This window comes from Haliotis rufescens, unplaced genomic scaffold (assembly GCF_023055435.1).
Source record: "Haliotis rufescens isolate VD_foot unplaced genomic scaffold, xgHalRufe1.0.p SCAF_9, whole genome shotgun sequence".
Classification (NCBI taxonomy): Eukaryota; Metazoa; Mollusca; class Gastropoda; order Lepetellida; family Haliotidae; genus Haliotis; species Haliotis rufescens.
Genome location: NW_025964383.1, coordinates 15,095,047 through 15,167,135, shown reverse-complemented (window position 1 = coordinate 15,167,135; position 72,089 = coordinate 15,095,047). Strand labels below are relative to the sequence as shown.

The following is a 72,089-nucleotide window of genomic DNA, read 5'->3' as shown; positions in this document are numbered from 1 at the left end:
TGTTGTTGGGGAGTCTACAAGGCCACTCTTACAGTTGAAACTTGTCTACCAACAAACCTTTGTAATAAAGACATTTCTTGAATCCAGGATTTACCCATTCATACATAGATCCAGATATTTACAGCTGTGATGGAAAAATAGAATGCATTTCCTCAGAGCTCCACCAGTATTCCTTTCCAAAGAAGAGCTTCCTTTTTTTCTAAAAAGAACTTTGCATGATATTATATTCTGAAGAAATAATTACTGTCTTGTATAGGTCTGAACAATTAATTACTGTCTGGTATAGGTCTGTAATGGTATATAGAATTGCCAGATACCTTTGGGTTTTTTTTGTATAATTCTGTATAATTAATTTTATAGTTTAGGGTTACTTTTATCAGTTATACGTAGGCCTATATATGCACACATACCGTGAATGTTTTGTTTTTATTGAACAAATGGTAATGTTGAGGCTGTCAGGCAAGGCGAGGGGTGCAAAACCGAATTTATGTACATGTACTATATCTACATTTCAACATTTAGCCTTTAGCCTTTTTAGTATTGTCTTTTGACAGACAGGCAGGCAGGCAGGCAGGCAGGCAGGCAGGCAGAATATTTATTTAAATCTCACCTCACAAAAATATTTACATAGATACATATAACAGGACATACAATGAGCCACCCGTTAAGGGTTATGGGATATTTGGAATATATCACAGTATAAATATATTAGTGTAAAAGGGGTATATAAACTATACTACCCATCAGCCATTTTCCTCTGTGTAGAGGATTAACAAGACGGTTTTGGCTGTAAAGTCTACATAATATTAAAAAAGTAAATAAGTTTATCAGTATTACGTTACTCTAGGAAGTTTGGATAGCTAAAACTGACCTTTGTAGAAACTTTCATGCAGATCGTCGTACACAGGGCAATCCAGCAATACATGACATTCATCCTCAATACTTTCCTCACACTGAAAACACACTCTTTCGTTCACTTTCATATTCGTATATCTGCCTGTTTCTAACGTTTGAGGATCAGTGCCTGGCAGAGGCATATACATACTTACATAACTTTCACACCCATACAACATTCCATACGTACGTAATTTATTACCAGCCGTTCTCCCTCCAAGCTTGCATAACAGTTCATTCCAATCAGACACATACTTTCCAATGCAGACATCATGCATACGTACAACGACGCTTTTCACGCTTACATTCTCAGAAATATTCACACCCCATTCGTTCATGACTTTGCCCTCACGCGAAATTTCCAGTTTAATCTTTAATCTAAAGGACATTTTACATGAGTAAAACGACAAAACTGTCTAACACATCCACTTTCTAACAATTGGAATCAATCCCATATCATCATTAACAGCGTATTTTACCACTCACAAAAATCTCAAAGCATGATGGTGAAAGTGTACCATAATCGATTTGTCATTATCAATAAGGATACTATTGTCTACACACTGTTCAATTGATAGACGATTCATATCATCTGCCGATTCTGCAAGCAAAATCGTCATCATATGCTAAGGCTGCAATAGGGATAAAAACAAATACCAAAACCAGTTTTGTAACCAGGGTGTAAGCCTACCATAAGCATACCATAAGCATACCATAAGCATACCATTTATAGTACACTGCATTTCACATTTGAAGATAAAGATTGAAGTGTAAGAAACAATGTTACATAATTTCTCCCACAGCACAGCACAGCACAGCACAGCACAGCACAGCACAGCACAGCTCTGTTAATGCTATCATACGCTTTATGAAAGTCAATAAAAGCAGAAAGAAGTGTCTTTTTAATACCATTTCTTGTTTTTTCAATAAAAGAACAAACAGGGAGAATATGATCCGTAGTTGATCTACGCTTCCGGAATCAATTTTGTGCACCATTTAGAGCTCCTGTACTTTCAGCCCAAGATTGCAGACGGTTATTTAAAATATTCCAATATCATTTGTACATAGAATAGGGGAGGATCAAACCTCTATACGATAAAATCCCAAGGATCTAAAGTAGAACACTTTGGTATCCAGGTATTTCCCTGTGTTAAAACGGATATTAAAAATAATGTGCAAAGCCTAAACAACATTTTGTGATTTAAGACATTCCATCTGGATACCATCAACACCAGGAGCCTTGCCACAGTGGCTTCTATCAACTGCTCTAGTTACTTCAAAGAGAGTAGTTCACACGTGTCACCAGGCTCTCACGGGGATCTGTTTTCGTCTCTCCCCCACCTCCTACCCCAATCTCACTAATCTTCTTCCAGAACTCTCTTTTGTTATCCTCCCACATTTCATCCAACCGTTTACTTTCCACTCTAGCATACATTCGTTTGACATGTCTATCGTGAATATTCTGAATCAGTGCCATTGATGCCTGGGCATGAGGCCGCACTATCAAACTTGGTTTCTGTGAACAGCTATTTTTTCAGATATTTTTCTGCCGCTTCACTCAGTTTAGTCACATCAACAACCCTTCTCACGTCAAGCCCAGGGCGATGGGGGGCCGAAAACGGCTGTTTTTTACGATATTTCTCTGCCGCTTCACTCAGTCATATCAACAACCCTTCTTACGACAAGTTGGTTGGTTGGTTTTGGTTGGTTGGTTGGTTGGTCAGTCGGTCGGTCGGTCGGTCGGTCGGTCGGTCGGTCGGTCGGTCTGTCTGTCTGTCTGTCTGTCTGTAAATAATCGAGTCTGGACCAGACAATCCAGTGATTGACATCATGAGCATCGATCCACGCAATTGACATCAATGACATGCATCAACCAAGTCAGCGAGCGAGCCTGACCACCCGATCCCATTAGTCGCCTCTTATGACAAGCATAGTCGCCTTTTGCGGCAAGCATGGGTTGCTGAAGACCTATTCTACCCCGTATCTTCACGCTGTAAGCTCAGACAACAGAGGCTGTTTAAAGATCCTTTAATACCAAATTATAGATATAAATATCCTTAAGAGATATATAATAGCAAAAGCTGTTATACCATTATTGCATGGGGGCGGGGATAAGGGTAGATGACAAAATGCGTGCGTGCGTGCGTGCGTGCGTGCGTGCGTGCGTGCGTGCGTGCGTGCGAGGGGGGGGGGGGGGGGGGGGGGGAGGGGAGGGGAGGGGAGGGGAGGGTGTGTGTATTGATGTTCCGGGCGATACACATGACTTTCCTAGCTGACAATGATCTGATATTGAATGAAACTTTACCAGCTATGATACCATGTATATTATGTCCAACATTGTGCAACATTATCCAGTGCAAAACGGCCATTCAGCCTCCCCGCCGCATACTGTATGAGTTTTAGTCACCTCTTTCATTAAAACAAGTTCATGAAGTAGAATGACTTCACTGACCCACATAGGGCTGGCTATCGATTATTTAAAGCGCAGCCTATACTAAGTGACACTTTCCATATCACTGTTCACTATCTTCGTAGTTAAACATATTAATCGTTCGAGTCAAAGATTCATGACAAGCAATTATTTATTTATAGTTCAAAAAGTGCGCTGAGGAATGGTTATATCTATATAAATATAACATACAATATTCCACAAATATTATTCATACCCAACAAATAGTGTCGCTCTTTCCGTTTTCGAATTAATCAATAGTATCCCATTTTTGTGGTTTAGACATCTTTTGCGTATTTACAAAACTTGAAACATCATGCAACGTGCAAAGTACGTCTGGTCTTCAGTTTTAGGCCCCAGGAAGGAAACCTGCACTGGTGGTTAACGGGAGATGTTGCGAGCTTATCACCTCCAAATAAATTAGACCACGGCCAGACAATCGATCCTGTACGCGCATGGGCTAGAATGTATTATTTCACAGCGCTATTGTGGCCGCCAGTCATCTCATTCATATCGCGCTATATCCGAACGTTTATTAATAGAAACGGTGTTTTCCAGACAATTCACACCCGTCTGCAAATCCACCTCGGGCTACTTTTGGGTCCTTTCGGAAGTTCCTGTGTCTCCAGTTTCAGTCCGCGGTCTCTTGGCACTGCTCGCTTTGGCCTAGGGGCACCCCGAGCGGGTTCAAACCCCCTTTCCAGCAGGAACTCTTTTTTTCAAGAACTTCTTACCAGTTACATGAACCCCCAACTCAACTCTCACCCCTCAACCCTGGCCAATCGAACCCCTCCCTTTTCACTGGCCGATTAATCGCTTTTCTCCCTTTCCCTCCTTTCGCTTCGATTATCCGGGCCCCGCTTTTACCCCGCTTCTTCCCCGCTTTTAACCCGCTATTCTTCCGCTTTCGCTTATGATTACGACAAATCACTTTTCTCCCTTTCCGTTCTTTTGGATCGATTATCCGGGCCCGCTTTTACCTCGCTTCTTCCCCGCTTTTAACCCGCTTTTAACCCGCTTTCGCTTATGATTACGACAAATCGCTTTTCTCCCTTTCCGTTCTTTTGGATCGATTATCCGCTTTTGCTCGCTTTCACCCAGAATTCCGGCTTTGCTTTCAATATTGTCTTATATTGTCTTACATTACTACACAATTTTTTCAGAAAATTTCTCTACAATTTTCAAATTTTGCAATCAGATAAAATTTTCAAGTGTAATATTTTACCCACAGTTTCGGCTTCGCTTTGCTTTCAAACACAATATTGTGAATTAACTTCTCTTATATTTCATTTCATCATTTTTTTTAAAGAAAATTTCACAACATTTTTTTTTTTAAATCATATAATTTTGAAGTGTTCATTTTACTTCAATATGTGGCATAATTTGTTTCTTGTCTTTCTTGCGATTTCCTGTTGTCCTTCAATGCAGTTTTAACTCTCTTTCCACTTTCCACCTGGTCTGCAGGTTTCATACAGTTGTATACACTTTTCTGTTTCCTGTAAACAATGATTGCATAATAGTATACTTTATTTTTTCAATATAGGAAATAGCTTTTATTCATCGTACATGTAGTTCCATTTTTTCTACTTCTTTCTACTTTTCACACAAATCCCACCACGTGACTACACCGGCTACACCGACAGCGCCGAACGCCAAAAAGCGCAGTTTGAACAGCCGGCACCAAGCCACACGGAAAAGCAACCGGTCAAAGCACCGAGAGCATCTGGGCATTGCACCCACCACCAAAAAACGCAGTTTAGACAGCCGGCACCAAGCCACCCGGAAGGAAACGGCAAAGCACCAATCACAAGCGAGATCACTAATGCCAAAGGCCGTCATTTCCTTCCTCCATCGGCTGGCCATGGCGGAGCACGGAGCTGAATGTCGCTGGCTGGCATCGCCACACCCAAGCGTGCTCGCTCGGTCTTGTCGCATCTCCATCGACGGAGAGGACAGTTATGCACATGCATCTGAAGGTAACTTCATTCATATATTTCACTCCACATCTTTTGTTTATCGCAAAGAGCGGCCATTCTATCAACCAGGGACGAAGCACGTTCCAAATCCCCTTGGCTATTTGCAAGTTCGGAATTTTCTTCACAGAAATTGTCACCCGTTTTTGCCGCTCTCTGGTGCACATTGCAAGTGTTTTCGTGGCGAAGAAGCAGGCAGCGTGCTCCCTGTATTCTTGTATGTATGTATGTATGTTTGTATGACAAATGCTTAACTCGACACACTGACCACGCCCTAGAACAGTATCTGTACCGTATTTCATCCAACAGAAGAACTGCTCTATGTTATCATTAATCAACATGCACCATTTACCACACCCCTCAGTGTAAACAAATCAAGTATTCAACTACCGTATTTCATCCCACAGAAGAACTGCTCTTTGTTATCATTAATCAACATGCACCATTTACCACACCCCTCAGTGTAAACAAATCAAGTATTCAACTACCGTATTTCATCCCACAGAAGAACTGCTCTATGTTATCAGTAATCAACATGCACCATTTACCACACCCCTCAGTGTAAACAAATCAAGTATTCAACTACCGTATTTCCCACAAAAACATGTCCCTTTATAATAAGTATTTGTTATGCATAGTACTTTTTTTCTGTAGGAAATGTATTTGTTCAAAGCCCCACATTCAAACTGATACTGGTGTCTCATTGCTGGAAATCTTGCCGACAGTAATTCTTTAAGCATGTATCACTTGTCTCAGCAATGGGCTAAGGGGAACATCTGTGTCATTCTTCCAGGTTCAAGCAACTTAGCGTCACCTCATGACCAAATGCGTTTACCTCATTGGCTGATGCAGCTTTGTCAGCCTTGTTCTTATGAATACAAATATACTGACCCAAATCCCTTTGCTGTTTTCTGGTTTGTATTACAATTTATGGTCAAAATAAGGCCGCAATATAAGTCATGATGTAGGTAAGGTAACCTAGACTTTCCCCAGTACCAGATCTTGTAGATATTGAAGCTTGTAGAATCAGAATATAAACTACCTCCCTGGTTGTTGTAGACTTGGTGTCAGTTATCCCCTCCATATCATCAGGTATATCAATTCAACCTCCCTTAGTCTTGTCATAAAATCTGTCCTGGGTGTATGGGAGACAACTCTGATTGTCTTGTTTAAATAGTGATTTGCAGGGTGCTTCAATTGAACAGTAAAGTTATAATGTAATGCTTTTCACTCAAAATCCATTTATTGTCATTCATGTCTAATTTCTTGATATCCATAATTGATCATTTTGGAGTATTATTCTGTAGTATATTTCCATGTAAAACACTTGATATTTCAAGTAGAGTTCCTGTTAAACTCATTTCCAAGTACATGCTGCTTGAAGTATTGTAACTATTCTTGTACTGTGAATAATGGATAATACATTTTATTGATAGGATTTATGGTTCTCATGTTTTTTGAAAGTTAATATTGATCCTGGTCACCATTCTGTTTATCAATGACTATTGTAAAAGGGGCTCATGTCATCTAGACTAGTGTTGACATAAATAACAGAGAGCACTAAGTAGGTACAAAGACACTTTATTGTAACTATGCCTATAATAGTCGATGAGTTGTATGTTGTATCTGTTGCGCCAAGTCACGTTGCAAACTTGATGACAATACAAGTTTTGTCAGGCATGTTGTTACGAATACAGAGATACTGACCCAGATTCCTTCGCTGTTTCAGTCATATGCATTCATTATGCCATCTATCTAAATTTCCAAGAAATTGATGTTTTTGGTGCTTACCAAGGTATCAGAGCATTAAGAGTTGTGGAGTAATTATGTTTGAACTTGTTTTGGCTGTGAATCACTTGTGCTCATTGTGTTGGACATTTTTGCAGACACAAGATGGCTGTGCGGTGCCGACACAATCTCCTTACCACAGTCCCTGATATTTTCTTCTTTATGGAACATTGTGAAAGGTAGGAGATTTTAAACTTCAGTCTCATTTTACTCAATAATATTTTTTATGTGGTATACTGTATTTGCGGTATTAAGCACCCCACTCTATTAATGGCAGGTATTTATCTGGAATTCCAAACAATGTTCCGTTTGTTCCCTCGGCAGTCAAATTGGGAAAGGAATTGTACTATTGTTCCAAATTTGGGAACTTCAAATTGGAAAGTTGTACAGGCTTTTGTTGCAGACTTGTGGTAGAATACTGATTTACGTGACTGGTCCTTTTTTGTGTGTGTATATTACAGCAATGGTGAAGGAATAACTGTTATTGTCAACAATGCAGTTTACTGGGCCAGGTTTAATTAGCGCTAACTGGCTAAGGCCGCTGATTGTGGCACCCTCACAGCTTTTGTGTTCCTCTTTCAGTCATTAGGACAAGTTGTGGTGGTGTTTGTGTTAGGGAAGGTTACCAGCAACTCTTTCTGATCAAGCATCCCTTTTCGATCATTGGTTAGGCACCCCTTTACAATCATTAGGGTTAGGTACCCCTTTACGATCATTAGGGTTAGTTAACCCTTTACAATCATTAGGGTTAGGTACCCCTTTACGATCATTAGGGTTAGGTACCCCTTTACGATCATTAGGGTTAGATAACCCTTTACAATTATTAGGGTTAGGTACCCCTTTATAATCATTAGGGTTAGGTACCCAGTTTCCGTCAAGCACCCCTATACAATCATTAGGGTTAGCTGTGTGGTAGGGCATGGGTTAGCTATCTTTACGATCATTAGGGTTAGATAACCCTTTACAATCATTAGGGTTAGGTACCCCTTTATAATCATTAGGGTTAGGTACCCCTTTACAATCATTAGGGTTAGGTACCTGGTTCCCATCAATCGCCCCTTTACAATCATTAGGGTTAGGTACCCCTTTACAATCATTAGGGTTAGGTACCCTTTACAATCATTAGGGTTAGGTACCTGGTTCCCATCAATCGCCCCTTTACAATCATTAGGGTTAGGTACCCTTTTACAATCATTAGGGTTAGTTAACCCTTTACAATCATTAGGGTTAGGTACCCCTTTATAATCATTTGGGTTAGGTACCCAGTTTCCGTCAAGCACCCCTATACAATCATTAGGGTTAGCTGTGTGGTAGGGCATGGGTTAGCTATCTTTACGATCATTAGGGTTAGATAACCCTTTACAATCATTAGGGTTAGGTACCCCTTTACAATCATTAGGGTTAGGTACCCTTTACAATCATTAGGGTTAGCTGTGTGGTAGGGCATGGGTTAGCTATCTCTTTTAAGTGATCCAAAGTAATTTTTGGAAAATCCATTTATCAGGTTTCGGGCACCGTTGCGTCTCTGACAACAGATTTAACTCATGGTTGGTTTCAATAAGCGCCACACTTTGTCAATTTGCCAAGCTCCCGGGGTGCTTACTACAGCTAACATTTAGTTCTATGTTTATGTTTTTGTTTCAATTGTCTTGCAACCATGGCAACATATGATACAAAGTATTCCAGAGAATCTCTTCATTTTCAGGAGAAATCAAGAGTTTTTCCATAGCTTGGTAGACTTGCTTGGGAGATTTCAGTTGTTTCTTCTTCAGTGTCTGTAGGAGAGACGAGTGCTGTTGTTCCTGACAAAGTATGATACCAACATCTGAAGTGTTTTCAGCAGTACATGTCCATATACCTTGTCCCTATACCATGTACATATACCATGTCCATATACCATGTCCTTTTACCTTATCCATAACCCATGTCCATATACCATGTCCATATACCATGTCTCTATACCATGCCCAAGATTTGTTTATTTACTGGCGTGGTGATGCTGGAATATTGCTAACTACAGTGTTCAACTTTCATTCACTCACACATGCGCTTATAAGACTGGGAGAGAGCAAGGTCGGTGCTTCAATCCCCTGGTGGGACGGTAAAGGATGGTGCTTGTTGTTACCTTGCCTGGCACTCGGCATTAAGTCTAGACTAGTACAAGCAGCCAATGTCTCAATTAGATCTTCTTCCTCATAGGTCAACTCTTTTCTCCTCGTTTCCACTTTTCACACAAACCCACCCCATGTGGGCGTCCACCCAGCTCATGGTCTCCATTTCACTGACTACTGCACTTGCACAAGTCTCTTAGAATATTGTTATTAGTTCCAATTGTAATTCCTTAAATACATCAATAACAAGAGCACATTGTCCCCCTGAAAGACTGGCCTTGTTGTAGACAAGTCCATTATAATCCATTATAATGTACTTATCATTCAGTAGAGACTTGGAGCAAGTCTAACCGATCACCTGCCTTTCCGTAACCGGAAGCAGCAAGCACCAATCGCAGGCGATATCACAAACGGCCTCTATGAGCTGGTCACATGCACATTTCTTGTGCCCAGCATCACCAACATGCTGGTTCTGTCTGGTCAAATCTCCATCGCTGGTCAGGGACAGCTGTAAGTTCCTTCGTATATTTTACTTAACAGTTTGTATTTCTTGCATGTAGCTGCCATTCTGTCCAGTAGGGAGGAAGCATGATGGAAATCATGTCACATGCCTTGGCCTTTCGCAGGCCTCCAAGACATTGTCTCCTGTATTTGCCGCCCTCTGGTGCGTGTTCCAATTGTTTTTGTGGCGCGGAAGCAGGCCCTGTGCTTCCTGTATTCTTGTATGTATTATAAGTGCGGACCTTCACACACTGACCATGCCCAAACAGTGTAAACAAACCTAAGTATTCAACTACCGTATTTCTGACAAAAACAATTCCTTTATTATGAGTATTCATTCATTATGCTCCATTTATTGACCAAGTTCTTTGTCTTTATTCCATTGCTGCTGTACAGGCCTGCTGACCCGATGTCACCCAACCACGGCCCTCTCCCCCCTGGCTCCCACTCCCAAGGAAACAGTTCATTGTCTCATCTTTTTTATCTTTAAAATCTCTTCTTTTTTCTAAACAAGTAACCTTAAAGTTAATAACGTTGTCCGCACTAGTCATTCGTGTTTGCAGTTGATTGTATCCATGGTGTCAGTACTGTAATTTTTCTAGTATCCTGAACGAGGAAAACTCCCATATTAACACCTTATTTATAAATTTCCATTAAATTCAATTTGTATAGTTTCTTTCTATCTTATCAGGGCGTTAAGATTTGCATAGTAATTATGGTTTATCTTTCTTCCTTTGGCTGTCAATTAGTTGTGTTCATTGTGTTGGACATTGTTGCAGACCCAGACCAACATGGCTGTGCAGCCACTGACATCACCTCTCCACACAGCCTCCTGACAAAGCCTCCTGACAGCCTCCTGACACAGCCTCCTGACACAGCCTCCTGACACAGCCTCCTGACAGCACCTTGATATTTACTTCAAGATGGAAGACTGTGTAAGGTAGGTGATTTTATACCAATGGTAGCAGCTGTATTCGCCATATTAAGCACCCTGCTCTAGTAATACATTCGCATGGTAAGGTACTGTTTTGTTTGTTTGTTTATTTTACATCAATATATTACTGTTATCAAACAAAGTTTGGTGTCACCAATGTTGGAACCAAGTTTCTACAACAAATTTAACTTGTGCCTGATTTTTGTACCCACATTGTCAATTTTCCATGCCCCTGGGTCACTTATTATGGCGAATATGGTGCTAACATATTGCCTCTGAAATGAAAGTTGGTTTACATTTTGTTTGAATTCTTCTTTTTCAGGAAAATTCTATATTTGGCAAAGCATTATACACTTGCTTGGGAGCTCTTGGATATATTTATTTCAGTACATAGTCTTATGAGACACTAGCCCTCTTGTACCTATCCAAGTATGTCATAGTGGGTATATGTGTATATGGAAATGCCAATATACCATGTATACCAATGTTAAAACTGCTATATCAAACCATTGCTGTTGGGGCTAGCATAGCCTTGCTTCAAGTCTGTACTGAATAAGTCCATGGATGTGTAGTAATTCTAACCTTTGAATAGGCAAGTCTATGGGGACAGTACTCTCAGGATGTCAGTTGTTTATGGGGACACCTTGTTTTTATTATTATATAATCTGGGAATTATGGTTGAAACTAATAATAATTGCCTTAGAGGCTTGTGTAGGTCTAGGGTTAGCAGTCTAAATATTGTTGATAAAACTGGACAACATGTCCGTATACCCATGTGTATATTTCTATGTAATATGTTTACACTGTTTCTTTCTTGCTGATTGGCTGAAGGGGTAGTCATGTGATCTGATATTTGGAGTTCACACACCTGTGAACGGACAAAAAAGTTCACACGATGTGAAATTGATCATGGGAACTTTTGCCGGAACTACTTTCCGGGGTTTCCCCATATTCTCGATCGGTGTTTACGATCAACTCGTTTTTCTATTTTCTTTTTAATACCTGCATTTATCAGCAATATTTGCAAGAACTTCAATGGGATGTTTCTTTGTATACACAGCTTGTATACCTGTCACAGCAGATGTAGAGGGCGATTGGTGGCTGGTTAAAACATGAATTTATCTGGGTAATGCGCATGTATCGTTGTTGATTGTCCTCGAGCCAAGCTTGTTGTTAATGGCCTCTATACGCTGAGACAACCCTTCATTGTTGTCAAGTAATAAAGATAATAGAGGATGTTAGCCGACTTATCCTTGATGACTTTCACAGACTTACTTTGACAGAATTGAAATATGTGGCAATCGGACATAAGTTGTGGAATTGATGTGATCGGTAGATGAGATGGAAATAATATCTGGTGGATTATCATGATGCTTTGCCAGCAGCTGGAGCACTGGAGTACTCTTTAACCACATGTGTCGCCAGGCTCCGTACCCACAGTTTCAGACCAACATTTAATCTCTGAAATAGAAATGGTTGAAGATTTTTGTGTTTTCTTTTAATAGATAATGGAAAGGAGCCCAGAGAATCTCTTCATTTTCTTAAACATGTTAAAGTGAGACATTCTAGACTTAATTTTAAGTATTGTTGATTTGGTGGTTTCGGGATAACTTTGTTTCATGGCCAATGCAAGAGACTACCAGTATTTGCTTGGCTAAATTTCTAACCCACCTGACCCTTGGTTTTATTTGTTTTATGTTGCAGCTTATATTCAATCATCATTTTACAAAGTCTAGGATCCTTCATAAAATATTACCCTGTGAAGTCCGAGGTTAGAATAGGCTTTCAGCAACACATGCTTCCCTTTTGCTTAAAAGGCAACTATGCTTATTGTAAAAATTAGAGGCGACTAACAGGATTGTGTGGTCTGAGCTCGCTGACTTGGTTAATGCATGTCATCGAATCCCAAATGTGTAGATCGATGCTTATGTCAATCACTGGATTGTGTGGTCCAAACTTGATAATTTACAGACCACCGTCATATAGCTGGAATATTGCTGAGTGCGGCGTTAAAAAGTAAACAGACAAACAAATCATAAACATATTCTAAGAGAGAAAATTCTCCTTTGAGTTAAGTAATTGAGGATGCTGGTGAAAGGCAGTTTTATGTACGGTGGATGAAAAATAATTTGATGTCCGTCCTTATAAAAACATTTCCGTTTCACACTTACTTATGTTTAAAAATAGATGACTAAAGGAAGTTGTTTTGATAAGAATCCCAGACAGCCAAATAAAATAGTCAAAGCCTAAGATGTTACATAGTAAACAGTGGTCTAATTAAGGGGAGTCCTTCAGGTGTTCTTCTATGGTATTTGACCCACTAAATCTTAACAAGTAATATCAGGGTCCTGACAAGGACCCATTGACTCAGGCTTGACACTGAATACTGGTAAATGTGAGGGGGGGTTATGTGTGAGTGTGAGGGAAGTGGGATTGTTTCTGTGTGTGTTGTGAGGGAGGGGGAGGTGACTGTCATGAAACTCATGCTGGGGGCTTCTTTTGTGGGAGGAGTGTGTGTGTGTGTGTGTGTGTGTGTGTGTGTGTGTGTGTGTGTGTGTGTGTGTGTGTGTGTGTGTGTGTGTGTGTGTGTGTGTGTGTGTGTGTGTGTGTGTGTTGTGGGGGAGGTGACTGTCATGAAACTCATGCTGGGGGCTTCTTTTGTGGGAGGAGTGTGTGTGTGTGTGTGTGTGTGTGTGTGTGTTGTGAGGGAGGGGGAGGTGACTGTCATGAAACTCATGCTGGGGGCTTCTTTTGTGGGAGGAGTGTGTGTGTGTGTGTGTGTGTGTGTGTGTTGTGGGGGAGGTGACTGTCATGAAACTCATGCTGGGGGCTTCTTTTGTGGGAGGAGGGTGTGTGTGTGTGTGTGTGTTGTGAGGGAGGGGGAGGTGACTGTCATGAAACTCATGCTGGGGGCTTCCTTTGTGGGAGGAGGGTGTGTGTGTGTGTGTGGGGGGGGGGGGTGGCGTGTGATAGCATGGACTTGTATATAGGTCTGTGATGATAGTTGTGAAACTGATGGGGGGAGGGGGGATGTCGATAGTTGTGAAACTGATGGGGGAGGGGGGGTTGAAAGTTGTGAAACTGATGCTGGACTGAGTGCCAAGTGCAACATTTGTAGGACTTCCTTCGGGAGGGGTGGGGTGGGGGGGTGATAGACTTGAAACTGATGCTGGACTGAGTTCCAAGTGCTACATGTGTAAGACTTCCTGAAGCACTCATTGGTTCTTACTGATTGGGTCATCTGTGAGGTCAGATGCAGGTCAGTCTCAATGACCAGTCCCTACATCCCGACATCCAGGCTAGCTGTCACCCTGTTCCTGACACAACTGTGGACCTACAGGAACAGTCATACTGTAAACATAACCTGGCACAATGTGGACTAAAGTGAAAGATTTTGGAAAATATTTGCTCAAGATGGTGAGTTTGATGAACTATCAGTCGATTTCACAACAATCTGTTAAAACTAGACTCTGATTAATCTGGATTTATGTCAATTCTGGACCACATTTATGGCCCAAATTTACTAACCCTAAGATAAATGATTGATTTATTTATTTATTTATTTATTTATTTATTTATTTATTTATTTATTTATTTATTTATTTTTTATTTTTTTATTTTTTTATTTATCTATCTCATGAGGCCTCTGTCTACATAGGAATAAACTATCACAAAACATGCATGAGTCCTGTTTAGACTGATTCCACTGTAGAATGTCAGATGGGTTTACAGGACTTTACTGTAGTTGAGGGTTTGACACTGATTGATGATGGTTGTGTGGGGCTCCAATTGTTGTAACGTCCTCATTACCCCTGATTTGTGATGGTACAAGTATTCTGAAATCCATATACCTAAAGACAGACCAAGATAGATTATATCGCAATAATGTTGCCAAGGCGATTAATCAAAATTTGAAACACCTGTATCTGGATGAGATCGGGGAAATAAATATTACCATCAGTGTTGGCTGCAGCTGCCTCCCCAGTACCATGTGGTGGTAATTCTTCAGCGCATAGCGTAAATAATCTTGTATGTCTTCCTTCATATCTGTCATCTGTAAACAATGGTTCAGCGTTGAAAACATTACAGCACAATAAAACCTTATAAAGTAAACACAAAACTAACAATGTCCTCTTCATCATTTTTGGCAGATTAGTGCAGATGAGCAACATTCTCTAATTCTGAAGGGCGGTCGGTAGTCTAGTGGTTAAAGCGTTCGCCGTCATGCAGATGACCCGGGTTCGATTCCCGACATGGGTACAATGTGTGAAGCCCATTTCTGGTGTCCCCCGCGTGATATTGCTGGAATATTGCTAAAAGCGGAACAAAACGATACTCACTCACTCACTCACTCTAATTCTGATTCTAGCAAAGCTTATCACATAGCCGAAATAGTAAACTTTGTGTCTCGGAAATAGACACAATATTGTTATCTAAACCAGGGTCTACCAAGTATTATTCAGGCCAGTGTAAAATATATCTGAGATGTGGGGACTGGTCGCCCAGTAAGCTGCAATTTGCTGTATGTCAGGGGCATCACGTAGGTGTGCCAGAGTTCTAATTATCCGGGTTTGAATCTCAGAAATAAACCCTGATTATGGTTCATGGTTTGTCATCAAAATACCCCATCGCCTGGTGTTTCATCAAGCAGGGTTAGAAACAACAGCTTTTGTCCACTAGTCCTTATAATGATAACATATAGCAAAACCCTTAAAATGGGCCAATTTCTACTAGTCCTTAGGATACCTTTACTATTGGGCAGTTTGGTAAGGACTACAGGACTAGTGCCAATTTCTATCGGTGATCAAGGTAGTAAATACCAAAGACCTCTGTTTCCTCCCACACCGTGTCGTGATGGAACGTACATACTGTTCAAAGCCATCTTCCCGAGGCAGGGTGTTGACTGACTATAAAAGTCCAATTTCCACCTTTGCCGAACTAGGTTGCAGTTTCGTGGCTCGATTGTAGCGCCACCAGTGGCTATTACAAGTTATGTCACTTCTATATCCCTCCTTTTGACAAATCACATTCCACCTATCATATTACTTGCATTTGCTTGAAACAAAATGGCGGCACCCAGTCAGAATGATCTGATCGATAATCCAGATCTAGATCGTAATAAAACAAGTCTTTAACCTCCCAAAGTGCATCCAATTATTTGAGCACCTTGATTAAAAACATGAAAAGGTTTGGAAAATATCTGTCAACTCCGAGTTGACGGTACACATGCTTTGCAAATCCTGCAATGGACCTAAATCACACGGAAGTTTACGAACCGGGTGTTGATTTCGTTACGAGATTTTGATTCGACTATGCATAGACTCGTTAGTCGAGCCAAGATATTACTAGCAAATTGCAGCCAATTTCGGCAAGAGTGGAAACTGGACTTTTGTTATCAGTTAACTCCCTTGCCTCGGGAAGATGGTTCAAAGCAGGGTTGAACCCAAGTCACTGACTGTATATAATATTTTAGCCATGGTATAACCTGTCGTATATCCCCTTTGACTGCCATCCATCTCCCGCATCCCCTGTGTGCTCTGTGTGACCTTCTGTCAGTGCAGTTAGCAGTCAGGGGCAGAGACCACCATGTGAAGCTGCTGGGATTGAGGGATGTGTCTGGAGTAACCATGGATGTTGTCATTATATAACCACACTGAACTCATGAAAGAGAGAACCTTTTAATTATCCAGGTTGTGTGGTTATTTTCTAGATTAAGGATGACATCGAGCTGTCCTTAGCCTTATTCCTACTTTTAGAGATTTATTAGGAGTGTGAGATGTGGGGTCAGAAGCCACCATTTCTTATCAGTTCTTGGGGCCTTGGATTGTTTTGTTTTTTTCAAAATAATTTGTTCCAGAAGATACTTGAAGAAAGTAATTTTGCTTCAGATTACAAAAAATAATTGCTAGGTCTCCTGAAAAGAAACTGGTTCAAAATATATTTGTTTTGCTTCAGACTTCACTGAGTGCTGTGAAGTGGCAATTAATTTATTTGACACTGGCAGCAGGCCAGCCCATGTTTCAACTTTGATACATGTACGGAACCAGGGTGCCACCTGGTTTTGTCTGGTGCAGCTGAGTTTTAATGTCAAGTGAAATCAAGTTCCTTAAATGGAGCCCTGGATTATAATAAACAGTGACAGTATACTATGCACACATGTATATATGATAATAGCCCAATAAGCAATTCTGACATGGGAGTGGTGTATTATGTCACATCATTATGTGGGCTATATCGGGAGGAAGGGGTAGGTGTAATACAAGTGCACAGTGGGGTCAGTCCTATACAAAAATAGCTGTCACCCACACAGTGTGTGTGTCAAGGTGCAAGGCATCAGTGTAGGGAGTGTAGGATACAAGGGAAACGCTGTCTCCCATTCCCATCTCAACATCTTCATCCTGGCTGGTGTCACACATTGTAAGCTCCTCACAGTGTCTGCTGTGGGGGGATGTAGATACAGGTGATATCATCTCCTCTCTACCTCCGACATGAGTGTAGATTTATGTGTACAGAGACATATCATGATGGCAGCTCAGGAGGTATTGTCAGGGGACATTAATTCACTTCAGGGCACATTAATTCACTTGAGGGCTCAAAACATTTCTCAAACCCAACTTGTCCTGCAGGGCAAGAAGATAATATTTTGTACTTGTCCAGCAATATTTTCACTTGCCCTGTTAAATTTCATAAGGGGCGGTCAGGTAGCCTAGTGGTTAAAGCGTTCGCTCGCCATGCCGAAGACCCGGGTTCGATTCCCAACATGGGTACAATGTGTGAAGCCCATTTCTGGTGTCCCCTGCTGTGATATTGCTCGAATATTGCTTAAAGAGGAGTAAAACCATACTCACTCACTCAATTTCATCAAGTCTTATGTTCTCAGTTTTTATTTACGGAAGACAGTGCAAAATCTGCCATCTACGTTCATCTCCGCCAATTCAAACTCGCTCAACCCTGCGTCTTGCAGGTTTTTTTTGGTTTTTTAATTATCATACTGTTTTTGAGACATTTTCCTTTTCTTGAGCTCTTTGTTAGGGAAATCATGTTTTTTTTGTTAACCCCACCATCTCCATTTAATATCTTCCGTATGCCAGAAAATCAATCATGACAGCTGTTCACTATCGCTTTGACATTTGAGTGTCAGTAACGAGTCGCTCACAACAAAAACACTTTTTGTTAATTATCTCTTTTAACATGTTTAAAAACTAGTTTCGATACATGCTGCACAAACCACTTCCTGTTTACTTCTGTAACCTGATGATCTTCTCAAGGCAAGGACTATAAAATCATGTGTCAGTACCTAGATTAAAATTATAAAAAGATTTGCAAAATACCTGTAGATGACCTGTTGTCTAGTTTGTTATGCGATTTGGATTGGACTATGCATACACTTGTTAGCCCAGTCAAAATGTAACACCGGAATTCCAGCCTAGTTCGGCAAGGGTGGAAACTAGACTTTTAATGTCAGTAAACTTCCTTGCCTCGGGGATGTGTTCTGTAATAGACAGTTGCCAAGTAAATCGTCTATTTATGATATTAGCAACATGTATGAGGTTGTTATTACTTAGATCGTGCAAGGGATGAAAACATATTTTAGGTTCGACATTATCTTGCATATTGTATTGAAGCGATTAGACATAATTGAAATATATGTACTCGCCCCGGTAGGATGAGCGTTTCTTCAATTCTTTCTCGCCCTGCACATGTTGCCACTACGAGTGTGGATTTTTCGAACCTTGCACTTTCAACATTCTGGAGTCACTGTCAGATCCATGAATGGACACAACGCAGCAGTAGTAGGATGATACATGGATGCATCGGTGGATCATGATTTGTTATAAGTATGATCACACACAAAGCAAAAAATATTAGTTCTTACTTTACCTACATAGTCTACATCCCTCATCAGTCACTCCATCTGTCACACTTTCATTAGTTTTTGTCACTTTTAATTTTTTCTTTATTATTACCATAACCATGCTGGGTTTGATTCTCCACATGGATACAATGAAACCCTGATCTTGTGTTCCCTGCAGTGCTGAATAATTGATTGAATATTACTCACCCAGTGTCTCCATGGTTCACACTTAGGTTTTGGTGGTGGTGTAGCTGAGTGGTGAAAGTGTTTGCTAATATCCCACCGAATACCTGAGTTTGATTCCCCTAATCTGTATAAAGCCCACTTCTTGTGTCCCATGCCATGATATAACAGGAATATTGCTTAAATTGGCAGAAAGCCATGTGTGACTCACTCACTCACTCACGAAGATCAGGGGTAGAATAGGCCTTCAGCTGTAAAGGGCGTCGTAAGAGGCGACTTACAGGATCGGATGATCAGGCTTGCTGTCTTGGTTGATGCATGTCGTTGTATCCCACTTGTGTGGATTGATGTTCATGATGTCAATCACTGTATTGTCTGGTACAGACTCAATTATCTACAGACCAGCCTTATATATCTGGAATATTGCTGAGTGTGGCGTTTAACAACAAACAAACACACATTGATCTTATCCAGGTTTTTGTATTGTTCTTGCTGTGTTCTGTGCCTGGCCTGCTCCTTGTCAAGACGAGCCTAGCTAGCACCAGAGAGCTTTACTCTCTATAATGTTTAGTTACACTGACAAATGACCATGGCTGGCTCAGGGAGCCCACAGCAAGGTGAAGAGTGGTGTGGAATGCTAATTGGGTGCCGCTTCATAAATCTCTCACTGCAAGCCATGATTGATGTTGTTACAAATTGAAAACAGAATTTCAAAGTAATTACTTGACACTGCCAAAGTTTCACCAAATGCAAGAGGCTGGATATGGGACTGTATATATTATTCATCAGTGTTAACTCCCTGGGATAGGCCACTCAATGTCATACATGCCTCACAGTCGTCACCACTGACTCACAAGTTCCTTTTTCTAATTTTTCTTACCACACCAAAATTTGGATAAGACTCTTCAGTGCAAGGTATCTTTTTTCTTTCTTTTTATGGGGGCACGGGTGGTCCAGTCGTCTAAGGCGCCGCAATTTGCTGTGCAGAGTTGCATCCCTTGGGCACGCCAGAAACCTATGATTATGGGTTCAAATCCCTGTTCACCCCGATTATGTTTCTAGGTTTGTCAGCCCATACCCGTGCTTGTGGGTTTCACCCAAGTGGTAAACGTCTCAGACCTGCATCACTTAGAGATTTCCTCCCACATTAAGCTGACTGGACGTGATAATACTGGAATACTGTTAAAAGCAGTGTTAAACCCAACTCACTCACTCTTTCTTTTTATACTCATCAGTAAAAGTGACATGTCTGTGCTGTTTAGCTGGAATATTAGCTGGAGTTTTAAACAACAAACAAAACAAACAAAATGTTGTTGACTATGACCTAAAACAAGATTCTCTCACAGCAGTGAAACGTTTGTTGCTTGGCTCTGGCTATTTGGCGACAACCCACAAGTTGGATTCAAACACCACTGTCTGCTAACTCAGCGGTTAGGGTGAATATTAACTCTCAAGGCAATAACACGTACCTGGTGTTAATCACCAGGAATAGGCCTATGCTAAAAGATCACATGAACAGTCCCTATAGACTCTTCAGTTCAAGGTTGACTCTGCCACACATTAAGCACAACACATGGCACCCTCTGACATCATTGATAACCGGGATGTGTACTGATGACAGCTCTGACATTGATGTGGCAGGAAGTTCCTGATTGCGTAGAAGATACATAGTAGATATATATGAGGATCCTGAGGGGGGGGAGCAGGGATGCACACCCTATATATATCGGCCAGTACATAATTGTAAATATTTGAGCCTGGCCATACAATCCAGTGGTTGACATCATGAGCATCGATCCATGCAATTGGGATATGATGACATGCAATCAACCAAGTCAGACATACATCCACTCTCCTGGCAGCAGTATCAGGTTCTTCAGACTTCATCTTACACGTGTAACTCCCTCATCGGATGCCTTGCCACCCGATCCATTTAGTCGTCTCTTACAACAAGGATACGCTGTAGCATGGGGATGTATGTTTTTACCGGTATCCCCATGGGTTTAATGATAAGTAATGTGGGTGATCAGATATGCCATACAGACCCTAAAACACAACCAGATCTGAAATTCCCAAATTAGTACATTGGCCAGTCAAGATTTCTTTATATCAGTAGACAATTTGAACAGAAATCGTAAAATGTTCTCATTTCAGAGGGTCTGGTTTAGTCTAACTCTAAGTGTAAACATATTGCAACACAATAACAAACACATTTGACTTGGCTGGCAAACACAATTTGATTTGAGCACTGTTTGTATATAAGTAGCACCAGTCCTTAGGGCTGGGACTGGTAACTCGGGTACCCGGGTCAGGTGGGTACTGAGTAGGACCCGGGTACCCACAGGACTACCCGGACCCGTGGTTAGTCACGCGATAATATTGTTTAATGGCAAAAATTATCTAGAACTCTATGGTTACATTTTAAGGGATAAATGTTTACATTTCTTTCTGACTTTGCACACATTCCTTCTGACTTTATATGTATGCATAATGATAAAACATCAGTCAACGTCAGTGAATGCATGACCAGATCGGTTTATACGTGTATCTAAATTTATTTTGACAGGAGTACACTCAATCTATTCCCAATAGGACATGGTTTACCTATCTCTTGAGACCTACAGCGGGTACCTGGGTAGGGTCTGGTAATAGGGAGGTGGGTACCCGGGTAGTAAATTTGGACTCGTCCCAGTCCTACTAGTCCTGCACCATGACTGTGGAATATATTTATTTTATGAAAAAACAAAAACAATATAGAAATCTATGCAAAAGCAAGTCTAGCCAGCTCTAGCTAGCTCTGTTCCACAGAAATCAGCCTAGGGTAAATTATTTTTTTTATTTCAAGAAGTCAAGAAGGGTACTGTGTAGTTTCAGATTTCATAGCCAAATGATCGTCTAAAGTAGCACTTGTGACAAAATACACCTCAATACACAGTGTCAATGAGATAGTTAAATCTCTGAAATTAACAGTGAAGGTAACTCCTGTTGAGAGGGCCTCTTTTTGCAAATATATGGTATCCTAATGTACCCTTATCTCTACACACATAAAAAATATGATAACATTTTACTTCTGGACAGCTGCCATTATTTCTTGGTGAGACACAGAACACACACGGCTGATTAGAAGCAGGGGCTTTGTTTAATGGAGGATAAATCTCGCCCTCGGGAACAGCCAGATAAAAGAAAGATCAGTGATGGCTGCCCGACCAGTCAAAGAGTGGCGTTTAAAGTATGTTTATGTATGTCAAGGGTCATAATCACTACAACCTGGAAAAAAACCATCCCACATGTTGGAGGGAGATAAGATTCTGACATGGGGCATCAGTGGGGTGAGTGGGCCGCCATACACTGACCACCTGTTGATGCAGGGGAGATTGGAGTGGAATGTCCGGGGGCTCAGATAAGTCCAAGGGACCACTGGCAAAATGCTGGCTCCAAATTGTTTGTTTGTTGTTTAACGCCGCACTCAGCAATATTCCAGCTATGTGATGGCGGTCCGTAAATAATCGAGTCTGGACCAGACAATCCAGTGATTGGCATCATAATCATCGACCTACGCAATTTGGATACCATGATATCCATCAACCAAGTCAGAGAGCCTGACCACCCGATTCCATTAGTCGCCTCTTAAGACAAACATAGTCACCTTTTGTGGACCTCTTCTACCCCAGATCTTCACGGGTCAGGGGTTGCAGTAACCGATCTGGAGTATGTGTATCAACGTTCTGGTCTCGTCAAATCTTCCTAGATGTTGTTGTATGCCATATCAACAACACAGGAGCTACACCATGGCAGCCTGTAAATGATAAATCAAGGCAAGACAAACCAGTCAGAAATAAGTCAAGGGTCCTTGTCATAACCCTAATGTTAAACATGAAGGAGGTCCAAACATTCAAACGACATTAAAATATGACCTAAAGGACCCTGGCACCCCCCTTAATGTCAAATGCTGCAAGTTATTGTTTGATAAAAGAACGGTCCACGTCATCTAGGTACGTTGCCACGTGCAATAAACCGATACTGTTAATTCACCTCTAACGACAAGCAGAAGGTTGCTGGGTACATATTCTGATCTGAGACTCATACCCTTTATATGTTGTTTTGTTTCCTTTTTGCTGGACTCTTAGTCTGTCTGGGGGCACGGTGGGCCCAGTCGTCTAAGGTGCCGCGATTCGCTGTGCAGAGTTGCGTCCCTTGGGCACGCCAGAAACCTATGATTGTGGGTTCAAATCCCTGTTCACCCTGATTCTGTTTCTAGGTTTGTCAGCACCATACCCATGTTCATGGGTTTCACGAAGTGGTAAACGTCTGAAACCTGTATCACTTCAGGCTTTCCTCCCCGATTAAGCTGACATGCCGCAATATAACTGGAATACTGTTAACAGCGGCGTTAAACCCAACTCACTCACTCACTCACTTAGTCTGTCTCACATTGTCTGAACCATATCATCTTCCCTTCCACCCAGGCCTTTCTGTAATACTGTGACCCAAACTCAAGCAAGTCTGGATATTCCACAGGTTCCGAAAGTCACGTGATACAGGGGCTCCATTTCAATTTACATGTAGTTGCTTCTTTCTATCAAAACAATACATTTTGAGAGACTGCATATTGAGAACTAATCATAATAGGATGACCACAGTATCTGGAATCTCACAGAAATGTTAAAAATGAACTTTTTACTTGTCGCACAACTTAAAAGCTTTTAGCGTAAAGAGAGTAAGAGATGTGATAAGAGGTTATGTATAAAACTTGTCTATATCTGTAGGAAGCATTCCTCAGGAGTTTATAACTAGGTGGTGTGGAATGAGATGTGAACAGCTTGGGGGAGGCGCCTCCATGCTTGGCAGCAGTTCCCAGTCAATGTCAATATATAGTTATACCAAGGTTCCATCCTTCCGTCCGTCCGAAAATGTTATCCGTGCGATTTCTTTTAAACTATTCAGTGGATTCATTTCGAACTTAGTACATATAATCTGTGTCATATGGAGGGGTGCAGTCAAAAGAAAAAAATTGTTTATATTAATGTTCCATTTTTTTATGAATTTTTCAAACCCTAACCCTATCCATTATTTAATTTGAAACTACTGACACACTAGGTGGGTCGGGGGTCGCTCACTTTTGCCCTTGTTTAGAACTTGATTTAAATGTTTACATTTTTTTTTTCATTTGAACATTGAATAACATGTTATAACTAGGTGGTGTGGAATGAGATGTGAACAGCTTGGGGGAGGCGCCTCCATGCTTGCCAGCAGTTCCCAGTCAATGTCAAGCATGCTTGGTGTTGTCAAGCTGTTCATTTCTTAGAACTTGATTTAAATGTTTACATTTTTTTTTTCATTTGAATATTGAATAAAATGGTATATTTCCTCAATTTACTTTTGAAAAAATGTAATTGTTTATCATGTTTGTTTCGTATTTTGTTTCAAAAGTGAAAAAGCTGTCAAGAAGATGATGTTGTAAAGTCATTAGTTTTGATGGGTAGTTGTGAAGTGTATAGCATGTCGACATCCATGCCTGAGTTGAGACACGTGTAACGCAGGATAAGATTGCGAGACCAAGTCGCCAGGGGAAATGGACTTCACAGATAAAAACAACACCTAGGCAGTTTTCGACAAAGAAATGAGAAAAATATGACTTGTTCCCTTTTCATCACATATGACTTAACACGTTGAAAATAACACACTTAAATGTTTAATTACTTCACTGAGGATTGGGCAGATGTGTGAGTGAGTCGGCAGCTGGAGGTGATTGCTGGCCTTTGATGGGAGGAAACTCCCTGGCGTGCACTTCCAGGCCTGGGCCTCATCTCCGCTGTGTCTTGAGTCTTACTCCAGCAGGTTAAGTTTAGGTCGGCCAGGAGACTTGTGTCAGTGTGTGTTCAAGAGGCAGGAGAGAGTGTTCCTACTGACCCAATTTCCTACTCCACACCTCAGTGGGTTTGTAAGGTCACCCAGTAGAGTGGTGTGGTTAGTTACAGCTTCTCAAGGTGTTTGTTGGGCACCCAGTAGAGTGGTGTGGTTAGTTACAGCCTCTCAAGGTGTTTGTTGGGCACCCAGTAGAGTGGTGTGGTTAGTTACAGCTTCTCAAGGTGTTTGTTGGGCACCCAGTAGAGTGGTGTGGTTAGTTACAGCTTCTCAAGGTGTTTGTTGGGCATCCAGTAGAGTGCTGTGGTTAGTTACAGCTTCTCAAGGTGTTTGTTGGGCACCCAGGAGAGTGCTGTGGTTAGTTACAGCTTCTCAAGGTGTTTGTTGGGCACCCAGTAGAGTGGTGTGGTTAGTTACAGCTTCTCAAGGTGTTTGTTGGGCACCCAGGAGAGTGCTGTGGTTAGTTACAGCTTCTCAAGGTGTTTGTTGGGCACCCAGTAGAGTGGTGTGGTTAGTTACAGCTTCTCAAGGTGTTTGTTGGGCACCCAGTAGAGTGGTGTGGTTAGTTACAGCTTCTCAAGGTGTTTGTTGGGCACCCAGTAGAGTGCTGTGGTTAGTTACAGCTTCTCAAGGTGTTTGTTGGGCACCCAGTAGAGTGCTGTGGTTTATAAGTTACAGGTTGGTGACTTGCTGGTCCTCCGACTCTCATGTTGTGGATTGGGTGGTTAGGTTGGTGACTTGCTGTCCTCCGACTCTCATGCTGTGGATTGGTTGGTTAGGTTGGTGACTTGCTGGTCCTCCGACTCTCATGCTGTGGATTGGTTGGTTAGGTTGGTGACTTGCTGGTCCTCCGACTCTCATGTCGTGGATTGGGTGGTGAGGTTTGGTGACTTGCTGGTCCTTCGACTCTCATGTTGTGGATTGGGTGGTCAGGTTGGTGACTTGCTGGTCCTCCGACTCTCATGTTGTGGATCGGGTGGTCAGGTTGGTGACTTGCTGGTCCTCCAACTCTCATGTTGTGGATTGGGTGGTGCGGTTTGGTGACTTGCTGGTCCTCCGACTCTCATGTCATAGATTGTGGCTCACAATATCCAGGGATTTATCTAGGATTCGAGATTAAGGGTCTCTGGAAGAGAAATTGGGAAAATCGATTATTTTGTTCTTATTTCCTTAAATTCAGTGGTATTTTAGACAGGTGTGATAACACTGCATTCAGTGCAATGATGTTAACCAAACTGTTGAGGCCTCATCCTCTATATTTGTCCTGTTATCAGTGAAGTGCAGGTCACCTCTACACAGCAGTACCACCATCAATAACATGTCTGGTGATTAACATGAATGGGGAAATATCAGTGTGATTTCTCCAGGCCAGTTTGGTAAGTGTTCTGCCCCAAGCAAACAAAAATTGGATGTGTTCCACATGTTGCGACCCGGGAAGATCTGGCGTAGAATAGGTCTTCAGGAATTGGGATTTAGTGGTTTGGCTGGCTGACTTGGTTGATGCATGTCATCGTATCCCATTTGCGTAGATTGATGCTCATGACATCAATCACTGGATTGTCAGGTGCAGACTCGATTATTGACAGACAACTGCCATATAGCTGAAATGTTGCTGAGTGTGATGTTAAACAACAAACAAACAAACCATGTGTTGTAGCCTGCGTACATAAACCAGATGGTGCGTGGTGGTCACAAATGGGTTTGAAACAGTGGTTGTTCCAGGGTCTCGTCCTCAAATAACCAGGATCTGTCAGGCAACAGGCGTTCTGTACTTCACTTTGTCTGTATTATATACTGTTGGAAAACTCGTAATCAGCTGTCCATTTCTGACTGCAGTTCTCAATGGAAGTCGTTTCAGTAGAGTGGCAGGTTGTTGTTCAACTACTTGCAACAAAGTTCTACTTCCCTTTTCACAGGAAGTGTGCCCTCCCTGCAGAGATGGGTATCTGTGATTGTGTGAAGTAAGCCCCAGTCACAGTCCCATGGGATCAAGACTCTTGTCTGAAGATTGCTGTACATCCCCTGTAGGCTAGACTCACATTTGGTCTATGAAATCTCATATTACACAATACCCTTCTCGAATCTAAAAATAAAAAAAATAATTTTCCCTATGCTGATATGTGAGCTAGCTAGAGCTGGCTGGACTTACTTTTGTATATGTTTCTAGATTTTTTTTTTTTTTTTCATAAAATAAATATATTCCTCAGTCATGGTGCAGGACTATTGTGCATCGTAATGATTAAAGTACGTATTCCGTAGTTTGGTGGCTCTCTGCTGGATTTCATTGGTAGGCCTGATTATGAACTGCAGGCCTCTTGTCCGACTGTCGCTTACTGCACCATGCCAGCTCGCTGACAGACAGGCCAGCCGGTATGGCTGGCTATTGATATAAACCTCAGAGATTGAAAATCGTTAAGTAACTTGGAGCAAATATGCAAAAAGTTCAGAGACAAAACAACATTTTTCACGTCTCTGGTTAGTGGCGACACATTCATGCATGGATTACTTTGTGGACATTTGAGATATAACAAACTCAGCTGCTTCCTGTCTTCGGCAATGGACAAAAACAAGTCTGCTTCAGTAGTTAAAACTTTTTTTTCATAACAATAGTGTGAAAAGATATTATCGATGACACAATTTTCATATTGATGATAGGGGCGGTTGGGTAGCCTAGTGGTTAAAGCGTTCACTTGCCTCTCCGAAGACCCGTGTTACTCCGAAGACCCGTGTTAGATTCCCGACATGGGTACAATCTGTGAAGCCCATTTCTGGTGTCGTCCGTCGTGATATTGCTGGAATATTGCTAAAAGCGGCGTAAAACCATACTCCCTCACTCATATTGATAATTGTTAATATTTCTTCACATCGACGATAATTCTGATTATCAATCTTTTTGCCAGCCCTACTGGCTTGAGCTGCAGCAGTATTCACAGGAGGTGTGCACATTCACACATCATTGGGATGAGGGAGTGCTTCAGTACCATATATATAACCATAGTTGATTCGATCTCATAGATAAACCGAGGTAGTAACGTAATCACCGGTAGATTGGGAGAACATTTGTGTATATATACAGCTGATTGCTATTTCTAGCTTAGTTTACGAGACAATACACACAGTAATCTTTATCCCCGCATATAAAACAATGCCTAGCATAACAAGAAATACAATCTTAATGGTAAATCATCATGACCAGTGATGTTTAATCGCAAATTCCACATTTTCATTGACAAAGTTTGTTATGGTGTTGTTCCTTCACCTGAAACGATACAATGTTTTTTTACAAAGAGAAAAAGAATTTGATGAAAGATTAACCCATACATAAGCCGACCCTTTTCTACAGAATATTTTACTGGTCCTCAATATTTGGTTTATTGGAGTCATAAACGGTAGCATTCGTCACCGCTCACCCCTTTCTATAACCTGCAAGAAGACTCGTCCCCCTATCGATGAATGTTATGTGCGAAAATACGACAAACCAATCAGAATGCGGGTATGATTTCAAGTTTTTTGTCAAAGAATCCCTCAGAAATAATTTTTGATTTTACATATGACTTGCATCTAAAAATGTACCCAAGACACAGTTAAAGGTGTTCAATAATACTGTATAATTACGAAATATATGTGAACCATTACCCAACGAGTTGACAATTGTTTTAGGTATTGCCCGTTTGCGCTAAGACGGAACCTGTCGCAAAAATGGCCATGAGAAGGGCACAAGTTGTTATTCGGCTTGTCCCGGAATAACACGAGTTGGTCACAAACTGATATGGTAGGTGGTCTGCACAGAGCTACACACTGTGATGATACAGAGGCTATTGATGCTGGTGTTGATGTGAAGTTCCTTCTGTGTGATGGGCTTGGAGGGTCCGAGCAGTCTATCAAAAACGGCAAAACAAACACATAAAATACACAGCAGCTCCTGATGTCTGCTGGACGGGAGGCCCTGCTTCTCTGGGTTAATCCTTCATCTGTGCCTCATCCTTGTCAGACGAGATTACCATGTGTAGCAATGTTGTTATATAGTAACTTAATAACCATTTCGTCTCTGAAATGACACCATTTATCGACTGTTAATTATCTTTGTATATATAAGTTCTTCTCCACACTGCAGACAGTGGAGCAAGGTTGATTGTGTACAGTTGGGTATGGTCAGCTGGCTCACCTGGTGTAAATTCAAGATTCAGTGTTCAAGATTCTTCATTACAGTATTGGAGGACTCGTGGCCCAGAGTCAGGCCTCAAAGTTGCCACTAAAACGGTCGCCAATGCGACCTAAATTTCAATTTGTCTACTGTCTAAAATTCAGAGGTATCCAAAGGACTACCTTGAAAAATATCTTGTGGCGACTAAATTCTATTGCTTCACATATGTAGACACAAAAATAAACATGTCTGCTACTAATTGTACTCACAAATAATTCCTCCTAAAGTCAACAATGAACTGAAATACATAAATATTAATTTAATTAGTATTTTATTTTAGTTGATAGTTTATTGGATAAGCAAGGATATACCTATAATCTAGTAATATATACATGTATTGCATCATTGTTCGAGTCATAAATAATAAAACTCAAGTACAGTTTCCACTCATATACAATTCCAAGACTAGTGCTATGACCTGTGCATTTAATAGTTATTTGATAAAAGATCATTTCAAATGCTTTGGGCTACTTACAATATTGGCTTGACCTCTTTAATTTACCACTGGCTACCTGGAAAAAAATATTTGTAGCCATAACTTGGTAAAAATGTAAATGCCTGAGAGTACAATACAAGTTTGGTTTATCAGAGAACAGACAGTAGGTTAAGGCAAGAAACAGGTAGAATCCAGTCTGTGATAAAAGCTTTTGAGTCTGGAAGGCCAACACTTACAAATTTGTTCAGATCAGTCTTTGTACATGGACATTTAATAGTTGAGCTAATACCAAACAGAATATTCCTAGATTCCGCTCCGGACTAGTGGCGTGCGGTAGAAACTAACAGTTTTCGTCCACAAGGTAAAAGGGCAATTTTCTACTCGGCCCTAGGATACCTTAACTATTGGGCAGTTTGGCAAGAACTATAGGACTAGAGGGGCGGTCGGGTAGCCTTGTGGTTAAAGCGTTCGCTCGTCACGCCGAAGACCCGGGTTCGATTCCCGACATGGGTACAATGTGTGAAGCCCATTTCTGGTGTCCCCTGCTGTGATATTGCTCGAATATTGCTTAAAGAGGAGTAAAACCATACTCACTCACTCACTCACTCACTCAATTTCATCAAGTCTTATGTTCTCAGTTTTTATTTACGGAAGACAGTGCAAAATCTGCCATCTACGTTCATCTCCGCCAATTCAAACTCGCTCAACCCTGCGTCTTGCAGGTTTTTTTTGGTTTTTTAATTATCATACTGTTTTTGAGACATTTTCCTTTTCTTGAGCTCTTTGTTAGGGAAATCATGTTTTTTTTGTTAACCCCACCATCTCCATTTAATATCTTCCGTATGCCAGAAAATCAATCATGACAGCTGTTCACTATCGCTTTGACATTTGAGTGTCAGTAACGAGTCGCTCACAACAAAAACACTTTTTGTTAATTATCTCTTTTAACATGTTTAAAAACTAGTTTCGATACATGCTGCACAAACCACTTCCTGTTTACTTCTGTAACCTGATGATCTTCTCAAGGCAAGGACTATAAAATCATGTGTCAGTACCTAGATTAAAATTATAAAAAGATTTGCAAAATACCTGTAGATGACCTGTTGTCTAGTTTGTTATGCGATTTGGATTGGACTATGCATACACTTGTTAGCCCAGTCAAAATGTAACACCGGAATTCCAGCCTAGTTCGGCAAGGGTGGAAACTAGACTTTCAATGTCAGTAAACTTCCTTGCCTCGGGGATGTGTTCTGTAATAGACAGTTGCCAAGTAAATCGTCTATTTATGATATTAGCAACATGTATGAGGTTGTTATTACTTAGATCGTGCAAGGGATGAAAACATATTTTAGGTTCGAAATTATCTTGCATATTGTATTGAAAACGATTAGACATAATTGAAATATATGTACTCTCCCCGGTAGGATGAGCGTTTCTTCAATTCTTTCTCGCCCTGCACATGTTGCCACTACGAGTGTGGATTTTTCGAACCTTGCACTTTCAACATTTCTGGAGTCACTGTCAGATCCATGAATGGACACAACGCAGCAGTAGTAGGACAATACACGGTTGCATCGGTGGGTCACGATTTGATATAAGTATGATCACACACAAAGCAAAAAATATTAGTTCTTACTTTACCTACATAGTCTACATCCCTCATCAGTCACTCCATCTGTCACACTTTCATTAGTTTTTGTCACTTTTAATTTTTTCTTTATTATTACCATAACCATGCTGGGTTTGATTCTCCACATGGATACAATGAAACCCTGATCTTGTGTTCCCTGCAGTGCTGAATAATTGATTGAATATTACTCACCCAGTGTCTCCATGGTTCACACTTAGGTTTTGGTGGTGGTGTAGCTGAGTGGTGAAAGTGTTTGCTAATATCCCACCGAATACCTGAGTTTGATTCCCCTAATCTGTATAAAGCCCACTTCTTGTGTCCCATGCCATGATATATCAGGAATATTGCTTAAATTGGCAGAAAGCCATGTGTGACTCACTCACTCACTCACGAAGATCAGGGGTAGAATAGGCCTTCAGCTGTAAAGGGCGTCGTAAGAGGCGACTTACAGGATCGGATGATCAGGCTTGCTGTCTTGGTTGATGCATGTCCTTGTATCCCACTTGTGTGGATTGATGTTCATGATGTCAATCACTGTATTGTCTGGTACAGACTCAATTATCTACAGACCGCTGTTATATAGCTGGAATATTGCTGAGTGTGGCGTTTAACAACAAACAAACACACATTGATCTTACCCAGGTTTTTGTATTGTTCTTGCTGTGTTCTGTGCCTGGCCTGCACCTTGTCAAGACGAGCCTGGCTAGCACCAGAGAGCTTTACTCCCTATAATGTTTAGTTGCACTGACAAATGACCATGGCTGGCTCAGGGAGCCCACAGCAAGGTGAAGAGTGGTGTGGAATGCTAATTGGGTGCAGCTTCATAAATCTCTCACTGCAAGCCATGATTGATGTTGTTACAAATTGAAAACAGAATTTCAAAGTAATTACTTGACACTGCCAAAGTTTCACCAAATGCAAGAGGCTGGATATGGGACTGTATATATTATTCATCAGTGTTAACTCCCTGGGATAGGCCACTCAATGCCATACATGCCTCACAGTCGTCACCACTGACTCACAAGTTCCTTTTTCTAACTTTTCTTACCACACCAAAATTTGGATAAGACTCTTCAGTGCAAGGTATCTTTTTTTCTTTCTTTTTATGGGGGCACGGGTGGCCCAGTCGTCTAAGGCGCCGCAATTTGCTGTGCAGAGTTGCATCCCTTGGGCATGCCAGAAACCTATGATTATGGGTTCAAATCCCTGTTCACCCCGATTATGTTTCTAGGTTTGTCAGCACCATACTCGTGCTTGTGGGTTTCACCCAAGTGGTAAACGTCTCAGACCTGCATCACTAAGAGATTTCCTCCCACATTAAGCTGACTGGACGTGATAATACTGGAATACTGTTAAAAGCGGTGTTAAACCCAACTCACTCACTCTTTCTTTTTATACTCATCAGTAAAAGTGACATGTCTGTGCTGTTTAGCTGGAATATTAGCTGGAGTTTTAAACAACAAACAAAACAAACAAAATGTTGTTGACTATGACCTAAAACAAGATTCTCTCACTGCAGTGAAACGTTTGTTGCTTGGCTCTGGCTATTTGGCAACAACCCACAAGTTGGATTCAAACACCACTTTCTGCTAACTCAGCGGTTACGGTGAATATTAACTCTCAAGGCAATAACAAGTACCTGGTGTTAATCCCCAGGAATAGGCCGATGCTAAAAGATCACATGAACAGTCCCTATAGACTCTTCAGTTCAAGGTTGACTCTGCCACACATTAAGCACAACACATGGCACCCTCTGACATCATTGATAACCGGGATGTGTACTGATGACAGCTCTGACATTGATGTGGCAGGAAGTTCCTGATTCCGTAGAAGATACATAGTAGATATATATGAGGATCCTGAGGGGGGGAGCAGGGATGCACACCCTATATATATCGGCCAGTACATAATTGTAAATATTTGAGCCTGGCCATACAATCCAGTGGTTGACATCATGAGCATCGATCCATGCAATTGGGATATGATGACATGCAATCAACCAAGTCAGACATACATGCACTCTCCTGGCAGCAGTATCAGGTTCTTCAGACTTCATCTTACACGTGTAACTCCCTCATGGGATGCCTTGCCACCCGATCCATTTAGTCGTCTCTTACAACAAGGATACGCTGTAGCATGGGATGTATGTTTCAGTAGCTCCATGGGTTTAATGATAAGTAATGTGGGTGATCAGATATGCCATACAGACCCTGAAACACAACCAGATCTGAAATTCCCAAAGTAGTACATGGGCCAGTCAAGATTTCTTTATATCAGTAGACGATTTTAACAGAAATCTTAAAATGTTCTCATTTCAGAGGGTAAGTGTTTAGTCTAACTCTAAGTGTAAACATATTGCAACACAATAACAAACACATTTGACTTGGCTGGCAAACACAATTTGATTTGAGCACTGTTTGTATATAAGTAGCACTAGTCCTTAGGGCTGGGACTGGTAACTCGGCTACCCGGGTCGGTTGGGTACTGAGTAGGACCTGGGTACCCACAGGACTACTCGGACCTGTGTTTTTCACGTGATAATATTGTTTAATGGCAAAAATTACCTAGAACTCTATGGTTACACTAAATGTGATAAATGTTCACATTTCTTTCTGACTTTATATGTTTGCATAATGATAAAACATCAGTCAACTTCAGTGTATGCAAGAGAAGATCGGTTTATACGTGCATCCAAATGTATTTTGACAGGAGTACTGTCAATCTTGGTAATACCCATTAGGACATGGTTTACCTATCTCTTGAGACCTACAGCGGGTACCTGGGTAGGGTCGGGTAATAGGGAGGTGGGTACCCGGGTAGTAAATTTGGACTCGTCCCAGTCCTACTAGTCCTGCACCATGACTGTGGAATATATTTTTATTTTATGAAAAATAAATAAATCTAGAAACGTATGTAAAAGCAAGTCTAGCCAGCTCTAGCTAGCGCTATTGCACAGAAATCAGCATAGGTAAAATTATTTTTTTCATTTCAAGAAGTCAAGAAGGGTATTGTGTAGTTTAAGATTTCATAGACTAAATGATCGTCTAAAGTAGCACTTGTGACACAAAATACACCTCAATACACAGTGTCAATGAGAGAGTTAAATCTCTGTAATTCACAATGAAGGTAAATTCTGTTAAGAGGGGCCTCTTTTTGCAAATATATGTATCCTAATGTACCCTTATCTCTACACACATAAAAAAAATGATAACATTTTACGTCTGGACAGCTGCCATTATTTCTTGGTGAGACACAGAACACACACGGCTGATTAGAAGCAGGGGCTTTGTTTAATGGAGGATAAATCTCGCCCTCGGGAACAGCCAGATAAAAGAAAGATCAGTGATGGCTGCCCGACCAGTCAAAGAGTGGCGTTTAAAGTATGTTTATGTATGTCAAGGGTCATAATCACTACAACCTGGAAAAAAACCATCCCACATGTTGGAGGGAGATAAGATTCTGACATGGGGCATCAGTGGGGTGAGTGGGCCGCCATACACTGACCACCTGTTGATGCAGGGGAGATTGGAGTGGAATGTCCGGGGCTCAGATAAGTCCGAGGGACCACTGGCAAAATGCTGGCTCCAAATTGTTTGTTTGTTGTTTAACGCCGCACTCAGCAATGTTCCAGCTATGTGACGGTGGTTCGTAAATAATCAAGTCTGGACCAGACATTCCAGTGATTGACATCATGAGCATCGATCTACGCAACTGGGATACCATGACATGCATCAACCAAGTCAGAGAGCCTGACCACCCGATTCCATTAGTCGCCTCTTAAGACAAACATAGTCACCTTTTGTGGACCTCTTCTACCCCGGATCTTCACGGGTCAGGGGTTGCAGTAACCGATCTGGAGTATGTGTATCAACGTTCTGGTCTCGTCAAATCTTCCTAGATGTTGTTGTATGCCACATCAACAACACAGGAGCTACACCATGGCAGCCTGTAAATGATAAGTCAGGGCAAGACAAACCAGTCAGAAATAAGTCAAGGGTCCTTGTCATAACCCTAATGTTAGACATTAAGGAGGTCCAAACATTCAACCGACATTAAAATATGACCTAAAGGACCCTGGCACCCCCCTTAATGTCAAATGCTGCAAGTTATTGTTTGATAAAAGAACGGTCCACGTCATCTAGGTACGTTGCCACGTGCAATAAACCGATACTGTTAATTCACCTCTAACGACAAGCAGAAGGTTGCTGGGTACATATTCTGATCTGAGACTCATACCCTTTATATATTGTTTTGTTTCCTGTTTGCTGGACTCTCTGTCTGTCTGGGGGCACGGGTGGCCCAGTCGTCTAAGGTGGCGCGATTCGCTGTGCAGAGTTGCGTCCCTTGGGCACGCCAGAAACCTATGATTGTGGGTTGAAATCCCTGTTCACCCTGAGTCTGTTTCTAGGTTTGTCAGCACCATACCCATGTTTATGGGTTTCACAAAGTGGTAAACCTCTGAGACCTGTATCACATTGGGCTTTCCTACCACATTAAGCTGACTGGCTTATACTGGAATACTGTTGAAAGCGGCGTTAAACCCAACTCACTCACTTAGTCTGTCTCAGTGTCTGAACCATATCAAGATTTCCCTTCCACCCAGTCCTTTCTGTAATACTGTGACCCAAACTCAAGCAAGTCTGGATATTCCACAGGTTCCGAAAGTCACGTGATACAGGGGCTCCATTTCAATTTACATGTAGTTGCTTCTTTCTATCAAAACAATACATTTTGAGAGACTGCATATTGAGATCTAATCATAATAGGATGACCACAGTATCTGGAATCTCACAGAAATGTTAAAAATGAACTTTTTACTTGTCGCACAACTTAAAAGCTTTTAGCGTAAAGAGAGTAAGAGATGTGATAAGAGGTTATGTATAAAACTTGTCTATATCTGTAGGAAGCATTCCTCAGGAGTTTATAACTAGGTGGTGTGGAATGAGATGTGAACAGCTTGGGGGAGGCGCCTCCATGCTTGGCAGCAGTTCCCAGTCAATGTCAATATATAGTTATACCAAGGTTCCATCCGTTCGTCCGTCCGAAAATTTTATCCGTGCGATTTCTTTTAAACTATTCAGTGGATTCATTTCGAACTTAGTACATATAATCTGTGTCATATGGAGGGGTGCAGTCAAAAGAAAAAAATTGTTTATATTAATGTTCCATTTTTTTATGAATTTTTCAAACCCTAACCCTATCCATTATTTAATTTGAAACTACTGACACACTAGGTGGGTCGGGGGTCGCTCACTTTTGCCCTTGTTTAGAACTTGATTTAAATGTTTACATTTTTTTTTTCATTTGAACATTGAATAACATGTTATAACTAGGTGGTGTGGAATGAGATGTGAACAGCTTGGGGGAGGCGCCTCCATGCTTGCCAGCAGTTCCCAGTCAATGTCAAGCATGCTTGGTGTTGTCAAGCTGTTCATTTCTTAGAACTTGATTTAAATGTTTACATTTTTTTTTTCATTTGAATATTGAATAAAATGGTATATTTCCTCAATTTACTTTTGAAAAAATGTAATTGTTTATCATGTTTGTTTCGTATTTTGTTTCAAAAGTGAAAAAGCTGTCGAGAAGATGATGTTGTAAAGTCATTAGTTTTGATGGGTAGTTGTGAAGTGTATAGCATGTCGACATCCATGCCTGAGTTGAGACACGTGTAACGCAGGATAAGATTGCGAGACCAAGTCGCCAGGGGAAATGGACTTCACAGATAAAAACAACACGTCGGCAATTTTTCGACAAAGAAATGGGAAAAATATGACTTGTTCCCTTTTCATCACATATGACTTAACACGTTGAAAATAAGACACTTAAATGTTTAATTACTTCACTGAGGATTGGGCAGATGTGTGAGTGAGTCGGCAGCTGGAGGTGATTGCTGGCCTTTGATGGGAGGAAACTCCCTGGCGTGCACTTCCAGGCCTGGGCCTCATCTCCGCTGTGTCTTGAGTCTTACTCCAGCAGGTTAAGTTTAGGTCGGCCAGGAGACTTGTGTCAGTGTGTGTTCAAGAGGCAGGAGAGAGTGTTCCTACTGACCCAATTTCCTACTCCACACCTCAGTGGGTTTGTGAGGTCACCCAGTAGAGTGGTGTGGTTAGTTACAGCTTCTCAAGGTGTTTGTTGGGCATCCAGTAGAGTGGTGTGGTTAGTTACAGCTTCACAAGGTGTTTGTTGGGCATCCAGTAGAGTGCTGTGGTTAGTTACAGCTTCTCAAGGTGTTTGTTGGGCACCCAGTAGAGTGGTGTGGTTAGTTACAGCTTCTCAAGGTGTTTGTTGGGCACCCAGTAGAGTGCTGTGGTTAGTTACAGCTTCTCAAGGTGTTTGTTGGGCACCCAGTAGAGTGCTGTGGTTAGTTACAGCTTCTCAAGGTGTTTGTTGAGCACCCAGTAGAGTGCTGTGGTTAGTTACAGCTTCTCAAGGTGTTTGTTGGGCACCCAGTAGAGTGCTGTGGTTAGTTACAGCTTCTCAAGGTGTTTGTTGGGCACCCAGTAGAGTGCTGTGGTTAGTTACAGCTTCTCAAGGTGTTTGTTGGGCACCCAGTAGAGTGCTGTGGTTTATAAGTTACAGGTTGGTGACTTGCTGGTCTTCCGACTCTCATGTTGTGGATTGGGTGGTTAGGTTGGTGACTTGCTGGTCCTCCGACTCTCATGTCGTGGATTGGGTGGTGAGGCTTGGTGACTTGCTGGTCCTTCGACTCTCATGTTGTGGATTGGGTGGTCACGTTGGTGACTTGCTGGTCCTCCGACTCTCATGTCGTGGATTGGGTGGTGAGGCTTGGTGACTTGCTGGTCCTTCGACTCTCATGTTGTGGATTGGGTGGTCAGGTTGGTGACTTGCTGGTCCTTCGACTCTCATGTTGTGGATTGGGTGGTCAGGTTGGTGACTTGCTGGTCCTCTGACTCTCATGTCGTGGATTGGCAGGTGCGGTTTGGTGACTTGCTGGTCCTCCGACTCTCATGTCATAGATTGTGGCTCACAGTATCCAGGGATTTATCTAGGATTCGAGATTAAGGGTCTCTGGAAGAGAAATTGGGAAAATCGATCATTTTATTCTTATTTTCTTAAATTCAGTGGTATTTTAGACAGGTGTGATAACACTGCATTCAGTGCAATGATGTTAACCAAACTGTTGAGGCCTCATCCTCTATATTTGTCCTGTTATCAGTGAAGTGCAGGTCACCTCTACACAGCAGTACCACCATCAATAACATGTCTGGTGATTAACATGAATGGGGAAATATTAGTGTGATTTCTCCAGGCCAGTTTGGTAAGTGTTCTGGCGCAAGCAAAGAACGATGAGAGGTGTTGAGACTGTAGCCTGCATACATAAACAAGATGGTGCGTGGTCACAAATGGGTTTGAAACAGTGGTTGTTCCAGGGTCTCGTCCTCAAATAACCAGGATCTGTCAGGCAGCAGGCGTTCTGTACTTCACTTTGTCTGTATACTGTTGGAAAAATAGTAATCAGGTGTCCATTTCTGACTGCAGTTCTCAGTGGAAGTCGTTTCAGTAGAGTGGCAGGTTGTTGTTCAACTACTTGCAACAAAGTTCTACTTCCCTTGTCACAGGAAGTGTGCCCTCCCTGCAGAGATGGGTATCTGTGATTGTGTGAAGTAAGCCCCAGTCACAGTCCCATGGGATCAAGACTCTTGTCTGAAGATTGCTGTACATCCCCTGTAGGCTAGACTCACATTTGGTCTATGAAATCTCATATTACACAATACCCTTCTCGAATCTAAAAATAAAAAAAATAATTTTCCCTATGCTGATATGTGAGCTAGCTAGAGCTGGCTGGACTTACTTTTGTAAGTTTCTAGATTTTTTTACTTTTTTTCATAAAATAAATATATTCCTCAGTCATGGTGCAGGACTATTGTGCATCGTAATGATTAAAGTACGTATTCCGTAGTTTGGTGGCTCTCTGCTGGATTTCATTGGTAGGCCTGATTATGAACTGCAGGCCTCTTGTCCGACTGTCGATTACTGCACCATGCCAGCTCGCTGACAGACAGGCCAGCCGGTATGGCTGGCTATTGATATAAACCTCAGAGATTGAAAATCGTTAAGTAACTTGGAGCAAATATGCAAAAAGTTCAGAGACAAAACAACATTTTTCACGTCTCTGGTTAGTGGCGACACATTCATGCATGGATTACTTTGTGGACATTTGAGATATAACAAACTCAGCTGCTTCCTGTCTTCGGCAATGGACAAAAACAAGTCTGCTTCAGTAGTTAAAACTTTTTTTTCATAACAATAGTGTGAAAAGATATTATCGATGACACAATTTTCATATTGATGATAGGGGCGGTTGGGTAGCCTAGTGGTTAAAGCGTTCACTTGCCTCTCCGAAGACCCGTGTTACTCCGAAGACCCGTGTTAGATTCCCGACATGGGTACAATCTGTGAAGCCCATTTCTGGTGTCGTCCGTCGTGATATTGCTGGAATATTGCTAAAAGCGGCGTAAAACCATACTCCCTCACTCATATTGATAATTGTTAATATTTCTTCACATCGACCATAATTCTGATTATCAATCTTTTTGCCAGCCCTACTGGCTGGAGCTGCAGCAGTATTCACAGGAGGTGTGCACATTCACACATCATCAGGATGAGGGAGTGCTTCAGTACCGTATATAACCATAGTTGATTCGATCTCATAGATAAACCGAGGTAGTAACGTAATCACCGGTAGATTGGGAGAACATGTGTGTATATATACAGCTGATTGCTATTTCTGGCTTAGTTTACGAGACAATACACTCAGTAATCTTTATCCCTGCATATAAAACAATGCCTAGCATAACAAGAAATACAATCTGAATGGTAAATCATCATGACTAGTGATGTTTAATCGCAAATTCCACATTTTCATTGACAAAGTTTGTTATGGTGTTGTTCCTTCACCTGAAACGATACAATGTTTTTTTACAAAGAGAAAAAGAATTTGATGAAAGATTAACCCATACATAAGCCGACCCTTTTCTACAGAATATTTTACTGGTCCTCAATATTTGGTTTATCTGCAGTCATAAATGGTAGCATTCGTCACCGCTCGCTCCTTTCTATAACCTGCAAGAAGACTCGTCCCCCTATCGATGAATGTTTTGTGTGAAAATATGACAAACCAAACAGAATGGGGGTATGATTTCAAGTTTTTTGTCAAAGAATCCCTCAGAAATAATTTTTGGTTTTACATATGACTTGCATCTAAAAATGTACCCAAGACACAGTGAAATGTGTTCAATCATACTGTATAATTAAAAAATATATGTGAACCATTACGCAACGAGTTGACAATTGTTTTAGGTATGCCCGTTTGCGCTAAGACAGAACCTGGTCGCAAAAATGGCCATGAGAAGGGCACAAGTTGTTATTCGGCTTGTCCCAGAATAACACGAGTTGGTCACAAACTGATATGGTAGGTGGTCTGCACAGGGCTACACGCTGTGATGATACAGAGGCTATTGATGCTGGTGTTGATGTGAAGTTCCTTCTGTGTGATGGGCTTGGAGGGTCCGAGCAGTCTATCAAAAACGGCAAAACAAACACATAAAATACACAGCAGCTCCTGATGTCTGCTGGACGGGAGGCCCTGCTTCTCTGGGTTAATCCTTCATCTGTGCCTCATCCTTGTCAGACGAGATTACCATGTGTAGCAATGTTGTTATATAGTAACTTAATAACCATTTCGTCTCTGAAATGACACCATTTATCGACTGTTAATTATCTTTGTATATATAAGTTCTTCTCCACACTGCAGACAGTGGAGCAAGGTTGATTGTGTACAGTTGGGTATGGTCAGCTGGCTCACCTGGGGTAAATTCAAGATTCAGTGTTCAAGATTCTTCATTACAGTATTGGAGGACTCGTGGCCCAGAGTCAGGCCTCAAAGTTGCCACTAAAACGGTCGCCAGTGCGACCTAACTTTCAATTTGTCTACTGTCTAAAATTCAGAGGTAGCCAAATGACTATCTTGAAAAATATCTTGTGGTGACTAAATTCTATTGCTTCACATATGTAGACACAAAAATAAACATGTCTGCTACTAATTGTACTCACAAATAATTCCTCCTAAAGTCAACAATGAACTGAAATACATAAATATTAATTTAATTAGTATTTTATTTTAGTTGATAGTTTATTGGATAAGCAAGGATATACCTATAATCTAGTAATATATACATGTATTGCATCATTGTTCGAGTCATAAATAATAAAACTCAAGTACAGTTTCCACTCATATACAATTCCAAGACTAGTGCTATGACCTGTGCATTCAATAGTTATTTGATAAAAGATCATTTCAAATGCTTTGGGCTACTTACAATATTGGCTTGACCATTTTATTTTACCACTGGCTACCTGGAAAAAAACATTTGTAGCCATATGGTTACTTGGTAAAAATTTAAACTTTGAGGCCTGAGAGTACAATACAAGTTTGGTTTATCAGAGAACATGCAGTAGGTTAAGGCAAGAAACAGGTAGAATCCAGTCTGTGAGAAAAGCTTTTGAGTCTGGAAGGCCAACACTTACAAATTTGTTCAGATCAGTTTTTGCACATGGACATTTAATAGTTGAGCTAATACCAAACAGAATATTCCTAGATTCCGCTCCGGACTAGTGGCGTGCGGTAGAAACGAACAGTTTTCGTCCACAAGGTAAAAGGGCAATTTTCTACTCGTCCTTAGGATACCTTAACTATTGGGCAGTTTGGCAAGGACTATAGGACTAGAAGGGCAGTCGGGTAGCCTTGTGGTTAAAGCATTCGCTCGTCACGCCGAAGACCCGGGTTCGATTCCCGACATGGGTACAATGTGTGAAGCCCATTTCATGTGTCCCCTGCCGTGATATTGCTGGAATAATGCTAACAGCGGCGTAAAACCATACTCACTCACTCACTATAGGACTAGCACCAATTTCTATCACTGGCTTTAGGCTCATGTTATATATAGAATTTTGTTTAGATCAGTCTTTGTACATGGACGTTTAATAGTTGAGCTAATACCAAACCTGAATATTCGTAGATTCCGCTCCGGACCAACGTCTAAATTCACGATTGAGCTTTAGGCTTATGTTATATTTTGTCCGGAATGTGTCCTAGCTGTCCAATGTCCCATCAGGAGGAACACGTGCACATCAGTTGTGAACATGCACTGTAGCTGGCTATCTGGAGTTGGTATGGAATGTGATTTATGGGCTGTCAAGTACTCAAGTGGGTTGATGTAGAGATGCTTTTATATCTGTAAGTGTTTGTTTGAAACTGTCTCTTGTTTCATGGCAGCACAGCTCCTTTACACCATGATTGTGTGTGTTGGAGATAGGGTGTGTCTCTGTGACCTGGTCTGGTGTTGGAGGTCTCTATGTCAGGGAGGAAAATTAACCAAGAACGTCCACTATCCTGAATAGTGATAACACATAGCAATTCCCCCTCCCCATAAAATAATTGAAACAGCTCTTAGGATATCTTTAACATTAACAAGACTGGTCCGGTCTAGTGCTGATATCCATCCCGGTGTCTGTGTTTCTTAATGACCCGTTCCTTTCTTTGAGACAGCCCCATGGGGGTTCTGCCAGACATGAGGGCGACTAAATGATCGCTCAGTCACTTGGTTGATCGCGTGTCATTGTACCCCGATGGTGTGAATCGTTGTTCATGATATCGGTACTGGTTTGAATGGGGCGGGCGGGTAGCCTAGTGGTTAAAGTGTTCGCTCATGATGCGAAGACCCGGGTTTGATTCCCGACATGAGTACAATGTGTGAAGCCCATTTCTGGTGTCCCCTGCTGTGATATTGCTGGAATATTGTTAAAAGCGGTGTAAAACCGTACTCACTCTCTCACTGGATTGAATGAACCAGACTCAATTGTTTACAGGCTGATGAGTGCAGTGTTAAGCAGTGTTAAGTGTTTCACTGTGATCTGTTCATGAGAGTCGTGTTTGTGTTTCAGCGAGACTGTATCATGTGTTTGAGATTTACGTTTGTGTTTCAGTGAGACTGTATCATGTGTTTGAGATTTACGTTTGTGTTTCAGTGAGACTGTATCATGTGTTTGAGATTTACACTTGTGTTTCAGTGAGACTGTATCATGTGTTTGAGATTTAAGCTTGTGTTTCAGTGAGACTGTATCATGTGTTTGAGATTTACGCTTGTGTTTCAGTGAGACCATACCATGTGTTTGAGATTTATGTTTTAGTTTCACTGTGATCTGTTCATGAGATTTGTGTTTGTGTTTCAGCAAGACGGTATCTTGTGTTTGAGATTCGTGTTTGTGTTTCAGTGAGACCATACCATGTGTTTGAGATTTACGTTTGTGTTTCAGCGAGACTGCATCATTTGTTTGAGATTTACGCTTGTGTTTCAGCGAGACTGCATCATGTGTTTGAGATTTACGCTTGTGTTTCAGTGAGACTGTATCATGTGTTTGAGATTTACGCTTGTGTTTCAGCGAGACTGTATCATGTGTTTGAGATTTACGTTTGTGTTTCAGCGAGACTGCATCATGTGTTTGAGATTTACGTTTGTGTTTCAGCAAGACTGTATCATGTGTTTGAGATTTACGCTTGTGTTTCAGCGAGACTGCATCATGTGTTTGAGATTTACGTTTGTGTTTCAGTGAGACTGCATCATGTGTTTGAGATTTACGCTTGTGTTTCAGTGAGACTGTATCATGTGTTTGAGATTTACGCTTGTGTTTCAGCGAGACTGTATCATGTGTTTGAGATTTACGCTTGTGTTTCAGCGAGACTGTATCATGTGTTTGAGATTTACACTTGTGTTTCAGCGAGACTGTATCATGTGTTTGAGATTTACGCTTGTGTTTCAGCGAGACTGTATCATGTGTTTGAGATTTACGCTTGTGTTTCAGCGAGACTGCATCATGTGTTTGAGATTTACGCTTGTGTTTCAGTGAGACTGCATCATGTGTTTGAGATTTACACTTGTGTTTCAGCGAGACCTGTTCTGGTTCAGCCTCTTCTGCCTGACATTCCTCTACATCATCTTCTACTTCTACTTCTGGCTCATCGTCAAGAACAGCTTTGATGACCTCAACTGGTGAGTGACCACAGCCATACCTCCACACTAATTGCACAATATATAGTCATGGGCCTTCATGTTGAAATGGAGCTGGGTTGAGTTTGTTTTTCCACAAGTAAAAAAAGGGTATTTATCCATCTACTACCTACGATGAATAGACTGCATCTGTGGATAGACCCGTGAATATCCGGGTAGAGAATAGGTCTTCAGCAACCCATGCTTGCTATAAAAGGCGACTATGCTTGTCATAAGAGGCAACTAACAGGATTTGGGGGTTTGGCTCGCTGATGTGGCTGATGCATATCATCGTATCCCAATTGCCTGGATCGATGCTCATGATGTCAATCAATTGATTGTCTGGTCCTGACTCGATTATTTTCAGACAGACATCATACAGCTGGATTATTATGTGGCATAAAACAACAAACAAACAAACAAACATAGACTTATAGAAAACACAGAGCACTGGGGAGCCGAGGAGTCACATTGGAGGTTCTGTTTAGGGTGACAATATGCCTTGACAGTTCTGTGTGAAACCTCCATAGTCCGGATCCGACAATATGCCTTGACAGTTTTGTGTGAAACCTCCATAGTCCGGATCCGATCAACTTTTCAGCATTTATATATATTTAATTAAATATATCTATGTACCAATAACATGTTGAATTGGAAATTGTTTATCCAGATGATTTCCATGGGAAGGTTACTGTCTGGAGTAACACTGTCTATGGTTTCACTGTATGATTTCACTGTTTATGGTTTCATGGTCTTTGGTCTTTATATAATTTCACTGTCTCTGGTTTTACTATGATTTCACTGTCTCTGGTTTCATTGTATATGATTTCACTGTCTATGGTTTCACTATGATTTCACCGCTCTGGTTTCACTGACTATGATTTCACTGTCTCTGGTTTCACTGTCTATGGTTTCACTATGATGTCACTGTCTATGGTTTCACTGTTTATGGTTTCACCGTATGATTTCCCAGTCTTTGATTTCAATGTCTATGATTTCACTGTATAATTTCACTGTCTATGGTTTTATTGTCTATGATTTCACTGTCTCTGGTTACACTATGATTTAACTGTCTCTGGTTTCACTGTCTATGATTTCACTGTCTATGGTTTCACTATTATTTCACTGTCTCTGGTTTCACTGTATGGTTTCACTGTCTATGATTTCACTGTCTATGGTTTCACTGTCTATGGTTTCAATGTCTATGATTTCACTGTCTCTGGTTACACTATGATTTAACTGTCTCTTGTTTCACTGTCTATGATTTCACTGTCTATGGTTTCACTATTATTTCACTGTCTCTGGTTTCACTGTATGGTTTCACTGTCTATGGTTTCAATGTCTATGATTTCACTGTCTATGGTTTCACTGTCTATGGTTTCACTATGATTTCACTGTCTATGGTTTCAGTGTCTATGGTTTCACTGTATGATTTCACATATGGTTTGTGGTTTCAGGCACATGTTTGGGCTGCTGAGGACATGGGTTCCCTGGTACAGAATCATCCTGGGGCTGACCTGCGCCGTGTTTGCCTACTTCATTATAGTCATGGTGGGTAGCTGTACAGGATACCAGCCCACCACCACCGCCCTCACCATGCTGACACTGGGTTGTCATGGCCTGGGGGTGTGACATGTGGGTGCCAGGGTCGTGTAGTGGCTAGAGTGTTTGCCTACTTCATTATAGTCATGGTGGGTAGCTGTACAGGATACCAGCCCGCCACCACCGCCCTTACCATGCTGACACTGGGTTGTCATGGCCTGGGTCGTGTAGTGGCTAGAGTGTTGGCCTCGGGGATAAAGCATTTGGTCGTCACGACTAAGGCCTGGGTTCGATTCTCCACATGGGTACAATGTATATTGCTAGAATATTGCTAAAAGTGGCGTAAAACCATACTCACTCACTCACTCCCCACACGTGACCTGTAAATGTTGCCTGCCCATCTTCAAAGTTATCTGCCACATTCAGATTTATAAATATTAGAAAATCACGAAAAAATAAGAGTCATATCGCATCTTGATTCAGTTGAAATAATGCAAACAACTAATTGAGAAGCTGTGAGCAGTTATAAAAAAAGTGAATATGTAAGTAGTCTTAAAATTATCTGCCAGACAGTCACGGCCAGGGGGGCTGGCAGTTACTTTGGACCGTGCCGTTTCCCTGACCCTGGTCCTACCTTCAGCAAGATGACAATGTCCTGTGTTTTGAACTAGTTGTTCTACTAACATCCTGTACAGTGTCAGGTGGTACTGTGGTCCTTGATATCTGCTCCCATAGTTTTTGCTTCAAGGGAACTCTTTATATCTTTAACTTTTTTAATTTTGATTAAGCCAAGGACCCCTTGATTTCCATTCATACTTCGACTACTGCTGTATGATAGAACCTGCATCCCATTACTCACACATCCAGGTAGACCCGTGAAGATCGGGGGTACAATAGGTCTTCAGCAACCCATGCTTGCTGAAAAGGCAACTATGCTTGTCGTAAGAGGGGACTAATGGGATCAGGTGGTCAGACTTGCTGACTTGGTTGATGCATGTCATCGTATCCCAATTGCGTGGATCGATGCTCATGATGTCAATCACTGGATTGTCTGGTCCAGACTCGATTATTTTCAGACCGCCGTCATATTGCTGGAATATTGCTGAGTGCAGCGTTAAACAAAAAACAAACAAAACACATCCTAGGATTTCAGGTACGATGTGTTCAAAGCAGCGTAGCCCCAAGCCACTGACCCATTGCTCCCCCTCTAACTATGGTAGAAATGTCCTATGTTTTGTGCTATTTTCTTGTCTGACTGCTGTGTAACATCCTCTGTGTTGTGCTGTACTTGCAGTGCCTGGTGTTGTGCCACGTCCTGCACGGCCACCAACTCTACATCCACCCGGTCCACATCGCTGTCATCCTTTTCAGCCTGCTGGGCTGCGTTGCCATCACGGTTGCCGTGGAGTTGATGTGGCGCTCTGAATGGACACTAGTATTACTCTCTCTCAGGGTGAGTTCACCTCATCAGCTCAATATTTCATGATGTGCAAGGCCGTATTGTGATACGTATCACGATACAGTGGATGATTCTACATTTTGAATTCAGAAGCAATTTGAAACACCAGGGTATGATTTGAAGTTTAGAAATGGAACAAAGATGCTGGTACTCAGTGGTACAACATGTTTAGCCATTCAATAAATAGGCACTGATGCATGCTCGTGATGCAAGCTTTGGGTATTTGGCAAGTGTGTAACATTAAACACATTACAAAATCGGCATTTTAAATCACCCGATATACCGAGCATTAAATATGATATTATGATACGTATCGTGGAAAGAGTGAACCTCAATTTACCGACATACTGGGAATAACACGCACCCTTAGTAACCAGCACCCTATGCTTGTCTAAAGAGGCAACTAACAGGATCAGGTGGTCGGGTGGTCAGGCTCGCTGATTTGCTTGTCATCATGTCCCAAATGCATGAGTCAATGCTCATGACGTCAATCACTTCATTGTCTGATCCAGACTTGATTTTTTACAGACCCCTTCATATAGCTGGAATTTAAACAACAAATAAACAAACAAACAAAAACTCTTTGGTTGAAAGCCTGGTTACTAAGAAAACATAACCCACTCAATCAATCACTATACTGAACTGCCTCTGTGGTCTAGTGGTAGAGCATCATACCAGAGAGCAGAAGTTCCAAGACATAACCCACTCACTCACTCACTCACTATACTGAACCGCCTCTGTGGTCTAGTGGTAGAGCATCATCCCAGAGAGCAGAAGTTCCTGGGTTTCATCCACGGCCACATTATGCCAAAAGATGCTACTTGTTGTTACTCTATGCTCGGAGTCAGTATGCTGTGTCAGAGTGGGATATTCATGTTAAACTGTGGCTTGGTATCTCAGTGGGCTAGCACTATAAAATCGGCATTAGTCTTGACTAGCAAGAGCAGCCACGCTTACACACACCTGCATGCACTTTCCTATATAAGTGCAATAATCTTGGATGCGACATCAAACCCCATTTCATCTCACCTCACTACTCACTATGCTGACCATACAATTTTGTGTTTTTTGGGATGGTGGTTTACACTTGCTGTAGCACCCAATGTACTGAATCTAGTCTCGCAAGTATACTCACCACCAAAAGAAACGCAAACCATAGAAACATATACTGATATAGAGAAGAATGTAGTTGAGAAGACATGTTTCCAATGTGTTCCACTTAATGACAAGACTGACAATCAGTCAAGTGTTACCACAAAGTGTCTTTATTTGTATCACGATATGCTCCACGTGATTTCCAATCTTCACACGCTAATCCTGCATGAGATAAATGGTGCATCTCAAGTCATGGATCTATATCGTCACATGGGTTGTACACACAACATACCAGTATGTTAGTTTGTGCATCGAACCAATCTTATATCTCTTGAGTGAGTGAGTGAGTGAATATGGTTTTACCCCGCTTTTAGAAATATTCCAGCAATATCACGGCGGGGGACACCAGTATGGGCTTCACACATTGTACACATGTCGGGAATCGAACCCGGGTCTTCAGCGTGACGAGCGAACGCTTTAACCACTAGGCTACCCGACCGCCCCTATATCTCTTGAATATGAGTAATTCTTCATATATTAACCAAAATGCATGGTAATCACGTTTCTTTTGTCGGTGAGTAAATGTGGAGTGTGTATCAGTGTAGTGCAATGTTGCGTTCTCTGGTTGCAGATCACGGGACCCTTCCTCCAGATCGGTGCAGTTGTGCTGATGACTCTGATGACATGGGTTATCTCCCTTCAGTGGTTTAAACTCTCACATTGGGGTAGGTAGGCACTTCTGCTGACACAGCTCGGAACACCACTAAACAGTAAAGGCACGGTTCATAAGGGTTAAATTATTCATTTAGTGACGATCCTGAAAGGGTCGGGTGTCATTGAACATCAACGCCAAGAGACATTGCCCGTAATATCAACCACTTATAGGTCTTACAGATTAACTATAAGCCACCATTACATGACTGGAATATTGATGGCTATGGCATGAAGAAACAAACTGTTGGACCTGAGTTGTTCTGCAAAAAGCTGAAGCATGCTTGCATTGTCTAATAAGAGCGTATACTAGTTCTATATTGGAACGCATTATTTTTAAGAATTAGGATTTAATTTTTTTTGAAAATCGAAATAAAACGAAACATGCGGCAGACTTTATGATGATGCGGGCAGTGCCTGAGAACCAAGACTAGTATTTTTTTTAGCCTAATATTTATTGTTAATCTCATGATGCCATGTTCACCATGTAATATTATTATTATTAGGCTTAAAAAATAAAATAAAAATTGGTTCTAAGGCAATGACTTTTGAAAATATAGTGCGGGCAGGCGTGTGTTTTTTTACTTGTTCAAACTAGTTTTTAACCAAATAAACAGTTGTTTTCTATCAACCTGGGAAAGGGCCTCCCAACATAAACAAGCATACAAACTCCTATTGCTACCATATCACGAGATGTGCAGTAATGGGAAGTAACTGTGTAACTTACGAGTTTTTCATTTTTGGGGAAAATGGAAATTAAAATGAAACGTGCGGCAGATATTATGATGATGCAGGCAGTGCCTTAGAACCAAGACTATTACTTCCTAATACTTAAACACAATGTGATTGCACTGCTTTACTGCTAATCTCATATTATGGTCATGTGTATGCTTGTTAATGTAGGGAGGCCCTTTCCCAGGTTGATGATACGCAACTGTTTATTTGGGTACATACTAGTTTGAACAAGCAAAAAAAAGGACAAAAAAAACACTCCCTGCCCACGCTATATTTTCAAAAGTCATTGCCTGAGAACCAGTTCTTTTATTTTTTTAAGTCTAATGTTTGTAACTTTTTGTTTTGTTCCTTTGGCCACACTGATGGGTTCTTAGCTAAAACAATGATGACTGCCATCATGGTTTATGCCATCTGTTGAAAAACTGATAAAGGTTTGAGTTTGGGCAGCACTGCAATCATCGAATGTTTCACACCAATCACATCTGGGAGGGCCTCAACAAGGGTTATCTCCCTTTGCAAGCTGTTATTGGGCTCATTAGTTGCGTGACCTCTGACCTGTGGGTGTGATGAAAGGAGGGCAAGCAGTGCTCATTTCACAGATGTGTCTCATTACGTGCACTGGTATCCTAATAATGACACAACTGATTCAGCTGTTGTTGAACCTTATCCTCTCACCTTCACAGGAAATGTTAACCCCCTCAAACCAGGAATACACGATGCCGTTAAGAACGTGGTCGCATGTAACAAATGTTATATTTGGGATAACACTTTCTTAGTAAAGTACAGATTCTCGTACTTTTTGGGGTTGAGTCCCATCTGTGATTCGAGCCCATACTTGCCAGAGTGAGGCACCTAATCACCAGCACACAAAGTCAGCGATCTAACCCACTGAGGCTGCCACAAAAGTGAAAGCCGGGCAACTGGTAGTCTAGATCACATACTAGGAGTACCCCTCTGACATGTAAATTGGCACAGCCTTGGTGGCTGAGTGGGTTAGATGGCTGACAGGACTAGCTATAAACTCGGAGGACTATTGACATAAGGTTTTCACTAGTCAAGGACTAGTCTTATACAAAAATGGAATTGCAATGTTCCATATTAGGGGTTGACGGGTCATTGAGGTCTTCTATGGTATTTGAATCTAGGGACCTCCCAGGTCCTCAACTTTTAACATTAGCAGGGCTCGAAAAATCCACTCGTCCGCTCGTATTGACGAGTGGTAACTGATGTCGGGCAAGCTAAAATGATCAAATACTCGTCCTGACAGACGAGCAGATGCTTACAGCAGTTTAATTTATATTTGATTTGATGTGCGGTATATTGACACGGAAATCACGGCCATTCAGCCGATCGATATCTATGTCGAGTATAGCATTAACAATTAGGCTGAGGTTTGTCTCTTGATGTATCTTTGCGCAGGCTTTGCGCTGAAACCAGTCTTTATTGATGTAAGCGGCCAGTTGCTAACTAAACTAAAATGTCGGATATGAGAAAGTTTTTCTCGTTGGACGGTCGTGCCGACAAAAAATTGACTGCACAGGCGGAGAAACAAAAACTTAGTCAAAAACAATACGATACACAAAAGCGGAAACGTTTTGTACAATCTGCGTGGTTGAGTGAATTTGAATGGGCAAAATTTGACGATGATGACAGCGAGTTGTATTACACCGTCTATCGAAAATACCCCAAACTATCTGATCCCAAATGTGGACTCAGAAAAGAAACTTTGAAATTTCACCCTAAAAGTAGGAAGCATATTCAGTGCTGTGAACATGATAAATATTTTGACAAACCCCAGACTGCGCAGTTTGCGAAGTCAATGCAAAAAGTTGACGAAAAAAACAGTGAAGTTTATGAAAAGCTATTCACAACAGCCCACTATGTTGCAATAATAGGGGAACCATTTTCAAAATTTCCAAGTTTTTGACAGTGACAGATAGATGTGTCTTTCATCATAACTTAACTGTTCAAAATAACTAAACTTATTATTCCTTAATTTATTCAATATTGTCTTACTGTGGAAATAAAAACACAAAATAAATCTTGAAACAATTTATTTACTTTGTTTTCAGTGGTTGGCACATGATACATGATATTGTCTGTTCAGCACTGAGCAATAGGGCAAGTGAAAATTTGGCAGGACGAGTACAAAATAAAAAGTTCTTGCCCTGCAGGACAAGTAGGGTTGAATTTTTTTTTCGAGCCCTGATTAGGGCTGTGACAGGTGCCCCCTGACTTCCATGCTTAGGTTTCAACACAGTTCTTGGGGCACACTCTGCCTGCACTACTCTCTATGTGACACGATCACTTGACAGTGGTAGTGCTTCAGTGTAACCCTGCCTTTCCGTGATTGCAAATGCATATCAAAGGTCCTGATCCTGCCCTTGACATGAGAGTTATTGCTCCTTCACAAACAGCTAATTGGCATTAACATATATTGACTTGCAAATGTGATCAGGTTCCAAATTTACTTGGATGTTTGTGAGAGTCCTGGTCCTTAGTTCGTGATTAGAATTTGATAGCTATTCATGAGTTTATTTCATGACATAAATGTTGGCATGGATGAGTCACTTTGCTCGTATCAGAAAAATAGGACATTTTATTGGCCCTGGGTTGTATACCTCAGATTCCTACATATTTTTGTTTGTTTATTTGTTTGTTAGTTTTTTGTTTAATGCAGCACTCAGCAATATTCCTGCTATATGAAGGCTGTCTGTAGATTATCAAATCTGGATTAGACAATCCAGTGATTGACATCATGAGCATTGATGTACGCAATTGGAATACGATGACATGCATCCACCAAATCAGCGAGGCCAGACCAACTGATCCCGTTTGTCGCCACTTATGACAAGCATAGTCGCCTTTTATGACAAGCATAGTCGCCTTTTATGACAAGCATAGTCGCCTTTTATGACAAGCATAGTCGCCTTTTATGACAAGCATGGGTTGCTAAAGACCAATTCTAATCCGTTACCTATGTGTAAGTCATCACACAAAGTATGTAGGGACATTATACCCCTACATGACCCTGTGGGGATTCCAGGTTAGAACTGTCCCCAAACAACCTATGCTTCTTGTATGAGGAAACTTAATGGATCCAGTAGGCAGGCTTGGTGATTTGGATTATTTCATTATACCTCGATGGCGTGAATCGTTGCTCATAATAACAGTCCAGGCTCTTTTATTTAGATGCTGCTGTCATATAGCTGGAATAGTACTGATGGTGCAGTTAAACAACAAAATACTCAGTGCAGAATTAAGGCTCACATATTTTCTTTTTGTGTCCTCTTTCAGCGTTGAAGCTGTTGTGGCTGACCGTGTATGTTGCTGTTATGATCGGACTGTACATATCCCCGTACTTCATCAATTCCCCGTGTGTCACTCACGCCGACAACTTGCCTAGTAAGCCCCTCGTACTAGCCCACCGAGGAGCATCAGAGGTTAGTGTTACATGGCTCCAGGCTTAATGTCTCCACTCTTATCATGCCCTGGACCGCCTCCGTGGTCAAGTGGTAGAGCGTCTCATACTAGCCCACCGAGGAGCATCAGAGGTTAGTGTTACATGGCTCCACGCTTAATGTCTCCACTCTTATCATGCCCTGGACCGCCTCCGTGGTCAAGTGGTAGAGCGTCTCGTACTAGCCCACCGAGGAGCATCAGAGGTTAGTGTTACATGGCTCCACGCTTAATGTCTCCACTCTTATCATGCCCTGGACCGCCTCCGTGGTCAAGTGGTAGAGCGTCTCATACTAGCCCACCGAGGAGCATCAGAGGTTAGTGTTACATGGCTCCACGCTTAATGTCTCCACTCTTATCATGCCCTGGACCGCCTCCGTGGTCAAGTGGTAGAGCGTCTCGTACTAGCCCACCGAGGAGCATCAGAGGTTAGTGTTACATGGCTCCACGCTTAATGTCTCCACTCTTATCATGCCCTGGACCGCCTCCGTGGTCAAGTGGTACAGCGTCTCATACTAGCCCACCGAGGAGCATCAGAGGTTAGTGTTACATGGCTCGACACTTAATGTCTCCACTCTTATCATGCCCTGGACCGCCTCTGTGGTCAAGTGGTAGAGCGTCTCATACTAGCCCACCGAGGAGCATCAGAGGTTAGTGTTACATGGCTCCACGCTTAATGTCTCCACTCTTATCATGCCCTGGACCGCCTCCGTGGTCAAGTGGTAGAGCGTCTCATACTAGCCCACCGAGGAGCATCAGAGGTTAGTGTTACATGGCTCCACGCTTAATGTCTCCACTCTTATCATGCCCTGGACCGCCTCCGTGGTCAAGTGGTAGAGCGTCTCATACTAGCCCACCGAGGAGCATCAGAGGTTAGTGTTACATGGCTCCACGCTTAATGTCTCCACTCTTATCATGCCCTGGACCACCTCCGTGGTCAAGTGGTACAGCGTCCACCCGGAGACCTGGGGTTCCATCCCCAGCCGCGTCATACAAAAAGAAGTTAAAAGATGGTACTTGTTGTTACCCTTTCCAGGGTTAGAAACTAACAGTTTTTGTCCACTAGTCCTTATAATGATAACATATAGCAAAATCCTTACAATGGGCCAATTTCTACTTGTCCTTATGATACCTTTACCATTGGGCAGTTTGGTAAGGACTTCAGGACTAGTGCCAATTTCTAACGCTGCTTACCTTACAGGAAATATGAGGGTCCTGTAAAGTAATAATACGGTGTTGTTTACTTTACTGTAAGATTTAGTAAACACTTTCATTAATGGACCTTATATTTCTTGTCAAGAATTTGTTACACTGAATATTACTGTGCATCCTGAGGAACACACTTTAATTATTTTTGTGTCCATTCTATACTTTTGTGCCCTGTAGAATCCTGGTCCCTTTTCATGTTGGTTTCACTAAAGTGGAATATCTGTAGTTGACGTAAAACCCAACTCACACACTCATCTCCATCAGCTTGGAACATGCTACAGGTCTCTGTGTGAGATGTCCAGTGTAGCCACCATGGGTGGGTGAGTTGTACAACTAATTGTTTAAAGCTGTTATGATGTAGCTGTCCTGTTTGTAGATTTTACCCGAGAACACACTGATGGCGTATGAGTTTGCCTACCAGGATGGAGGCTATGGTGTGGAGAGCGACGTGCAGATCAGGTGAGTCTGACATCCTCCTCTGTAGGTCCGGAGGCTGTAGTTGCTTCAACAGTTTCCCAGTACGTCATGCTCACAATAAGGGACTGTTTGAATAGTTGGGCGGTTGGGCCCAGTGGTTAAAGTGTTTGCTCGTCACACCCAGTGCCTCGGTTCGATTCCCCACATGGGTACAATGTATGAAGCCCATTTGTTCCCCGCCGTGATATTGCAACAAACAACAAACAGACAAACAAACAAAACACATACTAGGATTTCAGGTACGATGTGTTCAAAGCAGCGTAGCCCCAAGCCACTGACCCATTGCTCCCAAAAGAAACGTGATTACCGTGCATTTTGGTTAATATATGAAGAATTACTCATATTCAAGAGATATAAGATTGGTTCGATGCACAAACAAACATACTGGTATGTTGTGTGAACTTATGCTCATGAACGCATCCATGTACCCGTGAAGATCCGGGGTAGAATAGGTCTTCAGCAACCCATGCTTGCAGTGAAATGCGACTAATGGAATCGAGTGGTCAGGCTTGCTGACTTGGTTGATGCATGTCATTGTATCCCAATTGCTTGGATTGATGATCATGATGACAATCACTGGATTGTGTGGTCCAGACTCAATTATTTACAGACCGCCTTCATATAGCTGGAATATTGCTGAGTTCAGTGTTAAACCAAAAACCAAAAAAAACCACCTAAATTACGTTATAAGGCTTGTGGTGACCTATTGTTTAAGGGCTCGAAAACATGTGACGTGGGGATATGAGCATTAGTTGTGCTGGATGACGTGGGAATATGAGGATTAGTTGTGCTGGATGATGTGGGGATATGAGCATTAGTTGTGCTGGATGATGTGGGTATATGAGGATTAGTTGTGCTGGATGACGTGGGGACATGAGGATTAGTTGTGCTGGATGACGTGGGAATATGTGGATTAGTTGTGCTGGATGACGTGGGTATATGAGGATTAGTTGTGCTGGATGATGTGGGAATATGAGGATCAGTTGTGCTGGATGACGTGGGAATATGAGGATTAGTTGTGCTGGATGATGTGGGTATATGAGGATTAGTTGTGCTGGATGATGTGGGAATATGAGGATCAGTTGTGCTGGATGACGTGGGGATATGGGGATTAGTTGTGCTGGATGACGTGGGGATATGTGGATTAGTTGTGCTGGATGACGTGGGGACATGAGGATTAGTTGTTCTGGATGACGTGGGGATATGTGGATCAGTTGTGCTTAGTTTTGTACCTAAACTGCATGGATAGTTGCTGACAATATTGATCACTGGATTGCCTGGTCCAGACTTGAGTATATAGTTGGAATATTGGTAGGTGCAGCGTTACACTACAACCACTGATGGCTGGTGCCTGTTTCAGCCTGGACTGTGTGCCCTTCATCCTCCATGACAGGAGCTTAGAGAGGACCACAAATATAAAAGATGTTTTCCCGGACCGAGTAAATGATGATCCATCGTCTTTCAACATGTCGGATTTAAAAGCTTTGAATGCTGGTTCCTGGTTTATACAAGTGAGTACCGCAGAACAATGAAGGATGCCCTTTCAGGATATATCTTTGTGGGGAGTTGAGGTTACTCTACCAACTTACCTCCCTTTACTTATAAGAATAGCATACAAACACACTAAAAGGGACCCCTTATATTAGTTCGTTATAACTGAGATCATCCTAGGCACACAAACAGTTCATTATATTCCTCATTTTGGTATAAGCGTGTTCGTTATAAATGTAGTTTACTGAATATCTATACACCAGCTGATAAACAGCAACTTGTATCCGCTATTCTAAAGTCCGAGTCAAGTATACTTACTTCTAGTCTAGCAAGACCAACTCATACTACTCCCAAAAAAATAAAAGTCTTGGTTCTCAGGCACTGATCACATCATAATTACATCTGTAGCACATTTCGTTTCCATTTAAAAAAAATATGAATTAATACTAATACTCAAAAACAATGCGATCCAATATAGCAGTTACTTCCTTTCACATGCACACAGCTTTAATGTGCATCTCATATTATGGTCATAGCGGCAAATAGAACTTTGTATTCTTCTTAATGTATGGGGGGACACGGGTGGCCAAGTCGTCTAAGGCGCCGCGATTCGCTGTGCAGAGTTGTGTCCCTTGGACAAGCCAGAAACCTATGATTGTGGGTTCGAATCCCGGTTCGCCCCTTTTATGGTTCTAGGTTTGTCAGCTCCATACCCGTGCTTGTGGGTTTCACCAAAGTGGTAAATGTCTGAGACCTGCATCACTTTTGGCTTTCCTCCCACATTAAGCTGACACGCCCCAAAATGACTGGAATACTGTTAAAAGCAGCGTTAAACCCAACTCACTCACTCACTCACTCTGAATGTATGGAGGCCCTTTTCCAGATTCCCATATTGTTTGTTTGGTAATATACCAGTTTGAACAAGCAAACAAAAAATGCCCACCGCCTGCCTGCACTATATTTTCAAAATTCATTGCCTGAGAACCATTTCTTTTATTTTTTTAAGTCGTCATCCAGAAGTTCAGGTTCCAGTTTACTGGGGTTGAGACTAATGAGAGAGGAAGGGTTGAAACTGGATTTTTATAGTTAGTTAACACCCTTGCCTCAAGAAGATGATATGATCCTTGGTTTCTCGGGATATACCTATTCTGATGGGAATGTCGTACATTGAAACTGTATGTCCTGACAACCATGTTCACCTTCTCCTCAGAATGACCCTTTCTGGACTGCCGGAGACTTGACCGATGCTCAACGGAAACAGGTAGCCAATCAGACGCTGCCGACATTGGAGGAGCTTGCACGATTGGGCCGAAACTACAGTGACAATGTGTTGATGTTCGACCTGCGGGCCCCGCCACAGTCACACCCCTGCTTCAATCTGACCGTCAACTACACCATACAAGCCCTCACGAGAGCAGGATTCCCACTACAAAACGTAAGGATACGGTGTGAGTGAGTCAGCATGTGTGATTGAGTGACGACACGGTTGGAAAAGTCCATCAATATCATGGCAGACTCTCAATAGGCAAACCTGTTGTGTGTGTTATGAGCGGCGTCTGTAAGTAATCTAGTCATGTCCAGACAATCCAGCTATTGCCATCATGATTGCCTTCAATGGAGAATACCAAGACATAGAGTCAACTCAGCCTCGCATCCCGATTCATTTTCTCGCCTCTTAACGACCAACCATTTGATATTCTAAATCCTGACAATAAATAATTTGGACACCAAGGCATCCCAGACTCCCCGTGGATCCCCAGACAACCCAGACATTCCAGGCATACTAAGCACCCCCAGACACCCTCAGGCATACTAGACACCCCCAGACACCCTCAGGCATACTAGACACACCGAGACACCCTCAGGCAACCTAGGCATCCCCAGACACCCTCAGACATACAAGACATACTAGACACCTCCAGATACCCTCAGGCATACTAGACACCCTCAGGCAACCTAGGCATCCCCGGACACCCTCATAGGCATACTAGACACCCCCAGACACCCTCAGGCATACTAGACACCCCCAGACATACTAGACACCCCCAGACACCCTCAGACATACTAGACACCCTCAGGCACCCTCAGGCATACTAGACACCCCCAGACACCCTCAGGCATACTAGACACCCCCAGACATAATAGACACCCCCAGACACCCTCAGACATACTAGACACCCCCAGACACCCTCAGGCATACTAGACACCCCCAGACACCCTCAGGCATACTAGACACCCCCAGACACCCTCAGGCATACTAGACACCCCAAGACACCCTCATAGGCAAACTAGGCACCCCAAGACATCTCAGACACTCCATGGCATACTAGGCACACACTCAGACAGCTCAGACACCCCCAAACACCCTGACACGCCATGCATCCTAGGTGTCTCCAGGTAACCCCCGGGACCCCTGGGCATCTCCAGGCATCCCGGCACAGTGGAATGCTGGATAGGTCTACCAGTGTGAGTTACAGTCATATCCCTGCTTCAGGTCTGGTGGCTACAGACCACATTCAACAACAGCCGCCCCACCGGTGTCACCGTCGTGGGCGAATACTACATCCCCGTCAGCAGTCTCAGGAAGGCTAACATGTCCATCGTCAATGTCCAGTACACGGAGCTGACCGACGACCAGATAGAGTGAGTCACAGAACCAGGCATTTCCTGCAGTAGGCATCACACGATCAGTCAGTGTGGACCAGTTTGTCACGTGTTGAACATGCTGGACACAATATCAGGCCAGCACAATGGGATCAGAATCCCAGAATGTCTGTAGCACCGATTTGATTACAAAATAAACATGCCACCCCAAATAATACAAGTCGGCTGTTCTACTGTTGCACAGGAAATTACCAGTAGGGTACATGTTCTAATAATATTTGTTAATGTAAGGGACATAACTCTGTCTTATTTCTTTCTTATAACAGGCCAAAGATAGTTTAATCATCTAAGGCACCATAATTTCATAATTTGCTGTGCAGAGTTGCTTCCCTTAGGCATGCCAGAATCCTATGATTTGGGCTTTGAGCCCAGAATTTTCCTGATTTGTCAGCACTGTGAAACATCCCACTTCATGCTGTGATATCATATACACAGTGTTCACAGCTGTGATAACCTCAATTCAGTCACTGACTCTTCCTTAGAAGTTCCAAGCTGTTACTATGACAACTGTTTGTGTTTCAGGGAGTACCAGGCCTCCAACATCAGCATCAATATGTGGACGGTGAACTCCGAGTGGATGTACTCCCTGTGTTGGTGCATGGGCATCTCCTCCGTCACGGCAGACAGCTGCCACACGCTCAGGCACGTCCAGGCGCCCATCTGGCATCTGGTGAGTGAATCACTCAATCACTCACGCACACGCACACGCACACGCACACGCACACGCACACCCAACCATCTACGCATGCATTATCAGAACCAAGGCAGGAAAACCCATGCACCCACGGACTTACTCAATCAATCACTTATCCTCATGATTAGAATCAAGTATTGATAGTATTATCACATATTGTGTTTGGAATGAAAGTCTGTTCTGTTCTGTTCTGTTCTTATGGTGCAAGATGTTGTTTCCATTGGTGTTACTCACTGCCTCATTTAGGGGTGGTCGGTGGTAGTTCGCATCGTCGCGCCGAAGACCCGGGTTCAATTCCCGACATGGGTACAATGTGTGAAGCCCATTTCTGGTGTCCCCCGCTGTGGTTTTGCTCCAAGTGGCGTAAAACCATACACACTCACTGCCTCATTTTTTATTTTTTCTCTCTTTCTTTCGCTTTCGTCTCTCACTTTCTCTCTCACTTTCTCACTCTCTGTCACTCTCACTCTGTTCATTAAACCTCACTCAGGCTAAGTAAGGATAAGATATATGGATGAACAACTTCTCACTCAGTCTCTTCAGAAAATGGGGGATGTGTGTTGAATGTTGAGAAAAGTGTCCATCACTTTGAGTTAACGAATGTGTTTGTTTGGTGCAGGTGCCGTCCAGCTACCTGATCCTGTGGGTGACTGTGGACGTGTTGTCAGCTGTGATAGTCATCACGGTGTTCATAGTACAGAGGTATGTACATCACTCAAGGTCCATTACCTTGGTCTCATCCAACAAAACATGGTCTGTCTCCGTGGTCTAGTGGACAGTGCATCTGCCCATAGACTGTCTCCGTGGTCTAGTGGATAGTGCATCTGCTCGTAGACCGCCATCTGTGGTCTAGTGGATAGTGCATCTGCCCGTAGACTGTCTCCGTGGTCTAGTGGATAGTGCATCTACACGTAGACTCTCTCCGTGGTCTAGTGGGTAGTGCATCTACACGTAGACTCTCTCCGTGGTCTAGTGGGTAGTGCATCTACACGTAGACTGTCTCCGTGGTCTAGTGGATAGTGCATCTGCCCGTAGACTGTCTCCGTGGTCTAGTGGATAGTGCATCTGCCCGTAGACCGCCATCTGTGGTCTAGTGGATAGTGCATCTGCCCGTAGACTGTCTCCGTGGTCTAGTGGATAGTGCATCTGCCCGTAGACTGTCTCCGTGGTCTAGTGGATAGTGCATCTGCCCGTAGACTGTCTCCGTGGTCTAGTGGATAGTGCATCTGCCCGTAGACCGCCATCTGTGGTCTAGTAGATAGTGCATCTGCCCATAGACCGCCATCTGTGGTCTAGTGGATAGTGCATCTGCCCGTAGACTGTCTCCGTGGTCTAGTGGATAGTGCATCTACATGTAGACTGCTTCTGTGGTCTAGTTGTAGAGCATTTGCCAATATACCACTTCTGTGGTCTAGTGGATAGTACAATTGCCCGTAGGCCGCCTCCGAGGTCTAGTGGTAGAGCATTTGCCTGTAGATTGGAGAAATCAGTTCGTTATATGTTGTTTGTGATGTACGTTTTCGCTTGGAAATGTCTGCCATCATGATCTTGGATAAAGCAAAATACAAAATACATAATTGGAGCATTGACTTGTATTAGCAGTAATTACGTCATAGCATTCAACTGATAACATTTCATATCATTTTTAGAAGCTTGTTTATCAAATATGAATTTAGCATTTCACGATTTACATATGGGGAGATGTGTAGTCGGCGATTTTGCTCTGGCCTCGTTCTGCAAACTGCAGTCGTGAAACTGCAAAGATTTAATGTTTGTTTTACAGACAAGATTAGTCCAATTACATGAACGGGTATGAATACTAAGATTAACATAAAGCATAAAGTTTAACAAGGTTGATTTGCCGTTGATTGTGTTGATACGCCGCTGATTATGATTTGCAGCTGATTGTTTGATACGCCGCTGATTGTGTTGATGCGACACTGATTGTGTTGATGCGATGCTGATTGTGATTCGCGGCTGATTGTGATTCGCGGCTGATTGTGTTGATTTGCCGCTGATTGTGTTGATGCGATGCTGATTGTGTTGATACGCCGCTGATTGTGTTGATACGCCGCTGATTGTGTTGATTTTCAGCTGATTGTGTTGATACGCAGTTGATGTGACGCTGATTGTGTTGATACGCCGCTGATTGTGTTGATTCGCAGCTGATTGTGTTGAATCAAGGTTGATTGTGTTGATTTGCCGCTGATTGTGTTGATTTGCAGTTGATTGTGTTGATATGCCGCTGATTGTGTTGATTCGCAGCTGATTGTGTTGAAACGCCGCTGATTGTGTTGATTCACAGCTGATTGTGTTGATGTGACGCTGATTGTGTTGATTTGCCGCTGATTGTGTTGATTCAAGGTTGATTGTGTTGATTCGCCGCTGATTGTGTTGATTCAAGATTGATTGTGTTGATTCGCCGCTGATTGTGTTGATGTGACGCTGATTGTGTTGATTCACCACTGATTGTGTTGATTCACCGCTGATTGTGTTGATACGCCGCTGAATGTGTTGATACGCCGCTGAATGTGTTGATACGCCGCTGATTGTGTTGATACTCCGCTGATTGTGTTGATACGCCGCTGATTGTGTTGATACGCCGCTGATTGTGTTGATACGCCGCTGATTGTGTTTATTCACAGCTGATTGTGTTGATTCGCAGCTGATTGTGTTGATTCGCAGCTGATTGTGTTGATTCAAGGTTGATTGTGTTGATTCCCGGCTGATTGTGTTGATTCGCAGCTGATTGTGTTGATGTGACGCTGATTGTGTTGATTCACCGCTGATTGTGTTGTTACGCCGCTGATTGTGTTGATTCAAGGTTGATTGTGTTGATTCTCCGCTGAATGTGTTGATACGCCGCTGATTGTGTTGATACGCCGCTGATTGTGTTGATTCGCCGCTGATTGTGTTGATTCAAGGTTGATTGTGTTGATTTGCTACTGATTGTGTTGATACGCCGCTGATTGTGTTGATGCAACGCTGATTGTGATTCGCAGCTGATTGTGTTGATTCCATTTTGATTGTGTTGATTTGCCGCTGATTGTGTTGATGCGACGCTGATTGTGATTCGCAGCTGATTGTGTTGATTCAAGGTTGATTGTGTCGATTTGCCGCTGATTGTGTTGATACGACGCTGATTGTGTTCATTCTACGCTGATTGTGATTCGCCACTGATTGTGTTGTTTCGCAGCTGGTTGCGTTCATTCGACGCTGATTGTGAACGCCGCTGATTGTGTTGTTTCGAACCTGGTTGCGTTCAAGCGACGCTGATTGTGATTCACAGCAGATGGTGTTGATTCGCCGCGATTGTGTTGATTCGCCGCAATTGTGTGGATTCGCCGCGATTGTGTGGATTCACTCCGATTGTGTGGATTCGCCGCAATTGTGTGGATTCGCCGCGATTGTGTGGATTCACTCCGATTGTGTGGATTCGCCGCAATTGTGTGGATTCACCGTGATTGTGTGGATTCGCCGCGATTGTGTGGATTCGCAGTTGATTGTGTTGATTCACTGCTGATTGCGTATAGCCAATTGTCAGTGACACTTGACACTGAATGAGATTTCTCAGTTCGCTATACATGTCACTAATTTGTGGTATTTGGGCTTATCGGGGATCAGATATCAGTTCGATAGATAAGTAAATTTGCTGAAGAGAGTTTGTCCTGTACGTAAATTTTATATGATAATATATAGGAGATAAGTCATGGATTTTGTGACAGGTAGTTGTATCCCTTTGTTCCGTCTATCCGTGTTCGCTCTTTCCGTCTTCGTTATATCCGTGGTCTACTGTAGTGTTGTATACATTATAAGTTTTAACTTGTTTCAAGAGTGTATTGGACCCGTGAAGATCCGGGGTAGAATAGGTCTTCAGCAACCCATGCTTGCCATAAAAGGCAACTATGCTTGTCGTAAAAGGCGACTAACGAGATCGGGTGGTCAGGCTCGCTGACTTGGTTGATGCATGTCATCGATCCCAATTGCATGGATCGATGCTCATGATATCAATCACTGGATTGTCTGGTCCAGACTTGATTATTTTACAGACCGCGGTCATTTAGCTGGAATATTGCTGAGTACGGCGTAAAACAACAAACCAACCAGCCAAGAGTGTATTGTTTTGATTTACGGGGGTTATCTTCAGTCCAGAATATCTTAAACATACAGGTTTGAAACTGCTATTCAATAAGAACACTGATTAGATCATAATCACACGCAACACTTTCAAAAATGTTGGATAAATAAAAGATGTACCAGCCTAAGACATGTGACATTCTATTTACAGAATCCGATTATACGGGACTTCCTTCAGTCCTGAGACCATCTCCCTGAACAGCGCCACCCGCAGCGCCCAGGGCCACCGATCTCGCAACATGAAGGAGAAGTTGCTCTACAACATGACGGACGGGGACCTCGTGGAGGAGGTGGAGGCGCGTGCTGCCGGGCACGGCGGCGTGGTCAACCAGCCCGCATCATCCTACTCCATGGCCTCCATCAACAACGACCCCTACGCCAGCCAATACCACAACGGAAACACCTTCCCCGACAGCAAGTATGAAGTGGAGTAGAGCTGGCCGGTGGTCAATGTGACAATAGTCTTTCTTTGTGACACTACAAGTTTGGATGCAATATTTTTATCTGTGTATTACGGTGTATTTATTGGTACACACAGCCTTGTGAGCTTACGTCACTGTGTCACGGAACGTCTGGTAGTCGTCTTTGTCAAAGGCAGGTAGTTGTGTGTGGCTCTCTGGCTGTGTGTGAACGTGTTGTGACATTGGATCATTCCAAGAAAAATGGGTTAATTGCTTTGCTCCTTGTCATGAAACAGGAAAGGCTTTGCAACAAACAGAGGACTGCTGTATCAGTAGACTTCTTGTCAGATCGTCAGTGAGGTACGGATAGGAAAAGTGGAAACAAAGTTTCTCATCCCGTGTCATTGAAATTTATAATTTTGGTTTTGGCCAGCAAGAAATTTTAGTCTAAACTTTACAGAAACACTTGGAATACATAGAGTTGATTTTGACTCTTTCAAGTCAAGTGTTACGGGAAGCTTATGTCCGGGTATGACAACGGGAATGAGGATTCAAACTCAGACAACATTACCTAGCATGCCTTCAGGCCTCACAAACCAATTTCTTTGTTTTTTGTCATTTGGCTGAACATTATTTAGTGTGTCAATATATATAATGCCATCATTGCTTATGAGTTTATCAATATTCTGCAACTGAGAGAAACTTTATTTCATGTTTTCATGAGCTGATGAGAAACTTTATTTCATGACCAAATGTGAAAATATTGAACGTACCTTGAGCCACAGTTTGTGAGTACAGCGTGTATGGTGGAGCTGTTGCCCTTTGATATCACTTGCTACAACGTATATGTTATGTTTCCTACTGCCTTGGTCAGTGTGTATGAAGGATGACCTGTCGGAGTGACTGGGGTAGGGTGGCCACCTTTCAGTTAACCCTAGAGGCGCAGTCCTTTGGTTTTATCAGGTATTGTGAAGGTGAACTTCAGAACCTGGTTCATAGACAGTGTTGGTGCTACCACAGGGCCTTTTGTTGTCTGTTGGTTGATTTTTGTGACCGAATGACTTTAAAACACCAGAAGAAAAGAAATTACTTTTGACATATTTTGCAATGGGGAACTGAATTTCATTTGTGGGCGGTGAGAGGATGAAACCACTTCTGTATTCAAACTTATGCAGAGCTCGAGATAAGTTGCGTATTTGCGTAAAATACACATTAAATAAACTGAAGTTTGCAGACAAATAAAATCCTAGCGTATAAAATACGCAACAAAAACTATAAATACACTATTGAAATAAAAATAATGCGTATATTACAACTATTTGATAAAACCGTTGCGAACATTACAACTGTTAGAAAAAATTATTGTGTATCAGACGATCACCAAATTCACTTACCGACAGTTACATTCGGAAAAGCACGTTGTGCCTAGGCAATGTACGTGTTGTATCTTAATTAGTCGCAGATTGGTATTTAAAACAATAGCTTTCTTACAATGCTAGGTTTTGTAAACAAAAATTGTCTTCCCGGGGAGGGAGCCGCAAACAGACGCAGACGGGTATACTACTATTCACATAGTTTTAAACGGGATTGTTACGAAACAGGTTTTAAGTTAAATTCCCAAATGCCGAGAAAGAGGTGGGTAAAAATGTTTTGAATACCATCTAAAACTTGTGGATACACACTCAAAATCCAACCCCTGAGTAAAATCCCAAATAACCCACAGCTTACTATAGGGCTGCTGATGGCTTCAGAAACTAAACAGTCTGAAACCCAATACACAGTTTGATGTTCTCAACTTCCAGGGCACGGGTGGCCCAGTCGTCTAAGGCGTCACGATTCGCTGTGCATAGTTGCGTTCCTTGGGCATGCCAGAAACCTGTGATTGTGGGTTCAAATCCCGGTTCATCCCTTTTATGTTTCTAGGTTTGTCAGCACCATACCCGTGCTCGTGGGTTTCACCAAAGTGGTAAACGTATGAGACCTACATCACTTCGGGCTTTACTCCCACATTAAGCTGACACGCCGCGATATAACTGGAATACTGTTAAAAGCGGCGTTAAACCCAACTCACTCACTCCTCAACTTCCAATCCTGTTTGCGGGTGTCAATGAGGACAGAATCAGCTGGAACTTGCGATAAATCATCGATTACGTACCAAACCTGTTTCTTTTTCGTCCATTCATAGAAACTTATACATGATTTCTTTGTTAATCTTTCCACCACCCCCATTAAATTTAGGCCCAATTTGTTTAAAACCAACTGATGCTAAATCCAAGGTGTTGTGTGCGTGGTGGACCAACACTGGCAGGGCTTGATTTAAGGAACTTAATTTAACTTGCACCAGGTGCATGTTGACACGCAAACCTAGTTGTACCAGAAAAGAAAACTGCTTGCACCCTGTACCATAAATTTATGGAAGTTCAAACCTGCACATTATCTTGAAGTACTCCCATTTTGACAACATCAAGCCCTGAGATGCAAGGCAAATAACACATTATAAGGGAGGTTATTGCTTTTGTATGGAAAATAAGCTCTCAAGTATTGAATGTGTTCAATTCTCAATGTATGGACATATAAGGGTTAGACACAAATTGGAAAAAAATTGATACGCATTTAGACATAAATATTAGGATGCATGTTACAATAATAGGTTGCACTGGTGCATGTTTTTTTTATAGTTGAATCAAGCCCTGAATGGTGATGCAAAGACCCTCTGTGCCACGTCGACTCATCGCTGTATTTGTATGATGCACATATTTCAGATATTTATGAAGTATTATTAGTTAATATGCATATCATACAGTTATTCTATATTTTTTTACTGTTTGAAAAGGAGACTAATCAAGAGTGACTATTAACATGAACATTGTACCCAGAGGAGTGGGGGCGAAGAGTGGCGACAGTGGATCATCTAGAATCAGTCTGGGATCTCATTCCTTGTGCATTGTTATGGACGTTATAGTTTTGTTGAAGGTTGTTCGTGATGTAAGCTATCACTGGCAAGGGAATCTCTTTTATTCTGTTTTATTTTGTCTGCGGATGTCACTGTCACTGTCCAAATATGGATTCACATGTTAATTAGGTTGACAAAAAGGTTTAAAATCCATTACTGGTAGTCGTGGAGTAATGAGTTTCACCAGAGCATTGTCCAAGTGTCACTGGTAGGTAACTACTGCATAACCGGATTCACCAGAGCATTTTCTCACAGGAGTGTGACTGATGCATAACCTGTGCTTCACCATCTTCCTGAGGCAAGGGAGTTATCTGACTGAAAAAGTCCAGTTTTCACCCTTGCCAAACTAGGCTGGAAGTTCTGGGCTTGATTCCACCATTGGCTATTACAAATTATGTCCCTTGTATGTCCCTCCTATTGACCAATCAGATTTCACCTCTGATATCACTTGCATTTGTTTCAAATGGATATCTGATCGATAATCAAGATCTATATTGTAATAAAACGGGTCTTACTTGCATCAAATGACGTAAGCACCTTGATTAAAACAAAATATTTGGAAAATATGCTTTGCAAATCCTGTAATCGACGAAAATCAGTTTACGAACCGGATGTTGTTTTCGTTAAGCGATTTTGATTGGACTATGCATAGACTTTTACAGTCAGTTAATTCCCTTGCCTCAGGAAGATGGAGCTTCACCTGAGCATCATCAGATCGTCACAGGTGTAGTCAGTGTCTCAGAACTTAAACTATGTGTACGTAATCCATCATGTGACAGCAATTACTTTGTTATCAGCATTCATCTTAACTGAATTTTACACTTGGTTGTCACCTCCACAGTTTTATTTCAAAGTCTCTAGTTGTGATTGCTTGTTTTACAGTCGGTATCTCAATCAGCATTCATTGTTTTATTTTACAAGGAAGATCTTTCCTCATATAAACCTCTGTCCCACGGACATAATATTCTGCCACATCACCTCTGTTGAAAGCCCAGGAGCCCAGGAGCCCAGGAGCCCATTCAGCAACGCAATCTTGGGGCCACAATTGTCGTAACTCCCTTACCTGGACATAGAATTACTTCTTAACTCTGAGATGGCTTTGTTGAATGGAACCCTGGTATATACATAATAGCTTCAAATTACTTTGTCAGATGCCAGCCTCATTAGAAGGTCGGCACTTATTCATGTCATCTGTGATGAAAAGGGAGGCTTTGTTTTGTTAACTGTATGGTTGTAAAATGCAATGGGAAGAAATCTTTAACGGTCTACATCACAGTGACAAATGCCTACTGTGTTAATGATACAAATTTATGCATGTATCAGTAGTGTTCTCAGTTAGGGCTGGGACGGGTCCAAATTTACTACCCGGGTACCCATTACCCTATTACCCGACCCTACCCGGGTACCCGTTCTAGATATTTAGAAATAGGTACAAACTGACCGATTTGGAAAAGTTTGACCGTAACCCTGGCAAAATGTATATAGATACATGTGTAAAACGATCCGCTCATGCATACACTGAAGTTTAATGCAAGAAGTTTTATCTTTATTCAAACATAGAATTAAGAAGGAATGGGTGCATTGTCAGAAAGAAATGGGAATATTAGTGACTTATAGTGTAACCATAGAGTTTTAGATAATTTTTGTCATTAAACAATATATATCACGTGACTAATCACGGGTCCGGGTAGTCGTGTGGGTACCCGGGTCCTACTCATGACCCACCTGACCCACCTGACCCGAGTGCCCGAGTTACCCGTCCCAGCCCTATTCTCAGTTACTACTTTCAACCTTGAAATAAAGCGGTATTGTCATGTTACTCTCCGACCCCTTTTCAGAGTCCTGGCTCTTATTTTAAAACCCATACCTGCCTCCCTTTATAAAGGCTGACTCTAACAGAGGAAATGTGCAACAATGTTTTAACTCTAGCTGACAATTAGTTGTCAGCCATTTGTTTTCAGGACTCGCCAGTCTGACAGTCATATTTTTCTCAGTCATATTTTGTTGTTTTATTTATGTATTGACAGGAGAAACAAGTTTGAGAAGATGAATATCACTTGTGTCCTAATGTTTGTGCTGATAATGTTTGATTTATTTACACTACATTCTCCACATGTGCGGATAACGGATAGATTTTGTTAACCTGAGGATGAGGTATCCTTTTGGTACAGGTATGTGTCAATTATCTTGTTTACATTTGAAAGAGGTTAATGAGAATCTCAAGACAAGATTTGAGTGATCCTATATTATAGAGACACCTGGCTAGGTAATATACAAATGTCTACACCTGTTGAGGGTATTGTTCGACCACCTCATTGATTTTTCATTACGTAAGTGTTTACTGAACTTATTTCAATATTCTTAGTTGAACAAAACCAAACCCTCCTTTGTGAGGGTTTAAGACTAAAAGTCCTTGTGAGTGGTGTGATAGGACTGTGAAGTAGATGTTATCTGATATGTCAGTAGGAATGCAAAGTAATACAGAGAATATATATTTATATTTCAAAACGTTTATCAAGAAAACTGTTTATGCACAATTTTTAGTACCTATTCACATAACAGTATTTTCAGTATGTCAAATCAAACATGATTTAAAATTAACAAGCATACACTTTGTATGCTAAATGCTAAATTTCACTCAGTCAGAAAAGCTGACTATCGGTATGATGTATAATGTTCTAGCGACAATGTGAACATTGTTCTTTAAGTTTGTTCCAATGTGTGTAACAAATGCTTAATGAAAATACTCAGTGTTTTTGCAATGAAATTGTGTTTAGTTGATGTGTTAGCAAGCTTGTCCATGTTTCATGTGATTGTCCTGCACACAGACCTCCCAGCAGAGCACACAGACGAAGTAGCTAATGCATGGAGTACAAGACATGTGGTCTCTGTCCATCTTACATGTGCAGATCCACAGCAGGCATGTGCACCCACACCCACACCCACACCCACACCCACACCCACACCCACCCACCTACCACCCCCACCCCACCCCATCCCTTCTGATACGTACTCAACATTGATGCATTCAGATGATTGCAAAAGTCCTGTACTTTCAGAATACACAAACTCACTTGATGATAGATATTCAACAAAATTACATAACAAAACACAAATTGCCAAAACTTCAAATGCTCCTTGAGCAGCTGTATCCACTCTTTGATGGTCACTGCCTAACTGGCGTGGACTGCACTGTTCAATGTTCCCTCTGGTTTTGTATACAGTAAAACCTTGTTACTCCACCTTGAAGCTGTATCCATGCCCAACTGGCGTGGACTGCACTGTTCAATGTTCTCTCTGGTTTTGCATACAGTAAAACCTTGTTACTCCACCTTCCTTGAAAATTGACAGGTGTTGGATGAAACAGGGCACCACTGCACAAGAACCACTTCCAATTCAGGTATAAAATAGATATAATGTACAGGATTTTATTTCCTGAATTGATTTCAGTTATTTTGGTAAGTAAGTCAAATGGTTTGCCTTAGTTTCCACTGGAGATAGAAATAAAATGTGATGTCCTTTTTCCCCATTCTCGGTGTTTCATCCCCGAAAGTGTCTTGAAATATTCCTGACTCTTGTGGAGGCACGGGTGGCCAAGTGGTCCAAGGCGGTGCAAGTATCTGTGCCTAGTTGCGTCCCTTGGGCATGCCAGAAACCTCTGATTGTGGGTTATGTTTCTAGGTTTGTCAGCACCATACCCGTGCTCGTGGTTTTCACCGAAGTAAACATCAAGTACCTGCATCACTTCGGTATGTCCTCCTACAGGTCCTAAGCTGACACGCTGTGATTCAACTGGAATACTGTTAAAAACAGCGTTAAACCCAACTCACTCCCTCATTCTTGTAAGCTTGGTGGGGGCACAGGTGGCCCAGTTGTCCAAGGCGCAGCGTTTCACCGTGCAGAGTTGCGTCTCTTGGGCACGCCAGAAACCTATGATTGTGGGTTTGAATTCCGGTTCGCCCCGATTATGTTTTTCAGCACCATACCCGTGCTCGTGGGTTTCACCGAAGTGGTAGACATCTGAGACCTGCATCACTTCGGACTTTCCTCCCACATGAAGCTGACACGCCGTGATATAACTGGAATAATGTTAAAAGCGGCGTTGAACCAAACTCACTCACTCACTCACTCACTCACTCACTCACTCACTCACTCACTCACACAAGTAAGCTGGCCACACATCTGGGAGGTCTCTCTGTATGTCCGGCTTCTGCCAAAAGTCTTGTAATATTGTATGCGTTGATACCAGGTATGGTTTTTTGAAGCATTTGTGATATCATACATTCCATTCACTGGTTGTTTTTCATACTTCAGATCAAATGTGTACATACAGTGTGTGTAAATGTCATGGAGACAGATCTAGGAGGTGAACCATCGGCCAAACTGACCCTAGTAATCAAGCAATAGTATAGGTGGATTTAACTAAAAGGTTTCTAACATGGTACAATAACTATTTTGTGTGGTTGTATTCAGGATCTAATTTAATGTTTGCACACGGATTCGTAAAATACAGAATGTTGCTATGCAAAAAAAAATTGAACAAGACCTGTTGTGTGCTGTAATACACGATGTGTGTTCTGACTGGTAATACAAGGTGAACTTCATTGGGCGTTCATCTCGGTAACAAGAATACATGCACTCTGTCTAAACCAGTAAGTCTTCACCTCTGCAGAATGCTACATTATTATATTGTCCCTTGGGCGAGTTCGAATCCCGGTTCGCCCCGATTATGTTTCTAGGTTTGTCAGCACCATACCCGTGCTCGTGGGTTTCACCGAAGTGGTAAACGTCTGAGATCTGCATCACTTTGGGCTTTCCTCCCACATTAAGCTGACACGCTGCGATATAACTGGAATACTGTTAAAAGCAGCGTAAAACACAACTCACTCACTCACTCACTCACACACCATATTACTATATCATGAACATTCTCATGATCTGTCTAAACAGGCCTTAGGAACCAAACATTTAATATTCTGATGGAAACTGGATACTATTGCTGTTCCGTCCTTCAAGACAAATTATCTTCTTTCATAAAAGAGATGAAAAAAATATAAAGACATTTTCTTTCAGGACAACCAGCATGTTTAGTGAGCAGTGGACTTCTGGTGCTGAGTCAAACATATTTTTGCGTTTTCCATAGTTTCTGAAGCTGCAAAACCTCTAAGATAT

General features: G+C 42.0%; 1 protein-coding gene across 1 annotated transcript; it reads left to right on the top strand.

The window, feature by feature from the left end:
• Positions 1–13,968: 13,968 nt before the first annotated feature.
• LOC125371720 (glycerophosphodiester phosphodiesterase domain-containing protein 5-like) lies at positions 13,969–65,280 on the top strand. Its single transcript, XM_048391117.1, has 13 exons — positions 13,969–14,067; positions 43,790–43,893; positions 45,348–45,441; positions 46,727–46,885; positions 48,618–48,711; positions 52,730–52,875; positions 54,477–54,559; positions 55,938–56,088; positions 57,279–57,503; positions 58,563–58,711; positions 59,255–59,402; positions 60,046–60,128; positions 63,715–65,280. The coding sequence occupies exons 1-13, from the start codon at positions 14,023–14,025 to the stop codon at positions 63,995–63,997; spliced, it is 1,764 nt and encodes a 587-aa protein (XP_048247074.1). The 5' UTR covers positions 13,969–14,022; the 3' UTR covers positions 63,998–65,280.
• The last annotated feature ends 6,809 nt before the right edge of the window (positions 65,281–72,089 follow it).

Bases quoted from the DNA above. Each gene is read 5' to 3' on its own strand.
- LOC125371720 (XM_048391117.1), top strand. From the start codon at position 14,023: ATGTGGACTAAAGTGAAAGATTTTGGAAAATATTTGCTCAAGATG. The intron at 46,886-48,617 runs GTGAGTTCACCT...CTCTGGTTGCAG, and splicing joins TAGTATTACTCTCTCTCAGG to ATCACGGGACCCTTCCTCCA. The intron at 56,089-57,278 runs GTGAGTACCGCA...CCTTCTCCTCAG, and splicing joins CTGGTTCCTGGTTTATACAA to AATGACCCTTTCTGGACTGC.